Source organism: Phacochoerus africanus, chromosome 4 (genome assembly GCF_016906955.1).
Source record: "Phacochoerus africanus isolate WHEZ1 chromosome 4, ROS_Pafr_v1, whole genome shotgun sequence".
Lineage (NCBI taxonomy): Eukaryota > Metazoa > Chordata > Mammalia > Artiodactyla > Suidae > Phacochoerus > Phacochoerus africanus.
In genome coordinates this window covers 3,528,879-3,599,141 of record NC_062547.1, presented here as the reverse complement: position 1 = coordinate 3,599,141, position 70,263 = coordinate 3,528,879, and the positions used below count along the sequence as shown (strand labels likewise).

Sequence of the window (70,263 nt, the reverse complement as noted above, 5' to 3'; positions counted from 1 at the left end):
GAGTTCCTGTGTCGTGGCACAGTGGTTAACGAATCCGACCAGGAACCATGAGGTTGCAGGTTCGATCCCTGGCCTCGCTCAGCGGGTTAAGGATCCGGATTGCTGTGAGATGTGGTGTAGGTCGCAGACGCGGCTCAGATCCTGCATTGCTGTGGCTGTGGTGTAGGCCGGCGGCTGCAGCTCCGATTAGACCCTAGAAAAAGACAAAAAAAAGAATCCAACTGCAGTGGGCTGGGTCCCCACAGCCGTATGGGCTCGCACCTGCTTTTGTTTCCCGGTTGTGTCCCTAAAGTATTGTGTTCAACACAGATTGTCTTAACATTGAAGCATAGGCATCTATCTAATTATGTTATCTTGGATTTTCAATATTGTAGTCACAAATCAGGTTATTTTCCAATAAGGACCCGACTTTAAAACTAGGGCCTTGAAGGTACAAAAAGGCAGAATTTTAAAGTTCAAATACAGGGTGTTCCCTGGTGGCTCAGCAGGTTAAGGATCCAGCATTGTCACTGCTGTGGCTTGGGTTTGATCCCCTGGCCTTGGAACTGCTACATGTCACATGGCCAAGAAGTGGAATGGCAAAAAAAAAAAAAAAAAAATTCAAATATAATTTATTTCAAAATTCCTAAATGTTTCAAATTTTAATGTGTATTTGAGCAACTGGATCCACAAAAAGTAGGCAGGAGGAGTTCCCATCGTGGCTCGGCTGTTAGTGAATCTGACTAGCATCCATGAGGACCCGGGTTCGATCCCAGGCCTTGCTCAGTGGGTTAAGGATCCGGTGTTGCCGTGAGCTGTGGTGTCGGTTGCAGACGCGGCTCAGATCCTTCGTGGCTGTGGCTGTGGCTGTGGCATTAGTTTTTGAGACAATGTTGTGATGTTTGCTTGTGTTAATCTTAGGAATTGAAATTTTTCCATTTTGTTGGACAGAATAAGAAGTGGATTGTACAGGTACAATGCGAACTATCTACAAAGGCTCTCGTAGGTGTAGGGCTTCCTAAATTTTAGTTTTCAGTTTCTCTGAAAGCTCCCTGGATTGTACTTATTGCAGTGATTTCAAAACAGTCATATTAAATAGTTCATTTATAAAAAATATATATAAAGGAGACATTATAACCAACTCCCAAGGATCTACCATATTAATAAAGAAAACACATTTTAAAAAATGGAAATGTTTTGCATATCGCTGTCCGAGTTCAAAGAGACCCAGCTGGAGGTGATATACTGAAAAATAAGTGAAAAACAAATGTCCTCCAAATTTATGGAAACATGCTGACTTACACGAATTGATTTAAAAGAATTCTTTTTTAAATATTTGCAGCAAAATACTAGGCAACCTCCAAACCTAACCAAAGTCAACCCAATATATAGCTCTATGGTGGTTAATCTGGAAACACATCTATTTTTTAGGACAAAAACAGAATGTGTCATTTGCTCCTGTGGTGGTTAAAGAAGAAACAAGCAAGCATATCGACCTGGTTTTTTTTTTTTTTTTTGGCCAAGCCAGCAGCATACACAAGTTCCTGGGCCAGGGGTCAAACCAGCACCACAGCAATGATAACACCAAGTCCTTAACCTGCTGAGCCATCAGGGAACTCCCTCCACCAGTTTTGATATATATTCAAAAATCACTCGCAGGGTCCCTTTCATGCCATAGATTAAATCTATATCCATGTCCTCCAGTTAGCAGGTGCCTACGTGGGGACAGGATTGATGAGACTGTAAGTAATTTTATTTTCTCCTTTGTATGTTTATATGAGTTTGATTTTTTTGCTGTTTTTTATTTTTTTTTGCGGGGGGGTGTGGGCCTGCACCTGCAGTATATGAAGGTTCCCAGGCATATGGAGGTCCAATCAGAGTTGTAGCTGCTGGACTACAGCAGAGCCACAGCAACGCGGGATCCGAGGCACATCTGCGACCTACACACAGCTCACGGCAACGTCAGAATTTTAACCCACTGAGCAAGGCCAGGGATTGAACCTGAATCCTCATGGATCCTGGTCAGATTTGTTACCACTGAGCCACAATGGGAAACTCCTGAGTTTTGATTTTGTTTTTTTTTTCACGCAGTAACAATGCCCTTCATAACTACAAAAAAAAAAAGAAATCCGTTTCTTAAAAGAAAGACATGAAATGACAGTTCGCTCCCAGGAAACAAATCTCCCTTTTGTTTTATATTCTTCATATACATAAGTGAAAACACAACTGGGAAAAGAGGCATTGTTTTAGGATTTGATACAAGTTTGACCCCCTGGGGCAGCCTCTTTCCCCCCCCCCCCACCCCGACACCCCAGTCCAAGGGTTGACTCCCTTGCAGACGTTCCAGCGAATTCTTTGCTGCTCCTTTCCTGCAGGAGGCGCTCTGGGACCCCACCTGGAAGGGCCATTTTCTAGCAGCTTCCCAGGACTGCGCCCTGCCCGACCGCATCCACAAAGCATGGGGATCAGGCGGGGGTGGCAGCTTGAACTGTCACCAGCGACTAAGAGCAGGGCCCCCATGGACACTCGCCTGCTACAGAAGGGCCCTGGCCAGCAGGGCCCCCCGGGGGGGGGGGGTTGGCAGGCATAGGCCAGCACCGTGTGGGTCAGGCTCTGAGATGCAGGCCGTGCTGTGTGACCCCAGCCCCTCAGCTCCCAAGCTCTCATCGTTCGGACTCTGCTCTGGGATCCACAGGGATGGAACCACGAAGGAAAGCTGCAAGGAGAAGCGCTGCTGACCGCCACTGCCTTTCTAGAAAGGGGAGCCTGGGCGAGCAGGGCCCTACCTGAATTCCTTGAACCTGGGTGGGTCTTGGGGAATCGCATGCCGATAGAGAAGCAGGGAGGATTAGGGGAAAGGAGCACAGAAACGAGGCAGCAGGACCTCCACCAAAGGGCATAGCCATCTGAAAAGAGACTTCCTTTCCACTGCTTATCCTTGTATTAGTCAGGCTGGGCTAAGCTGGGCTGCAGTGACAAAGAAACCCTGCCACCTCAGGGGCTTAACCCAGGAAGGACTATTTCTAACTTACACAGAACTGGAGTTCCTAGTGTGGCTCAGTGGGTTAAGAACCCAGCAAAGTCTCCATGAGGATGTGGGTTCCATCCCTGGTCTCGCTCAGTGGGTTAAGCATTCAGCGTTGCCACAGCTGTGGCATAGGTTACAGATGTGGCTCAGGTCCAGTGTTGCTGTAGCCGTGCCGTAGGCCAGCAGCTGCAGCTCCTATTTGACCCCTGGCCCAGAAACTTCCACATCCCACAGGTGTGGCCATAAAATGGGGGGGAAAAAACCCTATGATTTTCTTTTATTCCTTTTTTTTTTTTTTTGGAAGTCCCCAGGTTAGGGGTGGAACCTGAACCACAGCAGTGACTTTGCTGGTTCTTTAACTACTAGGCTGCCAGGGAACTCCCCAAGCTGTGATTGTCAAAGTAAACAAAGGTTGAAAAGACAATACGAATGTTTGAGTGCCAACACATATCAAAACTGCAGTGCTTGGGAGTGTCTGTTGTGGCTCATCAGGTTAAGAGCCCAATTAGTATCCCTGAGGACACAAGTTCGATCCCTGGCCTCGCTCAGTGGGTTAAGGGTCTGGCATTGCCATGAGCTGTGGCGTAGGTCACAGATGCGGCTTAGATCTGGCGTTGCTGTGGCTGTGGTGTAGGCTTGCAGCTACAGTTCCAATTCCACCCTAGTCTGGGAACTTCCATATGCTGCAGGTGTGGCCCTAAAAAGCAAAAAAAAAAAAAAAAAAAACACCAAACCCCCCAAACTGCAGCATTTACTTTGCACAGGCCCAGCACAGGGTTGTTGATAGAATGAGGGAGGGGGCCCGTGTGGCTGAGAAGCGCCCCCCCCCACTCCTCCCCAGCCTGGTGAAATCCCTCCTCCCCTGCCCCTATGGGGCAGCAAGTCCTGCTTGGGCTCCTTCTCTGGAGCCAGGAGAGCCAGGGGCCACCTTTGTCCAATCTTCCTCCCACCCTGAGGACCCCCCTCCCCAACCTGAAGAGTCTCCTGCCAAACCTCGAAGCCCCCAGTCAGGCCCAGAGTGGGGTCCCACAACAGAAAGGTGAGCAGTCCCCCTCAGCGGGTCTCCCTCCTCTGCTTGGTGGCTGGTGCTGGTGCAGGAACGCAGCTTTTGTGGCATCTGCACTGGGGTCTCACCCAGTGGGCATTAGTGGAATTCCCCGCCCCCCAGCCTCAGTTTGCCCATCTGTAAAATCGGACGGATGCTGGTACCCACCTGTCAGGGCTGACAGAGGATGCATGTACCGCAGGCGGGAACTGTATTAAATGTAATAACTTCGTTACTACGATGAATATAATATACTCTAAATGACAGGCTGCAGACGCGATGGCGCTCTCCTCTTCCTTCGCACTCTCTCCCTGTACCCACTGTCCGAGGTTCTCTTGCCCCCCCAAGGCCTGTCTTCGAAAGAGGGCGGGCGGGCGGCGTCTGATCAACCAGCAGAAGAGGCGGGAGAGGCCCACCCGCTCCTCCGGGGCCGGGGCCCGAGCCCGCCCGGGGCAATTCCCGCACCCACCACCGGGGGGCGCCATTGAGCTTCAGACCAGCTCCGGCCCCACTCGGGCCGCCTTGCAGCCAGGGCTCGGCACCCCCTCTTCGCAGCTCGCCGACGGCTGCTGGAACATTCTTCTCCCGGGCCTTCGTGTCCCCAGACCGCCGTAAGGACGATAAGGACCCACTGTGTGTCAGACCCTCGTCTTTGGTTATCACTGTCATTCCTCAAAGCAGCCTTGGAGATGGATTTTATCAGCATTACTCACGGAGGTTCTGGAGGACTATGAGGCTTTTAAGAAGCAACTGTCGAAGCCTGGTCCCCGGCTGTGGCCACCCCAGGCTGCCCGGCCTCTGCCTCCCCACCCCCCACCACGGGCTGAGCAGGGGGCCCAGGCGTCCGGCCACTGTGGCTCCCAGCCCTCAGATCACGGGCAGGGAGAAGAAAACGGGGGCCAGATTACCCCATCCTGATGGCAGAAGCTTGGTCATGGAACCCTGCCCCCAGGACACCCCGCCTCCTCCGGGCAGTACTGTCACTCTGGTGCTGTCCCACCTGCCCCCAGGACTCAGACTCCTCACCCCAGGCTGGTGTTGGGGCCCAGGCTTCAGCATCCGTCACTCCACCTGGGGCCCCGGGGTGGTGGGGGAGGGCAGTGGGTAGCACAGCTGACAAGGGCCGAGGGGACCCCCACAGACCCCAATCTGTCTCAGACCTCACCATGCCCTCATGTAAGGGGAAGGCCAGGGTCTCGGGCTGGGGTCTGCGGTGAGTGGAAGTCTGGGCGTAGCGCCTTCACCACCCCCTCTGTCTCCCCTCAAGTAAATCACGGTCTGGGGTTCTGAAGAGTCTGACTCTGTGCCCAGGTATGTGTTCAAATTGCCCTGAACAGTTCCCACCATGGCTCAGCAGAAATGAATCTGACTGGCATCCATGAGGACGCGGGTTCAATCCCTGGTTTTCCTCAGTGGGTTAAGGGTCTGGTGTTGCCGTGAGCTGTGGTGTAGGTTGCAGATGCTGATCGGGTCTGGTGTGGCCGTGGCTGTGGTGTCGGCCGGCAGCTACAGCTCCGATTAGACCTCTAGCCTGGGAACCTCCATATGCTGAGGATGTGACCCTAAAAAGACCAAAAAAAAAAAAAAATTGCCTCAATATTGGAGTTCCTGTTGTGGCTCGGTAATAACGAACCAGACCATGAGGATACAGGTTTGATCCCTGGCCTTGCTCAGTAGGTTAAGGATCTGGAGTTGCTGTAAGCTGTCGTGCAGGCTGGCAGCTACAGCTACAATTTGACCCCCAGCCTGGGAACTTCCATATGCTGTGGGTGCTGCCCTAGAAAGACAAAAAAAAAAAAAAAAATCGCCCTGAGTAGATAAATCCAGGATGCAGTCTGGCAGCCCCTGGAGATGTTTTAAATGCACACACCCTTTCCAAGAGAGTAATTCCACGAGGGTCTAATGATGGCCCCGAGTAGATCTAAGTCCTAAACCCAAAACTTGGAAGGGTGACCTGAGGTGGAAAAAGTATCTTTGCAGATATAAGAATCTTGGGTGAGAACACCCTGGATTTTCCACATGGCCCTCAACCCAATGACAAATGTTAAGTCATTCACAGAAGAGGAAGCACACAGAGAAGGGAGGCCGTATGAAGACAGAGGCAGAGGGTGGAGGGACATGGCCACGAGCTTAGGGACGCCTGAAGCCCAGGAAGCTGGAAGAGGCAGAAGGGACCCTGCCCCGGAGCCCCGGAGGGAGCGGGCCCTGCCTGCACCTTGATCCCGGGCCTCCTGGTCCTGGTCCCTCCTCGTGGCAGCTCAAGGGAATGACGTTTCTGGCTCCCTGGGGAAATGCGTGCTGATGAGGACAGAGCCCTGGGCAAGGGTATTCCCAGAGCAAAGCATCTCTGAGATCCCGCTGCAGCGCCGCAGGAACAGCGATGTCTCTGGAACACCGGGACGCAGGTTGGACGTCCGGCCCAGCACAGTGGGTTAAGGATCTGGCATTGCTGCAGCTGCGGCTGAGGTAGGAGCGGCATCCTTGGATCTTGATCTCTGGCTTGGGAGCTCCATATGCCGGTGGGAGGCCAAAAAAGGAAGAAGAAAAAAAAGAAAGCACCTTAGCGCCCTTGTGCCTCCACAGACCGCGGTGCCACGCATGTGGGCTGGAATCCTGTGGGTGTGGCAGGAAGGACGCTGTTAAATCAGGGGTGGGGGTGGGCTGGGGGGGTGGGAGGGTCCCTCCAGGCAGAGCCTAAGCTTGAGGGGTCTTAAGGGGAGGTCTTAGGTTGGAGGGGCCATCAGGAGGCCAGAGAGGCTGTTGGAGCGATGGAGGGTGGCTGGGGAGAGGGGGAGGTGAGGACCGGGGGTGGGGGTGGGGATGCAGAATGACTAGGCTTGGGACCCCAGTGGTACCAACATCGCCTGCTGCCATGCACACACACTGTGTGGGCGGGAGAGTGCATGTGGCGGGGGACACAGACTTCCCCTTTGCCCGTGGAATTTGCTTTTTCTTTTTCTTTTTTTCTTTTTTTTTTTTTGTCTCTTGTCTTTTGTCTTTTTAGGGCCACATCCGCAGCATATGGAAATTCCCAGGCCAGGGGGTCAAATCAGAGCTGCAGTTGCCTGCCTACACCACAGCCACAGCAACACAGAAGCCACGTCTGCCACGTCTGCGACCTGCACCACAGCTCACGGCAATGCCGGATCCTCAACCTACTGAGCGAGGCCAGGGATCAAACCTGTGTCCTCATGAATACTAGTCGGGTTCGTTGACCACTGAGCCACGACAGGAACTCCAGAATTTGCTTTTCCTTGAGGATAATATTAGTGTAGTTAAATACACACTTTATTCGTTTATTTATTTATTTTGGCCACGTCAGCGGCATTCGGAAATTTCCAGGCCAGGATAGAACCTGAGCTGCTGCAGTGATAACTGCGCTGAGACATCAGGGAACTCCAAATACACACCGTTTTAAAAGAACTCTCACGTGGAATCCAAGGCCCCAGGTCCAACCCACCCCCATTTTACAGGCGGGAAGGCGGAGGCCTTCACCAGAGTCTGCACATCCCCCCAGTTGTCTATCAGCCCCCCACTGGCAGAGAGGCTGCCCCCCCACCGGTGGCCTGGAGGAGGTGTGGGTTTGGTGGGCAGCATTCCTGCAGTGACAGCTCCCACGTTCTCTTCTGCACCCTGTGGCAGGTGGAGTGCCCCAGGCACCTGCAGGACCCCAGGGCTCCGAGTTCCCACGGGGCTCGCCCTCCACGCCCTCAGGGTGAAGTTCTACTTCTTCCCCCTGGCCTAGGTTTGCCCTGCAGGAGGCAGGATGCTGAATGAGGTCTGGAGCCCTGGTTCTGAGTGATGCAGACTGAAAGGTATGGATCCCCCCCTCACCCCTTCACCATGCAGGGAGCCTGCAGGTGTTCCGGGGCTGGGGGTACGACAGCGAGTGAGCGTAAAACCTGCTTATGTGCCAGGAAAGCTGGACTAAGTCCAGGTTAAGCTCTCTCGCCCAGCCTTCCTTCTCAGCAGAATACATGGAGCTGTGCGTTCATTTGCTAAGGGTACCATAATAAAATGCCTCAGATGGGGGGGCCTGAAGAACAGAATGTATTGTCTCTGTCCTCATGTGGCCTTCTCTGTGTGCACGTCCCAGCTGTCTCTTCATTTTTTTATAAGGAGCCCAGTCAAGTTGGATGACGGGCCCACCCTAATGACCTCATCTTAACTTGATTAACCCCTTGAAAGACCCTATCGCCAATACAGTCACCTTCTGAGATGTACTGGGAGCTATAGGGTGTCACCCGTGAGTTTGGGGAACACAGTTCAGTCCATAGCACACACAGGTGTATGTGCAGGGTATACACATCTGGCTCCTTGTACTTCCTTCCAGAGCGGTCCCCAGCACACAGAAGCCTCTGGGAAGGGTGACGGTGGTGACATTTTTCTTAAACCCTGGATGAGAGGAAGAGAAAGTAAGCAGGCAGCTTAGAGTTACCAAGGAAGTCAAGAGGGAGGATGGAAGGAAGAGAGAAGGAAGTTTGGATGGATGGATGGAGGATGGATGAATAGATGGACAGATGGCTAGGTGGCTGGATGGTGAATGGATGGATGGGTGGATGGGTGGGTGGATGATGGGTGGGTGGCTGGATGGATGGGTGGGTGGCTGGATGGATGGATGGGTGGATGATGGGTGGGTGGGTGGATGATGGGTGGATGGATGGATGGGTGGATGGCTAGGTGGGCAATGGGAGGAAGGAAGGGAGGAAGGGAAAGTTGTTTCATTCTGTCTTAGTGCCCTGGGGCTGCCCCATAACAGAATGCCAAGGACCAGGTGGCTCCAGAATGAAGGAGAAATGGACATTCTCACCACCCGACCTATGAAAAACAGCCAAAGGAAGTTCTCAGAAGAGAAAGACATCAGAAGAAGGCTTAGAAGTTCGGAAAGGAAAGAGGAGCTCACGCTGGGGTAGACACATGAGACCATCCTTCTTGTGGTTTTTTAAATCCTCTTTGGTCGTTGAATCAAAAATGGTGACAACATCTGCTGTGGGTCGATGTATGCGGCGGAAACATTTAAGACGAATGTGCTTAGAAAGTGGGGCGGGTAAAACATCAAAGTAAAAGGAAGGTCCCCGTTCCCCCACCCCCTGCCCGCACCCCGCCAGCTCAGAATGTAAAAAGCCTGCCGTCTGCAGACAGTGAGGAGTTAGGTGCGTGCACTGTGACACCCACAGCACAGCCACCAAGAAAACTGTCCCTCGGTCTCCCTCCCTCCTCTCCCCCACCCCTCCCTCCCCATCTCTGTCTCCCTCTGTCTTTCCCTGTCTCAGTCTCTCCACCTCCTCCCCGACCCTGGTTGCAAAAGATACACCTCCTCTCCCCATTCCGTGAGCTGAGCCTTCCTTTTGGAGCCCTTGATGTTGGGGAGGGGAGTCTGATGGTGGGGGCAGGTGGTCCTCTGTAGCTGGATGAGCCGTTTCTGCACCCAGGGTGGCCCTCTACTCACCCACCCCTTAGACTTCCGGGCTGTGGGATCACGTCTAGGCAGCATGTCCTGATCCGGAAGAGGGAAGCTCGCCTGCTCTGACGCTAAACGGTGGCGGTCACTCTTCAGAGGGATTTCTCCTCCCCCCGGGTTTCCCTCCAGGGAACCAGCCCCCCTCAGTCCCAGAGCTTTGCAGGATGAAGGACGTGACACAGGGCTGACCAGTCAGAGCATCCCGGCCCCCCCGCTGCGGGGATCTGGTGCAGAATGAAGATGGGACATGATAAGAGTTTGCCAGACCTGGTTCTGGGACTCCGGCTGGAGCTGTTGATAGGAGTGGGCTGTGCGGTCCCCCTGCTGAGGCTGTGGAAGGACGGGGAGAAGCCGGAGCTGCTGGGGACCTACTTGTTGTCCCGAAGGAAAAGATGCCTGGAAACAGAGACGGAGACCCAGCCCCAGCATGCCAGGGGCTGAGGAGGGGACAGCGGTGGAAGCCTGGAAGGCTTCCCACTTCGCAACCCAAAGAAAGAATGCGATGCTCCCAATGCTGCCCCCAGGGTCTTTCAAATGCTCCCTCTGGGCTCCAACCCCCGGATGGGTTCGTGTAAATGAGCTGCTTTCGCCCCTGGTCCTCCCTCCTGATTTACTCCATGTCAGTAAAGCGCTGCCAGGTAAATACAGGATACCAGTTACATTTGAATCTCAGGTGAATGATGAATAATTTTCTTCGTACGTCTCAGCTATTGCACGGGACATACTCATACAAAACAAGAAGAGCATTGCTTCTCTGAGATGCAAATGTAACTGGGCATGATGAATTTTATTGGTCAAGTCTGGCAACACTCTCTAAGGCAGGGAAGCGAAACACAGCAAGAAGACAAAGCCACCTTCTTATGAGGAGGCAGGGCACGGCGGTGACCCTGAGAGGCAGCCTCAAAAGATAGTCTTTCTGCCGGGGCACCCACATCATCCACAGAGACTCTTGGGCTGTTGGGCAAATGAAAATGTGACCTGGAGAGAAAATGTAGTAGCCATTTACACTCTAGTGTGAATTAGTTCACAAAGTTGTGCATCTGCTCATTCTTGTCAGCCGGGCTGTAAGCAGGAGATCCCAGGGAGGGAGGCTCTTGGTTTTCCCCTGAAGTGTTTGTCTCCAGGATACAAACCAGAGTACAAAGGATGGGATGGAAACAGTTCCCTGTGATTATTGACCTGCACTGCAGAGGAAAACCACGGGGGAGCTTTGAAAAATCCCTATGTCAAAAAATAAATAAATAAATAACACCCCAAAACAAAAATAAATTAAAAAATAATAAATAAGCAAAAAAAAAAAATCCCTCAACGAAACAAAAATAAATAAATAAGCATAAACTAACAAACCAAAAAACCTATGTCCAGGCCACACTCATTCCGATTAAACCAGGAGCTCCAGGGATGGGATCTGGTGGGATCCCACACAACCTAAAAGCTGAGAAGTATGTTTTATTCGATAGACTTTCTGAGGACTTGAGCTTCTCAGATAACTCTGAAGGACTGCTCAAAAAAAAAAAAAAAAGGGAGTCACATTAAAACCTTAAACATCAGAAGCTGACTGTTAATTAAAGGAAAACCAGACATCGCAGGTCAGTGAATGTAGCGCTTTTCTGTGTTTGGGAAGATGCCGAGGTCTAGGCTGGTGGAAGTCATTCCTTCCATCTGCACCTGAACTCTCCAGGGCCATTGTCCTGCTTTTCCCTATCCTGAGTCCCCTCAGGCTGCACAGGCGGCTGCAATGGCTGCTGGTTTGATGGCTGCAACATCCTTTGTTTATTGAGATGGCAGGCCACATTTTTCATGCATAGCCAAGTTTGAGAACCAGTGGAAGTAACTGGTGTCGCCAGCAGCCTGCTCTGTGCACACATCCTGGGGACATAATTTCACTTGGTTTCCCCAACAGTCCTTCAAAGCAGACATTGTTAACCTCACCGACCGCACAAGAGGTGACAGGACTGCCTTGAGGTCACACAGCAGGTGTTATCAGCCTGAGGAGTCATTTACGTGACCCCCCCAGCCCTTCCGCCATGCGGCCTCTGGGCTGTGCAGCTGTGGATGAGTGCCTGCCCCTCTCTGGTCCTGCACGCCCTCATCCCTAAAGCAGGGCTAGAGGATGCTATGTCTGCAAGGGTCATGCCGTCATGCCTGCCCAGGGGGCATTAAAGAGGGAGAGGCATCTTAGAGCTCCCGCTGTGGCTCCGCAGGTTAAGACCACAACTAGTATCCATGAGGATGCGGGTCTGATCCCTGGCTTCACTCAGTGGGTTAAGGATCTGGAGCTGCCGAAAGCTGTGGTGTAGGTCAAAGGCTCGGCTCAGATCTAGCATTGCTATGGCTGTGGCATAGACTGGCAGCTGCACCTCTGATTTGACCCCTAGCCTGAGAACCTCCATATGCTGCTTGTGTGGCCCTAAAAAAATGGGGGGGGGGAGTTCCCATCGTGATGCAGTGGAAACAAATCCGACTAGGAACCATGAGGTTGCGGGTTTGATCACTGGCCTTGCTCAGTGGGTTAAGGATCCGGCAATGCCATGAGCTGTGGTGCAGGTCACAGACACAGCTCGGATTTGGCCTTGCTGTGGCTGTGGCGTAAGCCAGTGGCTACAGCTCCAATTAGACTCCTAGCCTGGAAACCTCCATATGCCACAGGGGTGGCCCTAAAAAAGACAAAAAGACCAACAAAAAAAAAATGAGGCGGATTTTGATGAGCCAATGGCATGGGTCAACCCTGCATGCCTTGGGCATGTCATCAGTGTCTAGGTGGTTTAGAGGGTGGCCCCCCTTGCTGGTGGAGTGGAAGGCTCCTGGCGAAATGACCTTCGAGGACTTTAACAAAAATCTTAATTGTCTTAAGGGCCAGACCTGAGCCCTGGGTGGCCCCGTGCTGAGTGAGGGAGGCAGACCCCAGTCCAAGCCAGGCCCTGTGCTGAGGCTCCATTCTCAACCCATCCTCAGCCCATTTTACAGACGAGGAAATCGGGGCTCAGCTAAGAACGAACAGCTGGTAGCTGGAAGATTTGCTGAGCACTCCCCCACCCCAGACAGTCTGTTCCCCAGCCTTCACACTTAGCCAGCCATGGTGCATTTCCTGCCTGGGCAGCTGCAGGAGCAAACATTTGTGGTTTTAGGTTGTCAGAGAATAGGTTGTGTCTGCTTGGGGGCTTTGACGGGGTGTTATTTTTTATCTAGAAATAATTATAGGAGTTCCCTCTGTGGCGCAAGGGGATCATCTTGGGAGTGCTGGGATGCAGGTTCGATCCCCAGCCTGGCACAGTGGGTTAAGGGTCCAACCTTGCTGCGATTTCGGCTTAGGTCGAAACGGAGGCTCAGGTCTGATACCTGGTCCAGGAGTTCCATGTGCCGTGGGGTGGCCATAAGAGAAAAAAAAAGCTAGAAAAAATAAGTATAGATTCACCATAAGTTGCAAAGTCAGCACAAAAAGTCCTGTGTCCCCTTTGCCCAGTTTCCCCCAGTAAGTAACCCTCGTGCTGGATCAAAACCAGGGAGCCGAGGTCGGTCAGTGTTCCTGTGCTCCTGTCATTTTATCACGTGTGGATCCCAGGCAACCACCACCAGCGGAATACAAAGCTGTCCCAGCGCCCCCTCTACGGTCACCACCCCACTAAGCCCTGCCTGCTTCTTAGTCATGACTTTTTTTTTGGTCTTTTTTGGGCTACACCTGCAGCATATGGAAGTTCCCAGGTTAGGGGGTCAAATCGGAGGTGTAGCTGCAGGCCTTCACCACAGCCACAATAACACCAGATCCGAACCGCGCCTGCAACCTACACCACAGCTCACAGTAACTGTGGATCCTTAACCCACTGCACGAGGCCAGGGATTGAACCTGCGTCCTCATGGATGCTCGTCAGATTTGTTTCCACTGAGCCTCCGCAGGAACTCCAGGCCAGTGGTTCTTAATCAGGGTGTGATTTTGCCCCCCAAGGACACATAGCAACTTCTGAACTTTTGAGGTTGTAACTGTCAGCAGGGGGTGTGCGTGCATGCGTGGGTGTGTGTGCTGGGGTGTCGTGAGCAGATGGCTGGGATGCTGCTCATCATTCTAGAACATTCAGGAACACCTGCCCCCAACAGAGAATTGCAGGGCTCCAAATGTCAAAGTCCCAGACACAGCAAACACACAGAAAGGGGCTCCTTCCCGCCGCCCCCAACCCCAACCCCCGCCACCAAGTCATCCAGTTGGATCACGGAATGCAAACTTTGATACAAACTTGGCTTTAATGTAGAAAAAAACCCTCGTGTACATACATAAATACGATTTGGGGTATAAATAAAGTAAGAAAATAAAGAGATGTACATATCAAACACAATAAATTACTCATAAATATCACAGTGGAAACCCAGCACTGGGGTAGCACTCGGTCTCCACGCGGCTTTTACAAGTTATCGGCTGAGACAGGGGCTTTCGAATCTTTCTTTTCCAGGTTTTTGAATAAACCATTTGGGTTTTAACCTAAGGCGGGAGGCCGCCAAGTCGCAATTCAACGGAATGACTCGGCGCCCAGGGCAACGGGCTGGTAAAAAGGAAGCAGCTTCCGGAAGACGGCCTTCTGCTCTTTTCGGGTCAAGATCCCCGCCTGTAAGGAGGGAGGCAGCCCGACCCCCAGTGTGAGCTGGGAGGCTGCGGGGGAGGGTTGGCTGGCCTGTGGGGTTCCGGAGAGCTGGTTCTCTGGAAACCCCAGTCACCATGGCCAGGAAGCCCTGCTGGAACTGGCTGTCCTTCTGAACAGGTGACAGCGCGCTTGTTCGTGGGGGAGCCCGCCTGAGCCCGGGGAAGGGCACTGGTTGCGGGGGGGTAGGGGGGACCTGCCTTATCTGCCCTGAGCCGGTTGCCAAGGAGTCTGATGGTCCATCCCAGAACCAGCCACAGCAGGGAGTTCAAGAGGTACCCAGGCTAGAGGGGGCCTCCTGGAGTCAATTCTATCCCGGAGGGGCTGAGTGGGGGGTGGGGGAGGCGATGGTCCTCCTTGGAGACGTGGAACAATTCTCAGAAATGCAGTGGAGTCAAATTTACCTGAGGCTTCACCAAGTCGATTATCTACGTGTACATGAGTGTGCCATGCCTGCTTCCCTTCTGGCTGCCCTGCTGGAAAGGAGGGGAGGGAACGGCATGGACTGTCAGCTTGGCACAAGAACTTTGCCAAAGGTAGTGAGTTCCCCATCCGTGGAGGTATTCAAGCCGAACCGGGGCAGCACAGTGACCTGTCCAGCAAAGGCAAACGGGGGAGGCAGGTCGCAGCTGGGTAGGTGGAGTGGGAAGGCTGACAATTTTATGATTGTACACATCTATCCGCTAGAAACTGGCACAGCCAATGTAAAATATTGCCTATGTACAAGTTCTAAGTGGTTCTCCCTAAGACTAAATAGAACATGGACTCGGGATCGTTACTCGGAGCAAACCCACTCTGCAAGCACCACAGGCCTGGGGTCCTGGTCTCCAGGAGCGGGCTGGGAGGACAGAGCCTCAGTTATTTATAGAAGCTGGGACTCTTCACGGCTCCCAGTTTGGCGGCGATCCGGAAAGGGTCCATGCTGTCCGTTTCCAGGGGCAAAGAAAACAGGTCGGACTTCAAGGGGTCCTGGAGGTCCTCCGGCTCGGCTGGGAGAGTGGACAGCATGGGCAGAAAGTGGGACAGCGGCAGGAAGCCCCTGCCTTTGTACAGCTGCCTCTGCCTGGCGCTGCTCAGAGAGACGGGCAGATGGTGTTTCTTGGACCAGTACACGTTGTAGCCATCAGGGCGGATCTCCTCCTCGAAAGCACAGTCCTCATCCGAGTACTGAGTCTGCAGAGCAAAGAGGCAGCCTGTGAGCATCCGCGGGTACCAGCCGGGTGTGACCAGGCACAGGTGGGCATATGTGCTAATACCGCCACTTGGGTCCACACGCGGGTGCTCACACGCATTCGTGTGTGTGTGTGTGTGTGTGTGTGTGTAGTTAAAAGGTTTATAAAGTATGAAGGTGTATAAAGTACATATCTGTATAGATAAACTTGCATCTATTTAGTATAATGTTATATATACGTATACAAAGTACAAAGCAGGTATTATATTAATATACACGTTAAACATTACATTGTACTAATATAGAACTATAAATTCTATAACATTAAATACACATTAAACAGAACGTTAGACATATATGCCAAGCGGGTATATAAATATACCTGTACTTTAGATAGCTGTACATTTTATAACCTTCAACTGTACGCAGGAACTTCAGGTGTGTATTTCATGTGTTTTACACATGTACTCAATATTCATTGTGCTTTACAAAGATGCTTTACGTTTTCCACTAAATCCAGTCCCTTTTGAAACCTGGTCTCTTTCAGAGCCGTGTTCAGAAAATCACAGGCGTGACGGACACACATACTTCCCTGGCTCTTACGCTAAGTACATAATTATTGCCATGAAAAATCCCTTGTATCCCACGGTGCTTTGGGAAACACAACTCAACTATGTTATCCTTTTAGGATCAGTCTTTTAATTAAGACTCACATGTAATCCAATCTGGGGCCCAGATGAAAGAATCTGTTCCCCATTTGACCAAATGACTGGGGTTCTGAGCCTTTCTGTCTGGGGCCCTTGTAAGAAACCTCAGCCCTTCTGGCTCCTTCGTTCAGGACCTGGGGCCCTGTAGGCAGCCTGCCAGAATCATCAGCCCCCTCCCCCCAGGCCAGGAGGAAGCCTGCACCCCGTGGGTGGCCGGAAATGTGGCCAGAAGGACAGAAAATCAGCCCCTGGTCCCAGAATACTAGGAGCTGGGAGGTGAACGAGTCATGTCCCAAACTGGAGAGGGTCATTAGGTCTTGGGGACACAGAGAACAGCCAAAGGCCGGGAGCCAGGAGGGCTAGACCATAAACTATGCTGGGAGGCACCCAGTCTCATTTCTGCCCAAGCCTACAAAGGTCGCTGAACTGCAGGTGGGTGAGCACTGTGCTGATAAGGCTCTGATAAGGCCTGCATCTTATGAAGCAACACGCCGGGCTCCCTCGCTGGAAGAAGGCCACCAGGCAGTGCGGGGGCAGAAGGGGGGATGTAAATTGATAAACAAGGGAATTAAAATCAAATAGAGCGACCGTTTCACTCGGCTGGCTCTTTGGGAGAAATGTGCATCTCATTCTCCTAAGAGAAAATGAAATGAGTTCGAGTTTCTAGGAGAATGTGAAATTTGCTGCTGTTGTCTCTAAATCCTCGAGTTTTGCTAAATCACGGCCACAGGATCTAGAGGCCAAACTGGAGTTAAGATAAAGAGCCCCTGCCCCCCGCCCCAGTTCAGATTAGGATGGGTCAGACCCATTTGCTCCTGGGGCTCCCACCCCCATCCCCGCGAAAGGAAATGTCACAATAACAAAAGTTGCAACTGCGGGTTTGGAGTGGCTTCAGGGGTATCAGCTTTCAGCAAGCTGATCACCTCCTTTCTTTCTTTCTTGTTTCTGCCATAAAACCTGAACCAGGCAGGGGTTTTTTTTGGTTGGTTTTTTTTTTTTTAAATCTCTGGATAATTAAAATAAATGGGCACCAGAGCCACAAAACAGGACTGGGACGCTAAAAAGGCTGCTGTTACATTCAGAGAGGCGGGCGTCTCCGTTTTTTCTGGATGGTGGGGCACCCCTTGAGAAGCGGTGCCCTCCCTCCCCCCTGGCCCCCGCTCCTCCATCCGGAGCCCCCCAGCCCAGTGGGGCTGCAATGAGGCCCCGCGCCAGGCAGGACCTCACACAGCCTCCTCCGTGCGCCCGGGGGCAGGGCTCCCTTTGAACCCTCAGCCTTTGTTCCGGCAACCAGAGACCCAGCCTCTGCACACTTTCTGCCCTGAGACCTCTGTGGCCACCTGGGCCTTCCCAGCCCGCCGCCAGCCTCCCCCCAAAAGCCTCTGCAGTGCAGGTGAGCCCCAGCCCAGGATGAGCATTGACCCAGCAATATCACCCTCATTCGGATGCTGCAAAACCCACAGCTTCTGATGCACAAAAGCTAATTTTTAAAAATCTCTTCCACCCCAAATGTGATTTTTCTACTGACCAATTTGAACACCGGCTTTTTAAAAAAGATCCGAGTTGTGGATATATCCTTTCCCTTTCTTTAAAACAAACAAATAAAAACTGCAGAGAGGGAGGCGGAGGCAAGCCCCACACAGGCACAGGCCGAAGGCGAAAAGGCCAAGGTGGATTTCCCCCATTTCATATCAAAGAGCCCAGGGATGGTTTTTCCTCCAGCCAACTGGACCCCCCTTTGGTTCAAGTGGAAATGCTAAGGCGGGTCTCACATTCTCCAACCCTAAACTTCCATATTAGAAAGTCGGACGTTAGCTTCATGTGGTCCTTGCTGTGTGTGTGCGCCTCACAGCTCCACGCATTCCAGGAGGAGGAAGCCAGGAAACCCCGGATTCGAGCCAGGGCGCCCGCCTCCCCCAAAGGCGCCGGTCCCAGCTAGCTTCCTGCGGGCCGGAGACACTCACCTGCCCTTGCATCTTGCCGTCGGCGCCCATGCAGAGGTAACGGCCGCTGCGCTCGCCCTTGATCGCCACGGTACTCAGCGCGACTGCCCTGATCTCCATCAAACCTGGGCGCGAAGACAGCAGAACACTGCAGCCGCGACCCTCGAGGCCCACCACACGTGGATGTGGTTGGTCGGAGTTCGGGCCCGTGCCCCACCCCCCCAACCCCCCAGTCCCTCTCGAAGTCTGGGGGCCCGGCGAGGGAGGAGGACGCCCAGGTGCCAAGATCTGGCGTTCCGAGGAATGGGGGGTCGGTCCGCAGGAGCCGAAGAGGGGCGAGGGGAAGGTAACGCATTGGTGCAGTAGGTCCAAGCACACATCGCCCCCTTCCCCAGCTCCTCCTGCAGTCGGGGGATCCCGGGAGGGGGGGGAAGGGCCAAGACCTGGGGTTCCCGGGGGTGGGGGGCTGAGGGAGGTAAAGGCAGGAAAGGGGCACTGTGGCGGGTGGGGGCCCGGCGGGCACTCACTGTGCGCGCTTTGGCCCGGCGCGCAGTCCACGGGGCCGTCTGAGTGGATGCGCAGGAAGCAGCTGGAGACGCCGTGGGGACTCGCAGTGTACAGGTGCCGCAGGCGGACCGACTCGCCCCAGCCGTAGTGCACGTGCGGCCCGGCATCCGAGAAGGCTAGGGGGCGCCCGGCTGCGGCCAGCCAGAGGCCGGCCAGGACCAGGGCGCGGACCACCGCGCACCGGCTCGGAGCGCTCGGCATTGCGCCTCCCTCGGGCTCGGGGCTCAGGGCGCAGTTCGGGAGGGTGCGAGAGGCTGGGCGGCCGCCGAGAGGCCCTGCGGGGCTGAGCAAGCGGAGGCGAGAGCAGCCGTGCGCTCCCGGGCACCGGGGTGCTTAGCGCTCCTGCTCCGACGGCGCGGCGGCCCGAGGCCGGCGACCTTATATAGCGCGTCTGTTACCCGCCCTGGAAGCCCGAGACGCTAAGCATTTCTTATCGAGATTGCATCAGCCCTCCGCCCCCCAACACACACACCCACTCACACTCCGCCTCCGCCCAGCCCCTCCCAGGGCCCTGCCCGGGTGACCCCGCCCAGGCCGCCCCGATCTGAGGGAGGAGGAGGCCCCGCTTTGCTGGAGGCTTGGGGGGGGGGGGGGTGGAGGCTCCTTCCCGCGCGCGGGGACGAGGCTGGAGCCAGGTCGCTCTCGGCTGGGCGAGTTTTCATTTTATAAAGAAATCTAGACGACAACGGAGCCCAGGCCACGGGGTCCCCGGGGAATGCGCTTGTCGCGGGGCGCTAGCAGGGGCGCGCAGCAGGCTTCCTGGGACCAGAGACTGGGGGGGAGGGGGACACTGAACTTCCCAACCCTTCGCTCCCTGTGGGAAAAATCTTGCTTCGGCTTTGGGGCCTTTTCCCCTAAAAAGCCACAACCACTCCCTCCTACCACGGTCCCAACCCCTCGAAACTCCAGAGGTAAAGCCAGCCACTAGAATGTCCCCTGCAGCTCCGACCCTCTGTGTTCTCTGGCTTTATGTTCTCGCGATCCCTGCCCGCAGCCGCTTTTTACCCCGGTAAATTGTCCCCCAACTGGGGGCCGGGCGCGACCTCGGCTCGCGGAGGAACAATGGAGTCGCGCGGGCGAGCGCTAGATGGCGCTTCAGCCCCGGTTTCGGCCCCGGCTGGCTCTGCGCCCAGTCGCCGTCCTGCCTCTGCAAAGACGGACGGACCCCGGAGATCGAACCTGGCAGGGCGGTCGTGGCAGGGTGGGCTTGCGAGCTGCAGACTGGGAAACTGACTTTTCAGGGCGCAGGGAAGGTCCTCCGCTTTCGAGGTGCCTTTTGTAGTAGGTCTGGTCCCGGGATCCCCGGGCGCGCTGTTTGCAGGGTGGGGAGACCGGGAGCTCCTTACCTGGTGGGGAGGGCAGAGCAGCAATGATGGGCCCTGCGAGGGTGGGGCCCCTCGATGAAGTGCCTCCCTCCTCTAATGAGGCTCTGAAAAAGGAGCCAGCATCCAGAAGATGCCCTGGCGGGAAAGGGGGTGTTTGTCTAGAGGGCTTTGGCTCAACACTGATTCTTCCTCATTATTCCTCCAACCCCTGCGCCCTCCCCGCTCCTGGGTGTGGGGCCCCAGGAGGCTGGTTTTGGGGAAAAGCCATGCCGCTCAGGGCAGAGGCGATGGGAGGGCAAACCGTGGAGACACAGGAGAGAAAGCGGTGCCAGGCCAAGTGAATTTCAATGAGCAAAGGCCATGTTCATAGCCCAGTCAGTGACTGGCGTTAATGACGAGCGTGCAGAAAATGTCACCGGGAAAGTCTTTACAAAAAGACATCATCTCGAACGCTGTATAGGCCGGGGACCCCCACGCTGCGTGTCTTGGTTCAGAAAGCCGCGGCTTCTGTTAAATCTAATTACTTCCCCCCTGTGGCTTTAAATCGACAGCGGCTCCTATTAGACTTAATTACCCTCCCCTGCAGCTTTCGCTTTAAAGATCCTGGATAAATGCGGGGCATTGAGGAGGGAGGGAGGGTCGAGGCTGTGCTGGGGGCCCTGCCCCACATGGGGCTGAGGGAGGGGGGCCAGCAGCCTCCGGTTCCACCCCCCACCCCTCTGCTGCCCCCTCCTAAGGCCTTGGTGGGAAAGGAGTAGCCACAGTGACCAGGGAGCTCAGGAAGCTGGCAAAGGTGGCAGCTTCCTATGCCCAGGCCTTGTTCTGAGCACGCAATGGGTACTCTCAGCTTAACCCCCACTGGCACCCTGCCCTCCCCCGCTGAACAGACAGGGGGCCCGGGAAAATGTCCGAGTGACTCTGGAATTTGAACTCAGGGCTGCCAGGCTTGCAAATCCAGGCCAAGCTGCTGCTTTTCAGGGAGGCCGTATGGCCTCCTAGCAGGGGCTCTGGGCCCAGGGTCAGACCCTCTGGAGTGCAGATCCATGCTCGGCCACTCCCTGGGCAGGTCATGGACCTCCTGGGCCTGTTGCCTCCTTGTGTCTGCTTTGAGCCTTGAAGTATGGGGGGGGGGGTCACACAGGAGAGTGGACAGAAAGTCCCTGGGCCATACTTCATGAAGAATGACAGCCACTCCAAGTTCCCTTCATGGCTCCGAGTCTTCATGGTTCATGGTTAACGAACCTGACTAGGATCCATGAGGATGCAGGTTCAATCCCTGGCCTCCCTCAGTGGTTAAGGATCTGGCATTGCCGTGAGCTGTGGTGTAGGTTCCAGACAGGCTCGGATCCCGAGGTCTGGTGGCTGCAGCTCCAATTCGATCCCTAGCGTGAGACCCCATATGCCACAGGTGTGGCCCTAAAAAAAAAAAAAAAATGACAGCCACGCGCTGAGGCTGCTGCTGTGTACCTGGCATTGCATGGTCACGGCACTGCTCTGAGAGTTTAGGTGACGAATAATTCTGAGAGTTTAGGTGATGAATCTGAGCTCCATGTGAAGAAAGCCGGGCTTACAGATGTGGCCAGACGGCCAGCAAGGGTTTGCACCCAAGTGCTCCCAGTGCTGGGCCTGGGCAGGCTTGCTGGTACCCCTGGTCTGCGTGCTGGGAGGGATATGAGAAAGACCGCTAAGGATGGCACTGGCCAGCAGGGGGCGCCGCCGCCAAGTGTCCGGCTCCCCAGGTGAGAAGTGCGATGGCCCAGTTGTGAGGTCAGGACCAGCTCCCAAGCCGCTCGCTGGATGCAGACCCCCGACCCCTGCGGCGCCCCCGTGTGCTGGCTTGGGCTGATGCTGAGTTTTCAGGCTGCGCTTGTTTTGGTCCAGGTGGTGGAGCCATCTGACTCTCCCTGGTGAGTGGGGTGGGCTGTGCGGCGGGTCCGGTCGCCCCCACGGCCCCTCCGCGCGGGGCGGGGGAGGGGGGGGGGAAGGTTTCAGGCACAGGGGGCCAGAAGGGCTTGGCTTGGCGGCTTTGTTCTGCATCTGATGTTGGCGGGGGACCTTTGTAACTGCCCCGAGCCCTCCCCCCGGGGTGTCCCTCCTTCGTCAGAGTTCGAGGGGGTTTCTCCTCCTGATCCTGGTACCTTTCTGTCTTTTCTAAAGCCACATCCCAACAGCTAAGAAAATCTTGTTTCGCTTCACTTCCAGGCTTTGCATTGTGAAAGTAATCGCGTTTCTTTTCACTTGGGGACTAGAAATTTGCGTTACAATGTCAAAGGTGCCTTCCTGAGTACAGGAACAAGTCCCCGTGCCCTCCCTAGATCCGCCCCCACCCCCCGCCCTGCGGTTCAGAAGTACTTTGTCCTGACCGAAACTTCTGGGTCTCGGTAAAAGAAAAACCTTCATCAGGAAAAAAATAAGAACGCTGGGGACAGAAAGGACGGTGAAGACTCGGGCGGCGGTGGGGGAACAAGCCGCACGGCGAGTCCTTGGCCTCGCGGACGCCGGAACTGGGGGACCTCTGGGTCTCCGCGGAATATGCGTTATTCCCCCCAAACTTCTGCTTCCCTATTTACTTTCCCCCCTCCCCCTCCTATCAGGATCATTATTCTCAAAAGAGAGCAGCCCACTAGCCTGGAAAAGGGAAGCCGCCTCTGAGCCTCTGTGTCTTTATTTGTGGAACAGAAAAAAGAACGTTTTTAAACCCAGAAGAGGTCATGTGGGAATTAACTCGCATTAGAGATAAAAGATATCTCAGTCACTCAGGGCTTTGATTATAAATATGAATTTACACACAGATCGCCTGGCGAATGCGGGCGTGTGATAGACAGGGTCCCTTTTTTTTTGCTTTTTTTTTTTTTGCTTTTTAGGGCTGCACTCGTGGCCTATGGAGGTTCCCAGTCTAGGAGTCCAGTCGGAGCCGCAGCTGCCCGCCTATGTCTCAGCCACAGCAACACAGGATCCGAGCCTCGTCTGTGACCTATACCACAGCTTGTGGCAACGCCGGATCCGTAACAGAGCGAGCGCAAGGGATCGAACCGGCATCCTCATGGATCCTGGTCGGGTTCGTTCATTGCTGAGCCACGAACGGGACGCCTTGGGAATGCTCTTCTTTGTGTTTGCTTTGGATAACAGGCAAAGACATTTGTCCAAACTCACTGACCAGTGCCCTTGAAATCAGGCGACACTTTTTTTTTTTCATTTTTTAACATTTTATTGGAGTATAGTCAATATACAATGCTGTGATAATTTCTGCAGCACTTTATCTAAATCATGTCTCTGTAAGGTTGATTTTGAACGTTTCTTTCTTTCTTTCTTCCTTTCTCTTTTTTATTTTAGGGCCACGCCTGTGGCATACGGAAGCTAGGGGTTGATGCGAAGCTGCAGCCGCCAGCCAACGCCACAGCCACAGCAGCGAGGGATCCGAGCCTTGTCTGCAACCTACACTGCAGCTCATGGCAACACCAGATCCTTAACCCACTGAGCGAGGCCAGGGATCGAACCTGCATCCCCACGGATACTAGTTGGGTTCAAAACCCACCAAGCCACATCAGGAACTCCCAATTTTGAACATTTCCATTGCAAAAGTAGGACTTTTTCCTGGTTGAAAATCTGGAGACTACAGGCACACAGAAATGACCGCTGTGAAACCTGGACAGTCCTGACGGCGTCACAAGCTACAGTTTCGATGGGGCGACTTTCTTCCGCAGACTTTTAAGAGGCAGTACTTGTCTCTTCTTAAAGCATTTGAATCATACCCTCCTGTCGCCCCACTTACTATAAACATCAAATATCTCTGGGCAGGCAGATCAGGGTCCCACACGGGGAGTGCAGTCTGTCCCCTTTTGCTGGACATTTAGCTTAGTTCCAGTTTCCCGTCCCACGTCACCCAGGGGAGAACGGCCATCCACTCTCGTGTTGGGCCTGTGGTCTCTCCTCCCACGCAGGTCCCATGGGTGTCAGTGTGGGGACCCTCGATAAGGGCAGGCTCCCGGAATTCGGGGCCTTCCCTATTCTGTCCACGCTGAGGGAGGTACCGCTTCCTCCAGACTTCACTGGGCGAGGGCCACATTGTGTTTAAGTCGCAGCCACCAGCCGTCACCCAGGTGGCACAAGAGCTGGCACTGACAGCCTCGCAGGCTGTTGAGGCAGACTGCCCCCTCCACTCCCTGAGTCTGAGGCCCACCCAGCTGACCAGCCACCCTGCCCCCTGCCACCCTGCCCCATCGGGCTGGCCCTGGGTATGGATGTGCCTTGCTCTTGCCATATGCGATGATAGGAGCCTAGGTCCCATCAAGTTTTTCCTGGGACAGATGAATTCCTGCCCCCCCGTGTGGCCGCAAAGGTGATGTCTGCCCGTAATTCTATTTTCCCACCATCTCCATCCTCCAAACAGAAATGTGTTCCAACAGGAAAGACGGTGACCCTCCGTGTAGCCACGTAAGGATGCAGCAGTGCGGTTGTAAGTGTCCCCTGAGTAAAGCAAACAAGAAGCAGCTTGAGGAGCAAACATTCGCTGTGCTGACAGTCACGTCCTCAAACACCATACAATTAAAACATTGAAATCTTAGAGTGCTGGAACCCCAGGCTGGCGATTGCCAACCCAGCCTCCACCAATGGGCTGTTTTTGTACTTGACCCTCACCGTGAGCCTCTTCTGTCTCCACGACCGCTCCGCACAGTGCGTTTGTTCCTTCTGCCTTCAGGGCTTTGGGGAAATCCTGAACCAGATTCCTTTCTCAGATTCTTTTCCATTATAGGTTATTATGAGATACTGACTATAGTTCCCTGTGCGATACAGTAGTCCTTGTTGTTTATCTATTTTATATATGGTAGTTTGTGTCTGTTAGTCCAAAGCTCCTCTAATTTATCCACCCCCCTTTCCCCTTTGGTAACCGTAAGTTTGCTTTCTAGGTCTGTGAGTCTCTGTTTTGTAAATAAGTTCATTTGTACTATTTTTTAGATTCTGCATATGTGATATCATAAGATATTTGTCTTTCACTGTCTGACTTACTTCACTTAGCATGATAATCGCTAGGTCCATCTATGTTGCTGCAAACACCTTTCATTCCTTTTTTATGGCTGAGTAATATTCCATTGGTATATGTACCACACCTTCTTTATCCAGTCCTCTGTCCACAGACACTTAGGTTGCTTCCATGTCTTGGGTATTGTAAATACACAGTACTCATTTCAAAGAGCTGGAAAGTGAGGCTTAGAAACTACTTTACCCAGAGACACAAAATTGATAAACAGCAGTATTTGGGTTTGAATCCAGGTCTATCTGAATTCAAGTCATAGAACTCTTAATCATGACCCTATACTTTTTAAAAAAGAAGGGAAAACCAAAACAGACTCTCAGAAAGTTGAGAGGCTCCAAGTTCAGCGCCTTAGCCGGAGCTAGGACCCTGCCTTCTGATTTTTCAGCCCCGTCACCTGCCCGGGTATTGCCCTGGAGCAGAGAGATTCCAGGCGAGACAGCAAGAGTGCCCCCCCTTCCCTGCTCCGGAGCGGCCTAGTTCAGCCACACCTGGCCTCTGCTTCTTCCTGCCATTATTGCCCAGCCACCTGCCCCTCCCAGACACATCTCCGAGGAAGCGGGGTCGCATCTTCCCAGTTGGCAGCCGTGCCCTCAGAGCCTTTTGTGGATCTTGGGGTCAAGACTTATGGATGCCAAAGGGCGGGGGAGTGGGATGGATGGGGAGTCTGGGGTTGGTAGATGCAAACTACTACATTTAGATAAGCAGTGAGGTCCTGCTGCACAGCAGGGAGCTATGTCCGGTCTCTTGAGCTTGACCATGATGGGGTGATGGAAGAAAAACAATGTATGTGTATGTACTGTCCCGCAGAAATGGGCGCAACATTGTAAATCAACTCTAATATATGTATATATTTTTTTGTCCCTTGTCTTTTTAGGGCCACCCTGGTGGCATATGGAAGTTCCCAGGCTAGGGGTCCAATCAGAGCTACAGCTGCTGGCCTACGCCACAGCCACAGCAACGTGGGATCCGAGCCACGTCTGCAACCGACACCACAGCTCACGGCAACACCAGATCCTTAACCCACTGAGCGAGGCCAGGGATTGAACCTGCATCCTCATGGATACTAGTCAGGTTCATTAACCACTGAGCCACAGTGGGAACTCCGAAAAATATGTATTTAAAAAAAAAGAGAGAACTATTGCTTGAATAGTTTAGAGGAACTCGGAGGTGTGTGGCCGTAAATCGGAGGGTTCGTCTGCTGGTCTGTCCCTTCCTCGTTCGTCCTGTCCATCCTCCCCCCACCCCTCCCTGGCTTTCGTCACGATTCATTTGTCATTGATCTGCTCATCCAAGCCCCTCTGATGGGTCAGGCCTCAGGTGTGGGCCCCTCTTCCTGTGCTGGGGTTCCCCACAGGCAGGGCTCCCCCCCGAGCTGGGGGGGTGTGCTTGGGGCATCTGGAAATGCAGGCACGGAGGCCCTGCGCAGGCACAGTTAGCCTTTCTGTTTCAGGATGGTTTGGCCAGTGGGGTAGCTTAAGCGAGAACTTTCTCCCGAAGGCCGAAGCGGACCAGCCCCCTGTACCCTAATTACATTTCGGGGAGTGCTGCTGGGCTCTGAGACAACCACTGTCATTTTCGCTGTGACGCTGGGAATGCTGAGATTTCTCTTGGAGAGAGGTCGATACGGAGGGAAACTTGCCAGTGCTGGGGGCGCAGTAATTTTGCCCACAGTCGGATCCGCTTCCTTTGCCTCGGCGCCCGTGTAAGACCATCTCCGGAGAATGGTCTGCGGTTAAGGCCACATCCCCGCACAGAATTCCCGCCCCTGCACCGAGAGCCAGGTGTCGACCCGTTTCACAGACACGAGACGGAGGCTCAAAGCCAGGCTGGCAGGAAAGACAGGTTGATGGGTTAGCGAACTGTGAGCAGACCCTGGGAAAGGAGCCGAATGAGGTCACCCACGGAGCAGGGCTCGGGGCGGTTCCCAACCCCCACCCCCGCGCCCAGGGCTGGGAGGGGGCCATTGGGCAGGACAGGTGTTCCTGGAGGCCTTGAATGCATGATTCCAGCGCACTTTTTTATTTTTTTTTTTGTCGTTTTTTGTTATTTCTTTGGGCCGCTCCTGCAGCATATTGAGGTTCCCAGGCTAGGGGTCGAATCGGAGCTGTAGCTGCCGGCCTCCACCCCAGCCACAGCAACGTGGGATCCAAGCCACGTCTGCAACCTACACCACAGCTCACGGAAACGCTGGATCCTTAACCCACTGAGCAAGGCCAGGGATTGAACCCACAACCTCATGGTTCCTAGTCGGATTCGTTAACCACTGCGCCACGACGGGAACTCCCCTCCAGCGCACTTTAAATGGATGGGCTCAGGATTCTAGGGTCGGACAGGACCTGCAAGATGATGTCCTAGAAGCCCCATGTCCCTAAATGAACAAAAGAAGAACCAGAGAGGGGAAAAATCAGCCCAAAGACGCACAGCCTGTGGGCAGCAGAGAAGGGATAGGAACACACCCCATTATAGTGACATTCCTTCACACTCAGCACACACACACACACACACATGCGCACACACAGACACACAGTCCAGTGCAACATGGGATTTGTAATAAAACCTTTTTAAAGAGAACCTCCCTATACTCTGAAAGTCCCTTATTAAAAACATCTACCCAAGGAGTTCCCTGGTGGCTCAGCAGGTTAAGGATCCGGTATTGTCATTGCTGTGGCATAGGTCACTGCTGGGGCGAGGGTTCAATCCCTGGCCCGGGAACTTCTGCATGCCAGGGGCACGGCCAAAAGAAACACAGCACCTGCCCAAGCAGATTGGCCTTTGCCAGGGGCTGGGGTGGGGGGGATGGAGGCTGGTGGAAATGTTTTGAAAATTGATAAAAGTGGCGGTTGTGAGTGTGCCAAAGGCCACACTGAATTTGACCCCTTATGATGGGTAGTCGTGTGTGAATTTCACCTCAAAAAACAAAAAACTAACATGTCAAAAGAAAGTAAATTGCTCTGAGGGACAAGACGGGGACTGGTGACGAAATTTGAATGTGTGGTGGTTACATTTCCTGGGTTTGATCCTTGTACCATAGAAACATCTACCCGGGAGTTCCCGTCGAGGCGCAGTGGTTAACGAACGAATCCGACTAGGAACCATGAGGTTGCGGGTTCAATCCCTGGCCTTGCTCAGTGGGTTAAGGATCCAGCGTTGCTGTGAGCTGTGGTGTAGGTTGCAGATGTGGCTCGGATCCCGCGTTGCTGTGGCTGTGGTGTAGGCCGGTGGCTACAGCTCCGATTCAACCCCTAGCCTGGGGACCTCCATATGCCGCGGGAGTGGCCCCAGAAAAGGCAAAAAAAACAAAACCAACAAACAAAAAACAAACAAAAAAAACAAAACAAAAAAGAAGAAGAAAGGTCTACAGAAAACATTCTCGCTCCCAAAGGACTTGGAAATAAAAGTGTCATCTCCACAAGTGACTTTCAAGTGGCTCAGAAAAATGTGGGGGGGGGGACAGAGCGAGGACCCAAACGTGACAAACGTTGGTAATACAGGGGCAGCGGGGACAGGGGTTCCTGAAATCGTTCTTTCTTTTAAAAAAAAATCTTTTTTAATTATAGCCGACTTACAATGTTCTGTCAATTTCTGCTGTACAGCAAATGACCCAGTGATACATTCATACACGTTCTTTTTTCACATTATCCTCTGTCATGTCTGAAGTGGTTCTTGAACCTTCTCTGGAGGTTTGGAATTTTTCAAAATAAAAAATAGAGGAGGAAGCCCCCCCCCCCACCTACTTGGTACCCGCTCGAGGCTCTGCTTGTGCCACAGCCAAGTGGCTGGCACATCGGGCGGGGGTTCAAGCCCCAAATCGGGTTCCCAGACTCGCTCGCGTGGAGGCCCAGCAAGAGCGCCCTGGGGGCATCATGCTTGCTGTCATCAACCCCATTTTCCAGAGCAGGAAACTGAGGCCCGGGGGCCAGTGGCCGACCTGGCGCAGCGCCACGGCGCAGCCCCAGCTGGGGCGTGGAGACCTCGGGCTATTTCGGGTCTTCCAGGGGTGTGTCTCCTGGATGAACGGGAGTCAGGTTGCGTCCCTGATGTCACAGAACATACTTTCCGAGGCAGCCGTTCCCTGGGGAATGACCCCGAAGTCCTGCCCATCCCTGGGGACTCTCCCCTGCCCCCTCCAGGGGCAGACAGTGGCCCAGTCCGCCTTCCACGGGTAGCTTCCTTTCGGTCCTAAGCAATGTCAGTTTTTGTTTTCTTGCATTTCTTTTCAAACTGGAGCGGGGTTGATTTACAAGGGTGTGTTAATTTCTACTGTACAGGAAAGTGCTTCCATTATACGCGTGTATATATACGCTCTTTTTAAAAGATTCCTTTCCGTTAGGCTGATCGTAGGGCATCGAATGGCCTTCCCTCTGCTCTGCAGGAGGGCCTTGTCTATGGTCTTCTCGCAGAATCGCTTACATCTGCTCGCCTCCACCTCCTGCTCCATCCCTCCCCCAGCCCCCTCCCTCTTGGCAACCACAAGTCCGTTTTTCTTTGTTTTCTTTTTTTGTCTTTTCTAGGGCTGCACCTGCAGCATATATGGAGGTTCCCAGGCCAGGGGTCGAGTCAGAGCCGTAGCCCCCAGCCTACACCACAGCCACAGCAACCCGGGATCCGAGCCACGTCTGCAACCTACACCACAGCTCATGACAACGCTGGATCCTCAGCCCACTGAGCAAGGCCAGGGATCGAACCCACCACTTCATGGTTCCTAGTCGGATTCGTTAACCACTGCGCCACGACGGGAACTCCTGTTTTTATTTCTTAGATTCATCTGTGCCATTTTCTAGATGCCCGTATAAGCGCGATCATGTGGTATTTGTCTTTCCCTGTAGGACTGACTTAGGATGAGAGCAGCCAGTTCTGCCCTCATTGCTGCGAGGGGCATTCTTTGTTCTTTTTTATGGCTGAGTAATATTCAAGCAAAATGCCGTTTTGGAAAGTGGGGAATAATTTTCACAGGCTTGGTGGTTGGGTCTCATTGAGTGTGGGGAGTCTGCCTCCCATTCAGAGACGTGACCTCCACTCTCAGGCGTGACCTGAGAAGGAAACCCGAGCCCAGGCCCCCAGGGAACAGCCGTTTCAGGAATGAAGATCTGGAGAAATCCGACTTCAGCCCAACCTTCCGGAGCATTCTGCGGCTTGTTCCTGACAGTGGTCTCCACTGAGCTGACCGCTGGTTCTGGGCTGGACGCTGCGTGCGTGCGTGCATGTGCGCGCCCCTGAACACGCACGTGTGTCTGAGTGCGTGCGTGAATGTGTGTGTGTGCATGTGTGTGCTCATGCATGTGTGCACCTGTGACCTGTGGCCTTGCTGTGGCAGCCCTGGGGTGTTCTGTCCCCATCTCACAACTGAGTCAATGATGCTCAGAAAGACCCCTGATTCCTTCACGAAACGCACCATAATTGTCACAAATAAGGATTCCTGCCATTGGTTCAGTGTTTCCCCTGCCTGGTGTCTGGAGGCCGCATGGTGGGTCCCTACCAAACCCCCCCCAGGGTTCGCAGACCCCAGGCTTGTATCTGGCCCCCTGACTGCTAGGGAGCGTGAGGAGGAGGGCATGTGAGCGTGGCGTCCTCAGCCTCCTAGGCGTCCAGCCCTCCCTTTCTGGCAGGTCAGCGGAGACCAGAGGTATTTCTGTTTTGAGGCATTTAGACAGATGCTCCGAGCTCAGTTCCAGCTAGGGTTTCTGGCTGCACATACCACAGATCGAGGGGGTGGAAGATTCCTTCCAAAGGCTCTGGCCGCGTGCCTGGGGACCAGCCCTGGACCCGGCTTTCCCATCCAGGAAATGGGACGAGACGTAGCTGCAGAGAACAGAGGGGCTTGGGCGGCTGCTGAAGGCTCCTGGGGCCTCAGGGTGGAGTTTCGGGGGCGGGTCCCTTAGCCCCAACCCAGAACTCTTGCTGCAACTAGGAGGCAACAAGAAGAGGCCCTCCCCAAAGGCCCATCCAGGGTTGCTCGGGAGCTGGACACTGCCAAGCAGCTCCTGGGCCGGCCATCCTCCGCCTGACACTGCAGTCCCCCTGGGGTTGGGGCAGCCCTACCCTCCATCCCAGGACAGCCCATTAGCCCTCAGGTGACACTCTGCCCTCCATCCCCGGCCACCTCGTGTCTGGTCTGATTCCTATTTCCCCATCGATAGGACAGCATGTGTGCAGAGTCTGACCCAGGCTGTGTGCTCCATCCCCCCACAGCCCCATTCTACAGACAGAGAGACCGAGGCAGGGAACTGCCAGCTGGCTGCCCCTCACCAGTAGAGGAGGGGGGCTCCCAACCCGTGCCCCTCCTGTGTCCTCATCCATCCATTTGCATCTGTCCCCATTCTCTTCCCCTCAAATATCCGTCCACAGGCGCTTGGTGAAGTTTGATGTCCGCCCCATGTTCCCATAGAATGGCATTGGTCAATTTCTGGTCCTATGAACCCTCGAAGTCTCATGTCCTGTCTTCTGGGGAGGGGTGACAGCTTTCAACACCTTCCCCAAGCTGCTCAGGACCCCAGGAGGCGATGGATCAATCCTGAGGACGGGCTGGTCCTCCTTGCCTAAGGCTGGCCTTGGAGGTGGCCTGGCATGTGACCAGACCCTCAGGCTACTTCTCACCACAGCTCAGTGCCGGCTGGGCCCCGCATTGGGTGGTCCTTTGACAGAAGTCAGGTGCTTGAGCCGGGCCGTGGCCATGTGGTCAACTGTGTGAGTGCCCCCGAGGATGTGTGGCTGTGGGGTGTCCCCTGCAGAGATGCTGGCCACCAGGCAGTGGAGGGGACCCCTCCCCAGAGCAGAACTCCCAGCCTCTGGTGAGCAGAGCTTCCTCTTCTATCTTCTCATGGTTTTTTCATGTCTTACCGGTTCCGTCTGGACACTTACTCACAAGACAGAGGGACGGCCTCTGCTCCCCTTGAACTCAGGTCAGGTGACCCAGATGTGAGGCTGGGCTGAGCCCCGGCTGCTCTGTCCCCTTCCAACATGAGGTCTGGTGCTGGCGGGGGCACCCACCCCCACCAGCCGTCACAGTCACCTGCCTCCCACCAGGTCACATGAGACACTTCCGAGGGGCGGTGCCTGGCCGTCTGTCCTCTGCACATCACCGCAGCCCCTGACGGCCCTTCCAGGCGCTTCCAGTGTGCCAGGCTCTTCGGCGCCCTGGGTTCTCCCACCTACGCCATGGTCCTCCCAGGGCCATGTCACCGCTAAGCAGCAGCCTGGGATTCTGCATTAGTGTCCCCAGGCTGGTTCCTTCCTGAGAGTCTGAGGGAAGGTCCTTCTTGCCTCTTCCAGTTTTGGGGCTCCAGGCATCCCTGGGCCTGGGGCCACCGCTCTCCAGCTCCTGCTTCCTTGTCACGTGACTTGTCTCTCCTCTCTTTCCTGTCCCGAATCTGTCTCTGCCTCTCCCCTATAAAGACACTTGTCAGTGGATTTGGGGCCTGTCTGGATAATCCAGGGTGATCTCGTTTCAGGATCCTTAACTGAATTACACCTGCAAAGACCCTTTCTCTAAATAAGGTCCCAGCCATGGCTTCCACGTGGACGCCACTTTGGGGAATGCCGCTCGGTCCCCCAGCAGGAGGCTCCATCTGGCAATATCGTCCCAAGCTGTCCCACCACAGCCAACACCCTGCAACTGAGATGGCTCCTTCTTTGCCCTGAGAGAGGGCGGTGGGCAGCTGGTCCCAGAGTGTCCTCCAGCAGAGACAGGGGACACACCTGCGTGCATTGCGGGGGGTGCTCGTGGGGGTTCTCTGGGCAGATGTAGCACAGAGAAAGCCAGCTTGTCCAGACGCCCCAGTGGCTGGCCATGGTCCTAGCAGAGGGCCAGCCATGCTTCTCTTTTTTTTTTTTCTTTTTTGCTTTTTAGGGCCACACCCTCAGCCTATGGAAGTTCCCAGGCTAGGAGTCAAATCAGAGTTGCAGCTGCCGGCCTACACCACAGCCACAGCAATGTGGGATCTGAGCCGCGTCTGCAACCTACACCACAGCTCACGGCAATGCCAGATCCTTAACCCACTGAGTGAGGCCAGGGGTGGAACCCGTATCCTCATGGATACTAGTCAGGTTCATTTCTGCTGAGCCACAACGGGAACTCCCCAGGCAGAGTTCTCAACACTAGTTCATAAAGGGGCTCCCTCTAGGCACGTTACAAAAATAGTTCAGCCATTTCTCTTGTCTGTTTCTCCCTCCTCTGTCTATAATGGAAATGGATCGGCTTTTTTTTTTTTTTTTGTCTTTTTGCCTTTTCTGGGGCCACTCCCGAGGCATATGGAAGTTCCCAGGCTAGGGGTCTAATTGGAGCTACCGCTGCCAGCCTACACCACAGCCACAGCAACACCAGATCTGAGCTGCATCTGCAACCTACACCACAGCTCACGGTAACACCAGATCCTTAACCCAGTGAGCAAGGCCAGGGATTGAACCCGCAACCTCATGGTTCCTAGTCGGATTCGTTAACCACTGAGCTACGACGGGAACTCCTGGATTGGCTTTAAAACACTACACAAAAGCTACTGGGTTGGCCCGGGGCCGGCAGACAAAGGATTCCTGGGCTGTGGTGGAGTGACCCCGATCCGTCAACACTGAGTGACCACGTGCGAGACACCCGTGCAGCTTCAGTGGTCAAAGGTGTGCCGACAGCACTGTCTTATGGGTCCCCAAGCACCACCTTCCTCCAAAATAATCCCGGGACTCCTCCTGCACAATGGCCTGCAGCCCCAGGCTCCACCAGCCAGAACCTTCCCCATGTTTCCTTAGATGGTCAGAGATGCTGCGCTCTCAGGCTGGAATACGCGCCCGTGGAGGCTGTGACCTCCTCAGAGAGTCAGCTCTCCAGGCCGCTTTGTGCTGCAAAGGAGGCTTTAAACTTTGTCAAAGGCTTTTCGCAATGCTGCCTCTCCAAAGGGCTCCCTGAAGTTCTCGGAGACCTGTCACACCCGACAAGTTGGAGCCCTTTGATTTCCGGGACGGACACTTGCCAGCTGACACTTGGAGAGACCAGGGCGGTGGGAAGAATTAAATGAGAATAAGGGTGTCAGCTCCCAAAAGGTGACATATCTCTGCTCTGATACCTTGACGCCCAGTGTGGTTCAGAGGTCGGGGCTGTTAATGGGCAGGGAACAAATTGGGGGCTGCCACCTGTGGCTCTTCCATGGGGGGAGGGGGCACCCTCTTGACAGTCCTTGGAGGCCGCCCAGGCCCAGGTGCTCTGGGGCTGACACTGACCTTCTTGGTGGTACGCCCCGGCCTCTCCGAGCCTCAGCATCCTCCTCTGTAAAACAGGGCTGCTCTGAACCAGAAATGCAGTGATGCCTGGAAAGGCCCTACACAGAGCTTGGTGCACAGTAGGTGCCACTACTTTCTGCTTCTGTCTCCCAGCAATCAAGCTGGCCATCAGAGAGGAAGCACTGCCATCCCTAGGGGCTTCTTCCATGATGCAGATACGTCTGTCTAGGAAGGGTGGATTGGAAAGACACCCAGGCCTGGAAGGCTTTGTGTATCAGCTTCCCCCTGTTCCGTGAGTTGGGAATAAGGCCACTGTGTACAGTGGCACAGGTTGTGCACTGCACAACTCCACAGATCCTGGGCTGATGCAATATGACAGCCCTGCCAAGATAGCTGGGTGCAGCCACCAGGGTGGGAGTGAGGGAGAGAACGGACACCAGAAGACCTTCTATCCCAACACAACACAACCCACCCTGACGTCTTTATTTGTGCGTTTAGTTACTTAGTATGCCTCCCCGGCACAAGACTCATGAGGGCAGGGACCTGATCTTTCCAAATATCGCTGTTTCTCCAGCACGAAGTACCCGCTCAGCGCGGTGTAGCTTCTCAGGAAATATCAGTGGCACGAACAAAGTCTGGGTTGGCAGGGTGGAGGTGGGCAAAGGGAAATTTGCTGACCTATGGGCGAGCCCAGGGGTCCGAGAAGTACTCTGCCCCCAACCACCAGTTGAGGTGGCCGGGGTTCAGGGCACGGATGGGGGCCGCTGGCTGGGAGGAGCCGCCACGGGGAGACCATGTGAGCCCAAACCCAGACCGTGCAGAAGTGTATGTATGGGGACTCCCAGCTCAGGGCACTGCAAGCCCAGCAGGCAGGGAATAGAGATCAGAGCAAATAGCCTGGAAGGACCAACGCTGGCGGGTGTGGGGGAGGCTGCGGCGGGCTCTGCCTGCCCTTTTCTCTTTCTTTTTTCCCAATTGCCAATTGTCCTCTAAAGACCAGGCACTGCTCTGATAGTGGTTTTTTAGGAACCCAGTGGCGGGGAGGAGAAGATCACAGAAATATATGAACATGTATGTGTGGGGACATGTGTGAGTCCTGTTCACCGTAGGAAGAAATGACGTCAACCTCGGTGTCCTCACATCACGGGCGGCGGTGCCCATGGGGAGCAAGGTGTGTTGGCAGAGGCTCAGCACTTCGTAAAACCAGGCTTCAGATGAGAGTTCCCCGGCAGCTCTGGGGGTTAAGGACCTGGTGTTGTCACTGGAGCAGCTTAGGTTGCTGCTGTGGCATGGGTTCTCTCCCTGGCCCAGGAACTTCCATATGCTGCGGGCAGGACCAAAACAACCACCACAACAAACAAACAAACAAAACCCCACAAAACAAAACAAAGAAGACAAAAACCACAAGCAGGCTTCAGAACAACACCCACATCCGAGGCTGTTCTGATTGTGAGACATGCCCCTGGTGACAGACCATCGAGAGGGCATAGAATGAGACGTAAACGTAGCTCTGCCCTCCCCTCCCAGCAGGCCGACTGCTAACGGGTTTTGGCGGAGGTGTGGCCGCCTTTTGGAAATGGTCTCTCCACGCCCTTACGGGGGAGCCTCTGGTTTTGCATCTCTGCGCGCACATTCTGAGCCCACTGGCGCTTTTCAAAGCTCCCTACATACATGCAGAGCAAAGAGCTGGCTTTAAAGCAGCCGTTGGCAGGAAGTCCCTGGGGACACAGCAGGTTAAGGATCCAGTGTTGTCACTGCTGTGGCGCAGGGTCGATCCCTGGCCTGGGAACTTTTGGTGCTGCGGGCACAGCCAAAACCACGGTTGGCTTCATTCTCCAGAGCAGAAGCTTGGCGGGCGCTCCTATCCACACCCCCCTGCCCGCCACCGGGCACCCTCTGGTCCCTTCTGAGCGGCTGCATTCCTGTGGCTGCATTTGGAAAGTCCTGGACGCCTCTACAGGGGCCCGATGGCTAGACCGCAGCATAGTCCCGCCACAGAGCTGGGTACCGCAGAGGAGGAATGAACCACAGGTTCTTGGGGCCACACGAATGAGTGTCACCAGCACAACAAAGAGGGAGCAGACACAGCTCGGGGAACCAAAGTGATGTCAGGAGCTGTGTCTGGGGCTTTTTGTTTGTTTTGTTTTGGTGGGGCTGCACCTGCGGCATATGGAGGTTCCCAGGCGAGTGTCCAATTGGAGCTGCAGCTGCCGGCCTACGCCACAGCCACAGCAACGCCAGATCTGAGCCTTGTCTGCCACCTACACCACAGCTCAAGGCAACACTGGATCCTTAACCCACGGGGGAGGGGGGCGGGGATCGAACCCACATCCTCATGGATACTGGTCGGGTTCGTTACCACTGAGCCAGGGTGGGAACTCAAAGCGGTGTGTCCAGGCTAAGGCAGGGAGATGAAGGCAAAACTCAGTGGTAAAGTGGAGGGAAAGTTGGCTGGGCTGGAAGGGGATGGGGGGGTGGTGACGGAGGGAGGGACTGGGTGCCGAGGGTCTGTCTCTTGCCTGGCTGTTGGTTCTGTGGGTCTCTGCCTTAAGAATTATTAGTGAGTCTGTTTCTGCTCTAGAAATCATTTGTGTCGTATGTTAGATTCCACATTAAGTGATGTTATCTGATGCATGTCTTTGGCTTTTTTCACTTAGCATGATAACCTCTCAGTCCATCCTCGTTGCTGCGAAGGAATAGCCCATCACGCGTAGCTGTGAATGTATGCACACATGCATATACACACCACATCACCCTCATCCGTTCACCTGTCAGGGGACAGTCTGGTGGTTATTGTAAATACTGCTGCTGTGAATGTTGGGGTGGGGGGGGAGGAAGGGCTAAATCAGGAGTTTGGGGTTAGTAGATAAAACTACTATGTCTAAAAGAGACAAATGATAAGACCCTATTGTTTAGCACAGGGCACGACATTCCATACCCTGTAATAAGCCGTAACGAAGAAGTTCCCGTGGTGGCGCAGCGGAAACGAATCCGACCAGGAACCACGAGGTTGCGGGTTCGATCCCTGGCCTCACGCAGTGGGTGAAGGATCCGGTGTTGCCGTGAGCTGTGGTGTAGGTTGCAGATGTGGCTCGGATCCTGCATTGCTCTGGCTGTGCTGCAGGCTGGCAGCTGTAGCTCTGATTAGACCCCTAGCCTGGGAACCTCCAAATGCCAGGGGCGTGGCCCTAAAAAGCAAAAGAAAGAAAGAAAGAAAGAGAGAGAGAGAAAGAAAGAAAGGAAAAATTTAAAAATAAGCCGTCACAGAAAAGAATCTGAAAAAGCCTAGCTCTGTGTGCATCTGTAGAACTGAACCTCGGTGATACACACCTGAAACGAACACAACATCATAAATCAACTGCACGTCACTTTAAAGCACTTATGAGAGAAACGTCCTCCGTCTTTCATGCACTTTCCGTGCGTGTGTTATTTTTCACAAGAAGAAGAAGAAGAAAGGAAAAGGCCCCAAAGAGAGACTCCAGGAGTAGCGGCTCTGCTCAGAAGGCGAGATGCTGGGCCATTTCCACTCTCATGTTAATAAAATCATAACCCTTCACTGAGGGCTCGACATCTGTCATCTAATTTAATCCCCACGACAATTTTGAAGCCAGCTTTTATTACCCACTTTCACACCTAGAGAACCTGAGCGAAGAGCAGTCCTCGGTGTCACCCGGGGAGGCGGCATTTCGCTCCCAGCCTTCTGGGGGACCAGCTTTACCCGGCTGGCTTTACTTCAGAAATGATGGTAGGTGACTTCTGTCAACACGACCAGAAGGTCTGGGCAGGAGGACGGGGCGCCGCGGCCCGGCAGGTCTGGGGGTCCAGGTGGCGGGACCTGGGCTGCCCTGGCCTGGGGACCAAATGGCAGGGCCACGGGGGCTTCGGGCTGTCCAGGGCCTGCTCCTTTCTTCGGTGCTACAAGCAGGTTGTAAAGCACTTTGGGGGCCAATTGGCACCAGGGCAGAGAATTGCACCCTTGAGGTGCTTCGTGACCCCATAAATTGCCCAAGGCGGGAGGCCCTGGGGAACAATGCAGCCAGTTCCCTGGGGGCTGTGACTCTTTGGAGGTGCAGAGGTGCAGCATTCCACAGGGCCGTGGCCCTTGGACTCCCAGAGAGATCCTGGAGCAAAGGTGGACACGAATCAACCCCAGCAGAATGGGGTGGGGGGCCTGGGACGCTGCAGGCACTGAGGGTGGGCTTGTGGACCAGGAGCCTCGCGGGGTCTCCTGGGTGACGGAGCTTCAGGTACACAAGTCAGAAGGGCCACACCAAGCACCCATGCCTTCCAGGTGTGGACAAGCTGACCGGACCGTTGGAAATGTTACCAAACAGCTACCTGCCTCAGGTGTCCGCGGACCCCACAGAAACACCTGCAGACTCAGCGCTGGAACACCCACTGTGTGTGCTGCAGCCCAGCCGTCCTGACATTTAAGGAACAGGGGGAACCTTGAAAGCCTCTGTTTCCAAGGGGGAAACTGAGGCCCAGAAAGTAAGCCTGGCTTACTGAGGCTGGGCGGGGCTTGGGACCCAAGGCCCCCCTCCTACGACGTCCAGTATTCCCACTAGCCTATGAGATGTCTTTGCAGCTGAGCAAAATCACCCTGACTCTGCACCGTCGCAGTCCTACCTGGGGCACCCAGCTTGGGGGGTGGGCTAGACTTCAAGAAGGAGGAGCCCTTGTGCAGTGCACAACCTGCACAGCCATGCAAGGCAGACCTACCTTGACTTGTGTGCAAGATTGGGCACTCATGTGTGTGTGTGTGTGTGTGTGTGTGTACACATGCAAGCACTTCTCTGGACAGCCTACCTGTCACTTTCATCAGGTTCTCAAAGGGGTCTATGACCTCATAAAAAGAGAAGGATCTTGGGAATACAGCCCCCAACCCTGGTAGCTCCCCGAGCCAATTAGGCTCAATAAGACTTCTCCAGCCAGTGTGCCAGGCCCACCTGGGGTTGGGGAGACACAGTGGCTGCAGACCCCCCAGACTCTGGGGTTCCCTCTTTTCCATCTGTCAAAAGAACCGTGCATCACCACGTCATATAACTCCCAGAAGCACACTACAAAACAGGGGTGCTGGGGTTCCCTTTGTTTTGGAGACAGGAGACGGAGGCTTGGAGGGTGTGCGAACTTGCCCAGGTCCAAGTGGCCGGTGGGAGGTGGCTCCTGCCTCCTGTGCGTGACAGAAGCCAATGTGGCTCAGGCTGGGGCACGTGCCCGCCTGGGCCTCTGAACCCCTGGAGCCAACACCTGCAGATGTGCGAGAGGAACTGGTGCCCAGCAGAATGCTGGCCACAGCGGGAAGTCCAGAAGGCTCCAGCACGTGAGGGTCCCCCAGCCCTTCCCGCTCGGCTCTTTGTACGCAGGCTCTCGGGTCTCAACTGCCAGGGTCAGGTTTAAGAGCCGAAGGTCAGAGGTTGCCCAGGCACCCATGCCAGGCCAGAGGGCTGACCTTTATGTGACCAAGTCGAAAGCCCCTGGGACTCGAAGAGGAGCTTCAGACCCCTGGCCGCCATCTGAAATGCTACTGGGGGCTTGATCCTAGTCACCCCTAATTTGGGGGCCAAATGGCCAATTAAGGGGCCGTTGGAGAGTTAGAGAAGCAGAAGAGGAAGAGAGGAGACAGATGAAGCGCAGCTGAAGTCTAGCTGTGGGCGCTAGTCACGGGGTCCAGCCCGGAGGGAGAATGGGGCTTCCTCTCCTGCATCCGGGACCCTGAGGGCCTGTTGTCCCCGACTCCAACTGCTGAGGCCCCTGGGGGCTCCCCGCGAAGTAAGCGCCCTGCAGCCTCTGGGCTCCGGTCCCCTCCCTGCCTGCCCTTCTCGGTGCTTCAGCCACACCCAAGCCACCAGGGGCCGGCACCCGTCCCTCTCATCAAGGCAAAGACCTCAGCTTCATGGCACATCGGGGCTCACACGTGTGTGTGTGTGTGTGTGTGTGTGTGTGTGTGTGTGTGTGTGTGAGTGAGCAGGCCTTTGTGCAAATGTGCCTATGAGCGCGATTGTGTACAGATGCACGTGTCTGAGGGGACTCAGGCGTGTGCGTGTGTGCACACGTGTGGTGCCCGTGTGTGTGGGTATACGTGCATGTGCACGAGGGAATGTGCCTGCCCACGTGCGTGTGTGCGGCAGTGGTGAGCCCAAGAGACAAGCCACAGGAACCCAACCAGTGGGAATATCAGCAGGTGCCTCCCCTAAACAGAGGGGCTTCACCCGCGGTCTCTTGGCTGGAAATCAAGGATTCTGCTGTCCCACTCACGTGGCCGCCGGGCTCCCGAGGTGACTTCTGGGCACAGGAGGCTGGGAGGCGCCCCTGGCTCCCCTCGTGACGGGGCCCCGGCCCCCCTGCCCCCACTCAGCCCCCCCTCCAGGGCCTGGGCTTCCCTCTTCTCCAACCCCCGCCAAACAAAAGTGGGAAGGAGCAGAGGAGTGAAGCATGGGGTGGGGGGGACCCCCAAAGAGCATTGGCTGCCCCAGAGGGGGCAGCTCAGAGGAAGGACGTGCAGGTGGGGGCAGTGGTCAGAGGCCACAGGAGGAGGGGGCCTGGGGCTGGGGTGTACGGAACATGGGGCGTCTGAGCACATCTGCTGCTCAAGATGGAGGGGAATCTGGGGGTGCTGGGGGAGCAGGGACAGAGCTGTGTCCCCAAGCCAGTGGGAGGGGAGGACGGGACAGGTGAGGGACAGGGCTGCCACTGCAAGTGGCCGGGTGGTTTGAGAGGCCAAGGGTCTGGCAGCAGGGACAGGAGGTGGGGGGGTGGCTGTACACAGGCTCTCTTCCAAGGGCTCCGTGTCCGCCGTGCATGAGCATCTCATCAGGCGAAATTGGGGAGAGGAGGCATGATGGGAAAGCTCTTCTAGAAGGTTCTACAGACCAGGACGCTTCAGCTCAGTGAGGTTGGGTCACTTGCCCAAGGTCACACAGCAAGGACGGCCTGTGGATTGGGTGTCACTGTCCTGACCGGGAAGCTGTCCCTGGGGAGCTTTGAAGTGGAGTCTCACAGGGATGATGGCTGCCCCCCCCCCCCCACCAACACCTCCCCGCTGTGTCCTTGCTCCTGGAGGACTCCCTGGCCACTTCGCCATTCTCGGGACGGGGACAACCGGTCCTGGCCATGGAATCCCCCAGCATCATCCAAACATGGAGAAAAGAGCAGCCCCCAGCTGGGAAATGGGAGATTCTGGGCACCCCCCCAGGTGCAGTCACCTGTACCACCCCGACCCTACCGATGCCGGTGGGGCAGGCCCCTCCTGCGTGTGCCAGGGGTCCTGGGGCAGAAGCCGCATGGTATTCACCCCACCGGCCTCACCTGGTGCTGAGCTGTGGGCACAGTGGGTACTCATGGGGTGCTTCCTGAGTGAGTGGGTGGATGGATAGGACCGTGGGGGGAGGCAGGGGTCTGGGAGGGGCAGGGTGTGGAGGAGGCGGGGCCCGGGTCCCAGCTCTGCCACTCTGTACTGTGTAACTCTGAGGACCAAGAGTCCAGAGAGACTGAGGGGGCCCTTGGGACACGGGACTTCCCCTGTTGAGACCAGAGTGTGAGGGTCCCCCTATTTGTGCCACAGCAGGTTAGGCTCCGTGTTCTCTGTCCTAAACCACGGATCCCAGCAGCTGCCGCCCAGGGCTGTGCCTGTGAGCCTCCTGTGTCTACAGAGAGGGAGACCCCTCAGTCAATGCCGCCCCCTGCTCCCTGATACACCCATACTCCTGAGCCCCCGATGAAGGCATTGCTGTGACAGGTGTTCCCCAACCCACCTTGCTGACAGGTGCCTCGAGGTAAATGCAGCCCAAGGACAGCTTCCAGCCCTGGCCAGTGGGTGGGAGAAGGAGGCCAGGACCCACCCCTACATCCTAAGGACGCGGGGGAGCCAGTGGGTCTCCACATCCCCCCTTTTCATTGCGACCTTGGGGTCCTATTAATTGCTCTGTAGTTGAAAGTGATTGGTTTTGGCTGAAAGTAATTTGTTTTGGAGGCTAATTTGATTATCTCTTGGAGGGGGGAGGGGCTTCCTACCTGCTGCTCCCCTGCCCCCCCCCCCCAGGCTGTTCACGGTTACCCTCAATTACCATAAAGACGCTCTTCAAAGGGCAGGCCCCTCCCGGCCAGGCCAGCCCATTAGGGCCGGGCTGAACCCCTGAGGGCTGCAATAAACTTTCTCCTGTTAAATGGTGGCTAAAGTGTCAGACACTTGTGAAGGGGTGGGGGGCGGGCAGGTCCCTGGGGATTATCAGGGTGAGCTGCCTGCTAATTGGGCTTTCTGCAGTCCTGCCCAGCCGCCCCCAGCAGACCCTAGAGGCGGACCTGGTCCCCTTTATCGTGCTCCCAAAGTGGGCGGGCCCTTAGGCACAGTCTCCTGAATCTTCTCAACAACCTGTGAGGCAGGGTGATGCGTGCCCATTTCACAGATAAGGAAACGGAGGCCCTGAGAATTGAGAAGACCTGCCCAGGTCACCCAGAGTGGAAGTGGAAGATAGCAGGATGAGAGCTGGTCCCCAGCAGCGCCCCCCGCCCCCCAACTCCATCGTGAAACCACGAAAATGTAAATTTCCAGGTGTGGGCCCAGCACCTTCAGCCTTGGTGTGTTCCGGGGGCATCTTCTGGTGGGGGAGCGGGGGGACTTAGGCCCATGCTCACCGGCCAGATCTGACAGTCCCAGCACCTGGCACAAACATCTGGGCTCCAAAGGGAATCGGGCAGCAGAGCGTGAGAAGAGTCCTCAACAGCTGGGCCTCCGTTAACCAGACGTCACAGGAGAAGCCAGGATCCCCCGAGGATGGTGGCGCCGGGCACTCAGGCCGGCATCCGATCTGTGCTGGGGGACGGCAGTGTCCAGGCCCTGCCAGCCTGTCCTGTGCCTGCCCCAGCTTTGCCGGGGGAGACGCCCCATCTTCTGAGACATTCTGCAGAAGCTGGAGGCCCCAGGCCACCTAACTGTATGAATGGAGAGACGGAGCTTCCTCCGCCAGCCGCCGGGCCGCCCTCCACCGTGACAGCGGCTGTTGGGTTGGTACCGGGGGAGAAGAATAAGGACCTTTCATAGGCCTGCTGGCGGGCAGTGAGCATCATGAAAGAATGCAGAAGACGTGACCTTTCGCAGAAATTCTGCCTGCTCCGCCCGCCCAAGGCTGTGCTGGCTTTTCCTGGGGCTTTTCCAGGGGTTTCCTTGGAACCACTTCCTTCCTCCAGTTGGAACATTTGGGAAGGAGCGGCTTCTGTCTGGGGAGCCCCGGAGGGGGCGTGGGCCACAGACCCTCTCAGCTCTCCCCGCTTGAAGATGAAGAGAGCCACACGTCAGGGTGTAGCCGTCCTCCTGGCCAATCAAGATCAAGACCCGTTTCAGCTGCCCACCTTCCTGCCCCCACCGAAAGCAGCATTCAAGGGCCGGGGGAGGGTGGGGGTGCCCAGATTTAGTTGGTGTTGAGATAAAGGGAAGCCAAATATACCTACAAGTGATGTCCGAGGCAGGACAAAATCAGTTTCTTTGCTTTCTTTTTAATGCTTTTTAGGGCTGCACCTGCAGCAGCATATGGAAGGTCCCAGGTTAGGGGTTGAATCGGAGCCGCAGCTGCCAGCCTACACCACAACCACAGCCACACTGGATCCGAGCCGCATCTGTGACCTACATCGCAGCTCATGGCAATGCCGGATCCTTCACCCGCTGAGTGAGGCCAAGGATCGAACCCACATTCTCATGGATACTAGTTGGGTTCGTTACCACTGAGCCACGACGGGAAGTCCCCTCTTTGATTTCTTGACCAAACTTCCGATGTTTTCATGGGATGGCCGATGCCTCTGTGATCATTATGGCCAACCATCCCAAGCTTAGGGGCTTCAAACGCCCACTGTTTATCTGTTCACCATCCTGGTGTCCGGGCGGGGCTGGGGCGGGTCCACAAGGTGAGCCTCGACTGGAAGCTGTCGGGACTGGAGCTTCCACGATGGCCGGACCCACATGGCAAGTGCGCCCTCCGAGCTGGGGGGGTTCTCCCCCCACCCCCGCTGTCACTGAAGGGTCTGTTCAGCAGGGGGTTGGGCCTTTGGGACGCACTGGAGGCTGGCAGCTCCTTACGGCCCAGGGCAGGAACCGGCCCAGGGCGTCTTCCACCACGAGATGGACAGATCAAAGCAAGGCCCATGGCAGCACAGATTCAAGGGACAGGAAACCCGACTCCACCCGTGATAGGAGGGAGCAAATAATTTATGGTTTGGGACTTTTTTCTAAGACTCTTCTGTTGGCCCAGCTGATGGCTGGCACCTTGGCAGGACTCCCACTTCACCGACAGCACGCCCCCCACTGCCGTCCCAGGTGCTGGGAGGCCCCAGAGGCCGTGGGCCCCCATCGCATCACCCTTATACCGAGGGGTGCAGTTAGCCTGGGGCTTACACAGAGGGCCCCCCCCCCGCCACGGTGAGGGGGCCCAAAAGGCCTGAAGTAAGTGGGGCTTACGAAATGCCCCGCCTCTCACCTTGGCTGAAAGTGCAGAAGAAACCTGCACAGCCCGGGGGGAGGGGTCCCCAGTCCAGAATCATTTATTGTCTTTTTTTTTTTTTGCTTTTTTGGCCACCCTGAGGCATATGGCGTTCCCAGGCCCAGGATCAGATTTGAGCTGCAGTTGTGACCTGCTGTGATGCCGGATCCTTAAGCCACTGTGCGGGGCTGGGGATTGAACCTGCGACTCAGCACTCTAAAGATACCATCCATTCCGTCGTGCCACAGTGCAAACTCCCAGCATCACTGGGGCCCTGCGTTGATGAGACTAATGGTTTGGTTCTGTTTGCTGGTGGTGGTTTTTTCCTCTCCTGGGGCAGGGGTGGGGGCGCTGCACGCACAGCCTGTGAAAGTTCTCAGGCCAGGGACCGAGCTCACATACAGCAGAGACCAGAGCCACAACAGAGACAATGCCAGATCCTTAACCCTGCTGAGCCACCAGGGAACTCCCGGGTTTTGTGGGGGTTTTGTGTGTGTGTGTGTGTTTTGGGTTTTTTTTTTGTTTTGTTTTGTTTTTAGGGCCACACACGCAGCATATGGAGGTTCCCAGGCTTGGGGTCACATCGGAGCTGTAGCCTCTGGCCTACACCACAGCCACAGCAACGCCAGGTCTGAGCCATGTCTGCAACCTCCACCACAGCTCACAGCAACGCCGGATCCTTAACCCACTGAGCGAGGCCAGGGATCAAACCCACATCCTCATGGATTCTAGTCAGATTCGTTTCCACTGCGCCGCAAAGGGAACTTGGCACCAGTTCTGTTTTTCAAAGGCTCCAAAGTAATCGAAACTCGAGTCAGAGGTTCGTTCCCATGTCCCAGCACCATCGGAGGCAGGATGGCAGCTCAGCTCCGTGGGAGCCGCTGGCAGCACAAGCTCCTTCCACCTTCTTGTTCCCCTGGCCCCAGACATGGTGTCCTCACCTGTGCGTTCCAAGACTGCCGAGCCACCCAACTGCACTGAAGCAGCCAGACACACACAAGGGAGAGGGGCCCCGGCAAGAGCATCTTCTCCGTAAGGATACAGAGCGGAAGTCATCCCTGTTCCTGGCGCTCTGGTCAGAACGCAACCCCGCGGCCACGGAACTGCCCTGGAGGCTGGAAGAAGTAAGATTCCCTCTGGGCAGCCTGGTACCCAGCTCAGAGGTGGGAGTCTCACCCTTTCCAGCATAGGCGCATTTTGAATGGCAGACCCTTCAGCACCTGGCCAAGACCATGAATGCTTCTCGGAAGACGATTTTCAAACGTGTGAAGTAAACTGCAGGGGCTGCAAGTGGTAGCCACTTACACTAAAATGCAGTTATCGAAATACATTCCAGATCTCTACCTGTGAGGGAGCAAAGGCCAGGCTTCCTTCTTCCTCCCTTGCAGAGCAAGGTCTCGTGGTGGGTGTCACAAGCCTCGCTGGGCAGTGGCCACGGGATCACGGACGTTTCAAGGTGAGGCACCAGCTACGGCACGACTTGGAAAGAGCTGTGATTTCTCAGGATACGCGTCGGGGGTGTTCGCCGATCGTGGTTCCCCCATTGGTAAATGAAGACGGGGAACTTCATTCAGCTCAGCGAGAGTCAGCAAGGCATCTTTTTCTCTTCCACGTTCACCTGCCCCATGAAGTCCACCTCCAGGTTGCCAGGGGGAGGTGGGGTGGGATGCTGGGGGAGACGGAGGGTTCACCGTGTCTTCCAAGCCTTCCTTCCCAGGGGGAGGTTTTGAATGAGGGTCCATCCGCTCTCTTCAGCTCCAGAGTCTCAGAAGCCTCCTTGGCCCTGCAGGGTCCTGACCCACCCTGGCTGGCTCTTCTCAGTCCCAGAGGTGGGAAGTCCAAAATCATGGTGGTAGCAAGGCCATGCTCCCACTAAGGGCTCTGGGGGAGTTCCCTGGTGGCCTAGGGGTTAAGGATCCAGGCAAGCAGACAAAAAAAAAAAAAAAATGTAGTTCCCGTCATGGCTCAGTGGTTAATGAATCAGACTAGGAACCATGAGGTTGCGGGTTTGATCCCTGGCCTTGCTCAGTGGGTTGAGGATCTGGCATTGCCGTGAGCTGGGGTGTAAGTCGAAGACTAGGCTTGGATCTCACATCGCTGTGGCTGTGATAAAGGCCGCTGGCTACAGGTCCGATTAGACCCCTAGGCTGGGAACCTCCATATACTGTGGGAGCAGCCCTAGAAAAGGCAAAAGACAAAAAAAAAAAAAAAAAAGGACACAGGCATGTGTTCGATCCCCTGCCTGAGAACTTCTGCACCACAGGTGCTGCCAAAATAATAAATTAAATAAATAAAGGCTCCTGGGGTCAGGGGGCATCCTTGCCTCTTCCAGGCGTACCTCGGCTGGAAAGGCATCACCCCAAACTTGGCCTCCATCATCACACAGTGTGCTCCCTATTTGGGTCTCTGTTTTATAAGGACACCAATCCCTGGACCCGAGCCACCCTAGTCCATCTTACTAATCCCATCTGCAAAGACCCCGTTTCCAAAGAAGGTCATGTAAGGTACTGTGCTTAGGACCTGGGCGTCTCCTTGGGGGGGCACGTAATTCCATCCACAACACTTGCCTGGACCATCCCAGAGGATCGGGGGGTCAGGGTCTCTAGAGAAATGTCTCATCTTGTGGTGGTTGGTGGGGGGAGGCTGAGGCCCAGAGAGGGGACAGGACAGGTCCAAGCTTCCCAGACTAATCAGTGCGAGAGTCTTAACCGCCTCATCCGCAGCACAGTCTGCGAGGGCAGGACTCTCAGCCAAGTCGTTGCTCTGTCCCAGCTTCCAGCACAGGCCGGGGACATAATTGGTGCCCAGTAATAGCGCCTGGTGAATGAATGGGTAGGAATCGGGTCCCTGACATCCAGGCCAGCGTCCTCTTCACGGTCCCAAGGCTGTCAGCCTCCTGTTTGAACGGGCGGGTCTTAATCACTATGACGCCAGTATCTGTAGCAAACTGCCACAGCTCGGGGGTTGAACATGAGGAATATTTACCTCTTGCTCAGCTGGCTATTTCCGGGGGAGCTTCCTCTGGGACAGCATGCCACGTGATGACAGAGCCGAGGGTTCCTTCAGCTCCAGCCAGGCTCCACCTTCTCCTAGGACAGGAATTAGCAGAGCTGTTCTGTAAAGGGACGATGGTAAATACATTTGGTTCAAGGAGCCGGGTGGTCTCTGCCCAATTTCTCAAGCCTGCGTTGCATCAGGACGGCGGCCGCCATAGAGGATGCAGAAGCAGATACACGTGGCCAGGTGTGGGCCGTGGCAGACCGGAGCCGGTCCACGGGCCATAGTTGCCGACGCCTGTCCTAGGGCTTCGGACTGCTTTCCTTTCCACTGGAAGACAGAAAAAGAGACGGCGGACAAGAGAAGCCTGTTTCTTCATCACCGTGGGGCTTCTACTCACACATTCCACTGGCAAGTAGTCACTCTGGCGCCCCACCCAGAACTAGGAGAGCTGGGAAATACACTTGTGTGTGGACAGCAGCTCACCGGCTACCACTCTACAGTGTGGAGGATGTAGCAGTCAGCAAAGCCTGGGTTATGCTGCAGTATCAAACATCCCCTGAATCTCAGCAGCTTGAAATAACAAACTTGACCTTTCAGGGCCTATGTCCAGCCAGGGCTGGCAGGAGACAGCTTATTCATTGCTCAGAGACCCAGACTGAGGGAGTCCCCTTCCCCGTGTGCCTCCAGGGTTATAGAGGCAGGAGCGCTACGAATCACTGGTTCGTAAAGCCCCGGCCCAGAGTCGTTGTATTATTGGTCAGAGCAAGTCACATGGCTGCACCTAGATTCAGATGTTACGAGGTTCCCTGAATGAGAGAAGCGGACCCGTGTAACCACAGCATGAGCCCGAACCTCTGCGGGCAGCGAGCTCTGCTAACACCGCACCCACAGCCATGAGGTTACATGCTTTGGGGGGAATAGCCCAGACTTATTTGTCCTCATCATCAGAAGTCTAGCCCTGATTGAGTTTCCAAAACAGGAAGAACCACTACAAGGGGGACCCCTGGGAGCTGAAGACCCCAAAAGCTGTGGATGGTCTTCCACCTGCTGTCCTTATGACTTCATCCTGGAAAGAAGGTGGCCCCCAAAGGATGGAAGCTGGGGAGAAGCATGATTGGGTTTTGTATTTGTTAATTTTCAAAATTATAGTTGATTTGTGGTGTTGGGGCCATTTCTGCTGTACAACAGAGTGACCCAGTCCCACCCCCACACACATTCTTTTTCTCATGCTATCTTCCATCATGTGCAAGAGACGAGATACAGTTCCTGAGCTGTACAGTCAGACCTCATTGCTTAATGATGGGTTTCAAGAAGACACACGGGCCCAGTGGCCAATGTCAAGGGTGAATTTGTTAGAATCTTTTCACTGGTAAGTGGCGGAAGTCTCAACCCAAACTGTTTCAGAAAAACAAAGATGGAGGGAGAAAATTGTTGACTCATGCAACTAAGAAGTCAGTAGGGTGTGCTACCTTCAGGTCTGGGTTGTTCAAGGAGCTCAAAGGGTATCAGATGTAGTTTCTTTCTCTCAGTCTCTTGGTTCTGCCACCTCTAGGCTGGTTCCAGGCCCAGTGGCCTAGCCCCCAGCCCCAGTGAACCCCAACTCCTGAGGTTCCCCCTGTTTGGATGAGCTTGGTTCCTGTGCCATCTCTGAACCCGTGATTGCTGCTGCTAGGGGACTGGCATGTGTTGGTCATGTGATTTATCATGAGACTGAAAGGGGGTGGGGGCGGGAGGAGTTTTCTTATCATAAGAAACCTTAATAAACTTTCACATTTGAAATCACACCTGTGCCTCTGTAATTCACGTGGACCTCCCAGCCTTTCCCTGCCATTCCTTTACTTTCTGGCCTGTGGTACTACGTGATATACTATAGGTTTTTAAAAAACTTGTTCTTTGGTTGTCTTTCCCACCAAAACGCCAGCTCCAAGACAGACAGAGGTTGCTGTCTGTCCACTGCTGTGACTTCACATAGAGGTGCTCAGGAAATGAGGCGTTCCTGAGGCGTTCCCATTGCGGCTCAGTGGTATCAAACCCAGCTAGTATCCACGAGGATGCAGGTTCGATCCCTGGCCTCGATTGGTGGGTTAAGGACCCTGCATTGCTGTGAGCTGTGGTGCAGGTCGCAGACGCAGCTCAGATCTGATGTGGCTGTGGCTGTGGCCTAGGCCAGCAGTTGTAAGCTCCAATTCAACCCCTAGCCTGGGAACTTCCATATGCTGCGAGTGCAGCCCTCAAAAGCCAAAAAAAAAAAAAAAAAAGAGGAAATTACTGTCAGGTGAATGAATGGATGAAGAGGTGAATGAAGGAATGAAGAGGAGCCTGCAGGTGCTGTGAGGATGATAACAGTGGCCTTTCCAAGCACAGCGCAGACCTGGAGCTGCGCTCAACGGCACACGTCATCAACAATCTCAGTTAAGGCCCCGGCAGCCCTTCCCAGGTTCCCATGAGGCTCAGAGAGGCAGCATCACCTGCTGGAGGACACACAGCACTTGGAGCCGGAGCTGTCTAGTCCCAGGACCACATCCTCACGCATCACCCGCTGCCTCCAAGGGAGCTCAACAGCCAGTGGCAGGGGATGGGTGGGAACCACCCGCCTAGGGATTAGCCCCCCAAGGGGACCTTAAAGATGCATGTCCTTCAGGACTCTTAGAGGCAGCTTATGGTACTTTAAACTTCCGCCTCTGATTTGTTGGGGGGTAGTTTGTTTTAATTTTTTTTGCCACATCCGCGGCATATGGAAGTTCCCCAGACAGGGACTGAATCCGAACCATAGCTGGGGCAACGCCAGACTTTTTTTTTTCTTTTTTTTTTTAAGCATAGTTGACATACAGGGTTGTGTCAATTTCTGCTGTACAGTTTCGTGACCCCGCCACACACACATATATATACACACCCTTTTTCTCATACACTCTCTTCCATCCTGTTCTATCCCAAGAGATTGGATAGAGTTCCCTGTGCTGTACAGTAGGACCTCACGGCTTATCCCTTCTAAATGATGCTTTAATCCACTTTGCAAGGCTGGGGATCAAACCTGTGCCACCACGGTGAGCCACTGCAGCCAGGTTCTTAACTCACTGCAGCACAGCAGGAACGCTTGGCACCACTGTCTTGGAAAAGCCGTCTGGCGTATCTGGCCCTGGCGTACGTGTGTCCCTCCTTCAACCCTATGGCTCAGTTCCTGGGTGTCGTTTCTCCAGTTTCTGGAGAAATCCATGCACGGCAGACCTTGCTGTTGGGAAGAGAACAGGATCCAAGCGTCCCCTCTCCCCCGCCCCCGGAGAGTCGTGGTTACGTGCTTTGTGCTGTGTTCCATGTGCAGCAGTAGAAAGACAAACATCTGGCCATCCGCGGGGTGGACCACACACGCGGGTACTGGATGCAAAAGTCCCCAAATTCTGCAGGGAGGTTACTGGGGGCGGCGGGGGTAGAGGGGGCCCGGGATGCCCCAGACAACTGGCGGGATTTTGCTTGTCACCTTGGTGGTGGGCACCGGGGGATTTGCTTTTTTGCTGTACCCTACATCTGCCTGTGTGCCGTGTGCCATGTGCCGTGTCCTGCCTACGGTCACCCTTCAATGCCTGCGTGTATCCAGGACTCACCTGCTGATACTAAAATCCTCAGATGCTCAAGTGCCTTATATACAGTGGTGTAGTGGATATGTCTGGGGTCGCAGTGTATTAAGGATCCGATGTTGTTACTGCTGTGGTGCAGGTTCAATCCCCGGCCTGGGAACTTCCACGCCAAAAAAAAACAAAAACAAAAAAAACCAAAAACCCCCAAAAATGGTGTAGTATTCCTCATCTAAGCTAGACACATTCCCCCGTAGGCTTTAAGCCATCCCTAGGTCACCTGTAATACCCAGTACACTGTAGATGCTGTGTCAATGGTTGCTGGCACACAGCAAATTCAAGTTTTGATTTGCAGAATTTTCTGGAATTTTTTCTGAATATTTTTTATCCTCCGTTGGTCAAATCTGTGGATACAGAACCTGCAAGAGAGATCCAGTTGTAATAGGGAATGCTCAAAATTGAACAGATTCCAGTGGTTTTTGTGCTCAGGCTTGGGCGTGAATCGCCTGTGTGCACCATGGAGACGTTTGCACATGTCTGCTGGTGCTACACGCGTGTGCGCTGGCATGCACATGGACGCGCCGGCAGGAGCTGCTGTCGGGCTGCTGGAGAGGGTCCAGGCACCGTGGCTCCGGGCCTTCAGGGTGCCCATGGCCCCCGGAACGTCTCTGGTCCCCCTGAGCCCAAGGCAACCCCAGTCTGTAGTCTGGGCCCCCAAGAAGGGTTGAGGCCCCTGGGTGGCAGCTGACCAGGCCCTGGGCCAGCAGCCTGTGATCATGAGCTTTGTGGCCCTATGTGTCCTCCTGGGGGAGACACTGCGAGACTCAGAGAGGATCTGGACAAGTAAAGTGACCGTCCAGCTGCCGGGCACGTGGCCAGATCAGCCTCCCAGCTCCCCGGAGGCTGGACCCCAAGGCGAGTGGAGACAGAAGCCACCTGTTAGTGTGGCTCCCGCCCTCCAGTGTCCCCAGGAACATCTGGGTCTTCTTAACGCCACGGTAGCCAGCTTCCACGACGGCCTCCAGTGATCCTGCCTCCGGGGGTCCGTGCTCTGCTCTAGACCCCGCCTCGTGGGAGCCGGGTGGCCCGGCCGTGTGACCAGCAGAATGGGGCAGGAATGGAGTTCCCTTCGTGGCTCAGTCATTAACAAATCCACTAGTAACCATGAGGTTACCTCACTCAGTGGTTAAGGATCCCCTGTTGCCGTGAGCTGCGGTGTCGGTCCCAGATGCGGCTCGGATCCCGTGTTGCTGCGGCTGTGGTGCAGGCCGGCAGCTGTAACTCCTATTCGACCCCTAGCCTGGGAACCTCCATATGCTGCAGGTGTGGCCCTGAAAAAGAAAAAAATAAACAAATGTTTTCTCGCCCAGTGCTGGAAGGCAAATCTGAAATCAAGGTGCCTTGAGGGTCGCACTCCCCCGGGGGCTCTGTGGGAGGGTCCTTCCTGCCTCCTCCACCTTCTGGGGCTCCAGGTGTCCCTGGGCTTGTGACCGTGTCCCCAGGCCTCTGCCTCTGTTTTCACATGCCCCCCCTCCCACATACCCTGTGTCTGTCTCCTCATCTGCCTCTTGGTCATTGGTTTGGGGGCCCCCTCCCCAACCATGCTGATCTCGCCTGGGTCCTTACCTTGGTTACATCTGCCAAAGGCCCCTGTTCCAAATAAGGTCACATTTGGACTCTCAAAAAAACGATACAAATGAACTTATTTACCAAATAGAAACAGAGTCGCAGACATGGAACGCAGAGGTGTGGTTACCGGAGAGGAAGCGGGGAAGGACTAAGCACTGGATGAACCGAGGCCCACTACTGTCCATAAACCGGATGAGCCACAAAGCCCTGCTGGAGAGCCCAGGGGTCTGGAGTCAATATCTTGTCCTAACCTGCAGTGGAGAAGAATCTGCAAAAGAGAACACACACACCCCGCTACCTGAAGCATCGTGCCGTGTACCTGAATCGTTACCAATCAAGTGCCCTTCAATCAAAACCAAAATAAGGTCACGTTCACAAGTAAGCTTCCAGGCAGACGTGACTTTGAGGCGGGGGGATACTGTACACGTGTTTGGTGTTCAGTTATTCATAAAATGCCAGGACGTCTCAGCAAACCTGCAAGGTGGGTCCGAGCATTATTTGACTCTCGGTGGCTGTAAAATGGTGCTGCTCGGGGACCTGCTCCAGGTCACCCAGCCAGCAGTTGGTGGCTTCCAGCTTCTTGAACCAGGTATGGGACTCAGCGGCCCCACAGGTGAGTCTGACGGCCTGTGCCCTCAGAGTCCACACGGCGAGCCCGTATGGGGTCCCGGCCTTCCCTGGACCTGTAAAGAGCTCAAACGGCAGGTGGCTTCGGGGGCGGGGGGCCTCTCCAGGTGGGCTCTGAGGCCATCAGAACCTGGTAATGAGCGGGGAGCTCTCTGCGCAGTTTCCCTAATGGTCCATTAAAGGCAAGTTGGGACCTAATGATTACAGGGAAAGTTCAACGGGCTTCCTCTTTGAAATACACAAAGGCTGCTCAGGTAATGGGCTGAGCTGTGGCGTTTGAAGTGGCAGCGCTGGGGAACATCTGGCAGGCTGTTCCGCCCGCACTACAAACACGCCAGGCACAGCTGGCCCTCAAAGGCTGCCCGGGCCCAACACGGGGGCCAGGTACTGCTTTTTTCTTTGGTTTTGACTCGCCCCAAACTCTCGGCTGCTCACTTGTGCTGGGCTTTGGTGGGTGGGGTGGGGGGGGCAGGGGGGGGTCTTTCTTTTTATTTTTCTCTGAGCCGAACTTCAGAGAATATGAACACCAAAGAACCAGTGTTGCCTCATTAATTCAGGATTAGCACCGAGCCAAACAATTATTGTGGATTCTCACAACGATGAAGAAAAAAATTCACACAGTCAAGACCAGAGAACCACCTGGATCGCAGCCCTGATGTAGGGATCAGCCAACCCTGCTCTTTCTAATCATCCAAGCGTTTAACAAATAATTGTTAAGCACCTACTATGTGTCGAGTGTTGAGGGGGATTAGCAGGTGCAAAGGCCCTGGGGCAGCAAGAGCGTGGAGCACTGGAGAGCCAGCCTGAAAAGGCGGTTTGGCTGGAGGATGGGAACCAAGGGGGAGCAGGTGGAACAGGGAGAACATGGCAGGGGCCCCATTCTCCAGGGCACGGGAGTCTCAGTTGGGTACCACTGGAGAGGAGAAGCAGAAGAGTGACGAAAGTTTAAGCAAATTGCCTGTGAGTGTCTAGTTTCTCAGATCAATTTCCTGGGAAGCATCATTGAACAGGGAGCTCCAAGCAGGGACCAGGCCTGACTCCTGTCCTGAGCCCCAGGGCATAGCCCCGGGCCAGGCACACAGCAGGGCCTCAATGCTTACCAGCTCACCAGATAAGTCAAGTCCACTGCAAGGGAGCAAGGTGCCAACGGACCGGGAGGGTTCTCCAGGGTGGTTAGGGGAAGAGGGTGTGTCTGGTTTGGAGAAGACTCAGCCCATCCGTGGGGGAACGCCCTGGACCCCCTCCACGGCAGGGCTGGGTGCAGAGGGTTAAAATCCCTGCCTCCTCCTCTTCTCCTCCTGCAGCCTCCCAGCCTCACCCCATCCCTGGGCTTCCCAGACCCTCCTGTGGAGCCTGAGCAGACGCCCAGCAAGTGTTACGTCAAAGGGAGGCTTGAGTCAACCGGCAAGCCGAGCGTCTGCGTGAACGCTGGTCCACGGAGGAAAGCCGTCTGTCTCCTCTGGTCCGGGAGTAACTTCCCCCAGCCTTTCTAAACCCCTCCTTGGTTTCCGGGCCTTCTGGGCAGGAAGGGACAGAGGCCAGGAAGGGGCTTTCCTGACCACCGCACCCAGACACCTGCCGACTCTCCCCACACCTCCGAATCCGGGATGGGCTGGCAGGACTTCCCAGAAACCTTGATGCGCTCCTTCTCCCTCTCTGAAATGTTTTCCTGGTTCCAAAAGTTTGCTGTGGACTTTATAGAAATAACCCAGAACGAAGGCGCTCGCACAGACACTCACGCTTTGTTTTTTGGTTTTGGGTTTTTGTTTTGTTTTTTTTTGTCTTTTTGCCTTTTCTAGGGCTGCTCCCGCGGCACATGGAGGTTCCCAGGCTAGGGGGTCGAATCAGAGATGCAGCTGCCAGCCTACACCACAGCCACAGCAACGCAGGATCCAAGCCTCGTCTGCGACCTACACCACAGCTCACAGCAATGCCAGATCCTTGACCCACTGAGCAAGGCCAGGGATCGAACCCGCATCCTCATGGATACTAGTCGTGTTCTCAACAGACTGAGCCACAACAGGAACTCCTATTCTTATTTTAAAAAAAAGAAATAGACTTGATTTGCAATATTGTGTTCAGGTGTACGGTAAAGTGATTCAGTTATAAATATATATATATATATATATATATATATACACACACACACACACACACACATATACATATATATATATATATAATATATATATATATATATATTCTGGAGTTCCAGCTGTGGTGCAGTGGGTTAAGGATCCGGTGTTGCCAAAGCTATGGCTCCAATTCGATCCCTGGCCTGGGAACTTCCATATGCCATGGGTTCAGGAAAAAAAAGCATATATGTTCTTTTTTCACGGGCAGACGTCCCTGTGCTGTACGTAGGTCCTTACTGGTTATCTCTTTTATATGTCGTGGTGCGTGTATTTTCATCCTAATCTCCTCATTTATCCCTTTCTCCTCCCTCCCCTTTAGTAACCCTTTCTGCATCATTTCACATTTGAGTTTTTCATTCAATTAGAGCTAATTTACAGTGGTGTGCCCATTTCTACTGTACAGCAACGTGACCCGGCCACAGGTGCATAGTTCTTTTCTTATGTTGTCTTCCATCGTGGTCTATCCCAAGAGACTGGATCGAGTTCCCTGTGCTGTAAGCAGGACTTCCTCGATTCTCCATCCTACATGGAATCTTTTCTGCATCATTTTAATGTCACGAAGTGTCAACTCAACGTCATGCTCCCTCCCCTTCAGGTGGACCCTGAGGTCACGTCCCTTCTCTGCCACAATTTCTCTTCCCACGGAAAATGCGTGTAACCCACGGTCAACCATTTCAACCAGATTCTAAAGTGCCCAATTCAGCAGTGTTGAGTCCATCCGCATTGTTGTGTGACCACCACCTCTAATTCCAGAACATTCTCATCAGCCCAGGGAATCAATAACCCTGCACCTGTCAGCAGTCGCTCCTCCTCTCCAGCTCCCTCAGCCCCTGGCAGCCACCCGTCTCCTCTTTATCTCTGTGGATAGACCCCCTTCTAGGCGTGTCACAGAGGCGGAGTCCTACATCACATGGCCTCTCGGGTCTGGCTTCTCCACATAGTGGAATGTCTGCCAGGTCCATCCGTGTTGCAGCCCGGGTCCGTGTTTCATGCCTTTTCGTGGCTGAGTAATAGTCCAGGGCATGGCTGGACCAGACTTTGCTTCTCTGCTCATCAGCGGGGCATCTGGGCTGTTTCCGTCTCTCCATCACTCTGACGGGGGCCGGATGAGCATCCGTGTGCAGCTTTTCCTGCGGACATGTCTTTTCTTGGCTTCATTTCCCATCCCTGGGGTGGAATGGCTGGGTCATGGGGTAGTTCTCCCTTTAACTCACTGAGGAGCCACCAGACTCTTCCCCACGGTGGCTGCATCATGGCTCATCTCCTCTGGGGCATCACAAGTGTGTCACTTTCATGCCTCGGGCTCCTGGCCTGGAGGCTGAGTCACAGGTGGAGGTAGGGGGAGGGGCGGCACCTGCTTTCAATCCACATGGATCTCCAGAAAGGTGGATCCAGCTGACCCTCCGTCCCCCGGGGCCGCCTCTGGGTGGCAGGCACTTTGAGGGGACAGGGATGGCCCTGGGCCAGCTGGGCATATCCTGCCTCTCGAGGGGACTTTGTTTTAGCTGTCAGGGGCTCAGCTGGCACTGTGCATCTGAAGGCTGCCTTAAGAGTCAGGGCTTTTAGGGGGAGAACTTGGAGGCTCAGGGCCCCAGCAGCAGCCCAGACCCTAGAGCTGGAGGCAGGGAGGCTGGCCTTGCCAGGATCCGTCAGGTTGCACAGACTTGCCGGGCAGGCCCTGACCACACCCAGAACCCCCCTCTCTGTGAACCGCTGGCGTGAAGGCCTGGAGGGCCCCCAGCCCGGCTGGGCAGCGGTTGAGGGAGGGGGTCGGAGCCTCTGTCGCTGGGGGTGATGGTGAGTCGTTTCAGTAGGCACTTCGCGGTGGGGTCCTGGGAGCCTGGGCTGGGACCGAGGGAAAGAGACAAAGACGGGGAGGTTGGGGTTAAGAGTGAGGTTGCTCCTGGGTAGAAAGATGCTTCCAGGATATCGCGGGACACGTGCCCCCGGGATGGGGGTGTGGGCAGGCAGGAGTGAGGGGAGCCAGCCTGTGTCTGGGGTGGGGATGAGACTTCTGAGGACCCCAGGGGTGGAGATACACATGATGACACGCCCGGGCAGGGTGTCCTGGGCACCCATGTGTCACCATGGAGGGAGGGGGGGAAGGCTCCCGGTGTCCCTGAAGGAGAGGAGACGTTAGGAGGGAGGAAAGGAGAGGGACGTCGGGCGGGAAGGGCAGGGCCGAGGCCTGGAGGGGGCCGTGCCAGGGCAGAAGGTCCAAGGCGGGCTTCTGCCAGCCTCCGAGGAGAGCGGTCCATCCGCCTGTGCTGCCCTGAGAACAGCCTGCCTGTGCCCACCGTGCTGCCGGGAGAGGGGACAGGGGACAGCCGGCCGCAGGGCCCTGCCGCCAAGAGACTGGGCCTCAGCGCGGGCGGGCGGGGGGCGGTGCCCGGGGCCAGCGGACCTTGGCCACCAACATGCTACCTTCTTTCCTCGCTGTCGCTCCCACCTGGGCCCGAGAGGGTTACTGGAGGCTTTGTACATCAATGGTTGCTTTCATCTGCAGCCCTTGGAGGTCTTTGCCAGCCTGGCTTAATTAAGGCTCCCAGCACCCCAGCCTCCTAAGTGCTGTTTTGCAGCTGGACGGCGTACAGAACAGAGGGATTAAGTGATTTGTCCAAGATTGCACAGCAGAGCTGGGCAGGGCACTCCCGGCCTCTGCCCGCTGCCTTCTTTTTCTTCTCGTTGGGTCTCATCCTGCTGGGCCCTGGGCGCTCAGCTGATGGCCTGTGGCCCCTGGACAGCCACGCTGCCCCCTGCTTGCCAGCAGCCAGCCCACAGGCCAGCCGGGCAGGGGACCTTTCCCGGATGGGGTGGCCTCGGGCGAGGGTGGATCTCAGGGCTTGGAATCTGCTCCCACAGGGCCTGTGGGGCCCCGCAGGGCTGCTGCTGGCTCGGGACCTCTGGGCACTGGATCCAGCAGGGGTGAGGGGGCCGAGCAGAGCGGCCTGGCCGTGGGGAGGGGGTGAGGCTGGCCTCTGTCCTGCTGGGAAATTCCTGACGTTCTTTCTTTGGGTCTGTGAGCTCATGAGCAAGTGTGGTGGGTGCATTTTATAGACCGGAAAATAAATCATTCATTGAAAAAGAGAAAAACACATGCATTTCCAATCTGAAGGGTCAGTGGCCATCAAAGTCAAGGGCAGGGAGGCGGCCTGGCTGTCTCCACGGGCTGGGCCAGCATGGTATTTGCAAAGAAGGAGGTCCAGCCCCCAGCCTGCCCGCCAGCCTCTCCCGCCTCCCAGATGCCCTCTGGTCCCAGCCCCTGACCTGCAGCCTGGGTGATTTCGGGGGCCTCCACGCTGGGCTCTGCTTCCTGTCCTGCGACAGCCTGTCCCCAGCCCAACGGCCAGAGTGGCCTGCTTATAGTACCAGTCACATCAGGCTCCTGCTGGGCTCCAACTCCCCCCGTGGCTCCCATTATCGCTCCCAGGAGAAGCTCACACCACCTCTGCCCTCTGCTCCCCCACCCCATCCTGCAGCCACAGGGCTTTGTCCTGGCTCTGCCCTCGCCTGGCACCCCGCCACCCTAGGCCCACCTGCTGGCCCCCCCATAGCAGGGCTCAAAGGCCTTTTTCTTTCTCCATGAGGTCTTTCTTCCCCACCACTCAAATTAAAGTTGCAGCCCCCACCCCAGCCTGTGCACACACACCAGACGTTCTTTTCTCCTTTTTCTTTTTTTGGGAACTTCTCAGGCCAGGGCTCGAACCCTCGCCAGAGCAGTGACGACGCCAGATCCTTAACCTGCTGATCCACCAGGGAACTCTCTTCCTCTTTCCTAATTTTTTTCTCAAGTTTTACTGAAGTAGAGTTGATTTATTGTGACCATTTCTGCTGTGCAAAAAAGTGATTCTGTCACACACGTACACACAGCCATTCTCTTTCAGATTCTTTCCCCACATAGATCATCGCAGGATATTGGGTAGAGTTCTCTGTTTATTGTTTGTCCCCTAAACTAGGATGTAAGCTCGTGGGGCCGAGATGCTTGCCCTTTGACTAGAATAGTGCCTGGCACATCGTGGGCAGAGGAAATGCTTGCTCCCATCCTGAGCACCCCACAGGCACCCAAAGGTGGGGAGATCCTCCATGAGTTACATTCAGAGTCAGCTGCGGGGGGAGTTCCCGTCCTGGCTCAGTGATAATGAACCCGACTAGCATCCATGAGGACTTGGGTTCAATCCCTGGCCTCGCTCAGTGGGTTAAGGATCCAGCGTTGCTGTGAGCTCTGGTGTAGGTCACCGACCCGGCTCAGATCCCACATTGCTCTGGCTGTGGTGTAGGCTGGCAGTTGCAGCTCTGATTCGACCCCTAGTCTGGGAAACTCCATGTGCCGTGGGTGCGGCCCTAAAAAGACAAAAAAAAAAGACAAAAAGAGAGAGTCAGCTGCAGGACAGTTTGCTCAGAATCATGAACCAGGGAGGTTCCCCGGGGACGGAGGAGAGAGTTAGGGACAAGCCAGGCCAGGAACACCGCAGGGCAGACAGCAGGGCCTGGGGCCTCAGCCTTAGGGTCAAGGAGGCTTGACCGCTGCCCTGCCTCCCACCCTACCAGGGTTTGGAGGGCGGTGGTCCAGCCAGAGAGAAGGAGGCTCCAGAAGACAAGAGAGCAGAGGGCGGGAGTTGGCGGAGCTTTTGCACAAAGTTCCCCGTGGCTGTGCCCAGGTGACCCCAGGAAGACGTGGGCAGAGGTGGAGTCAAGTGCTCGGGACAGTCCCACTGGACAGCGCCACACATCCTGGATTGCAAGGGGCCCACGGCACAGCTCCTTGAGAACGGTGAATTTCTCCCATGGCTCAGTGAGCCGCGAAAAGACGGGTACACGGCCCCTCAGTCGGGGAGGTGGGACCGCAACAGGGGGGACCTGGAAGTGGGACCCCAACAGGTCAGGCAAACCCAGAGCTTGGGCCAGGCCTTGCCTTTCCCGTCCTGGTCTTGAGGGTTACGTTCTGTCCATAAGACCTGCCCTGGAGAAAGGGATGCGGCAGAGTCCCGAAGGCCCCAGAAAGAAGAGGTGGGAATTAGGAACCAAGAACAAGACACCCAGTTAACCATGAGTCTCAGCCAGTATCGAGTCATTTGTTAGCATAAGTATTTCCCAAATTCAGGATTAAATACGGCCCATGGATTAACGTGTTTTGCGTTTATCCGAACGAAACTCAGAGTTAACTGGGCCTCCTGGCTTTTATCTAACAACCCTGGAGGGGGCGGCTCATGAGGCTTCTGGGGCGAGAGATTGAGGACCTGGAATCCTAAGGTTTTCAGGGTCAGAAACAGACAATAAATGCAACCAAGACATTTTATAGATGAGGAAGCTGAGTCTAGGGACATGGGCTCCCTGGCTGGGGCTGAAACCAGGCGCCCTGACTCCCTGCTCTCTGCACCCACCCACTGCCTGGAGAGTGTGCAAAGTCTAAGGGGACCAGAGGTGGGGACCACAACAGCCCCAGGCGCCCAGCAGCCTCACCGCCTCCTGTTCCAGCTGGGTGACAGCTCCCTGGGAGAGGGGCCACCACCCAGGACCCACTGGCCGGCCACCCACCTGCCCAGCCCAGTCTGTCTGCCTGGCCTTGGCTCCCAGCCTCTGAGCCAGGCTCACCCCCTCTGCCCCTTGCTCGTCAAAGCCCCCGCCACTGGGGATCCCTGAGGCCCGGCGTTTGCACATGAATAGGTGGGGATTTCCTGAGACCATCTTGGCCCCAGAAATGCACATTTCCCACCAAAAGGCAGGCACAGCAGCCAGCAGCAGGCTGATCCTGCCCCCAGGAGCCTGCCTGGCTCAACCCAGGAGTCCGCGGGGAGCCAGGACCTGGTCCCCAAACGTCGCCAGGGCCTGCCTGGGAGCAGATCTGAGCCGTGGGTGAATCACAGACTAGAAAGTGATGCTTCTCTGGGCTCACGCCTTCACTCAACAAACAGTGGTCCTGTCCCTGCGAAGGGCTGAGCGCTGCTCCAGCAGACACGGCGGGGCGGGGCGGCGGGTACAGAGACCTGCTCTTATGGGCTCAGTGGAGTTGGGGGGGTGCACATAACACTCATGAACTCGATGGTTTGGGCCGCTAATTCGGGCTGGGGCCTGCGGGGGCAGCATCCAGGGGCTGCTCTAATGGGCCCGCGGAGGTGCCTTTTAGAGGCAGAGGAGCATCCGCGAAGGTCTGGGACAAGAACACTCCAGGCTGAGGGAGCACGTGGGCAGGTGGGCTGGATGGGGGCGGGAAGGCAAGGAGGACGGGTGGGAGGCAAGCAGGGGGTGGCAAGCAGGGACCTTGAGGGCTGGGTGATGCCAGCCAGCTGGATCTGCCTTCCCCCGATTATAGCTGTGCTCTAACAGCCACTCTTCCTGTGCCTGGCCTCGCTCCCCTGTCTCCTGGGTCTGGGCCTTGGCATTGGATGGGGTCAGCCAGACCAGGCTGTTCCATCTCCATCCAGAGCCCAGGAGAGGAGGCTGGCTCCTGGCCCAGCCGGGCTGGCCAAGTTGGAGATGGGCTTCCCCCCCTCCCCGTCCATGTTGGATTGAATGGCATCCCCAAAGCTGTATGTCTTATATGCCTTTAGCCCTATAACTTCAGGACGCATGAATTGTGACTTATTTGGAAAGCAGGTCTCTGCATATGTAACGGAGAATCTCCAGATGGTCTCACCTTGGATTTAAAGTGGGCCCCCCGCCCAGTGACAGGTGGCAAGAGGAAAAGGGGGAACTAGGAACAGAGATGGAGGAGAGAAGGCTGGGTGACAAGGGAGAGAGAGGACAGAGGGCCGCAGCCACAGCCCAGGAATGCCTGGAGCCCCCAGGAGATGGGAGAGGCAGGAAGAAGGATCTGATTCTGGATTCTGGCATCCAGAACTTGGGGTATTCTCATACTATCTTTTTTTTTTTTTTTTGTCTTTTTTCATGGCCATACCCACAATATATGGAGGTTCCCAGGCTGGGGGTCAAATCGGAGCTGCAGCTGCAGGTCTACACCACAGCCACAGCAATGCAGGATCCTTAACCCACTGGGCAAGGCCAGGGATCGAACCCGAATCCTCATTAACCACTGAACCACGACGGGAACTCCAAGACCTGTACTGCCTTAAGCCTCCCTGGGCTGTCGTCTTTGTTGCGGCAGCCCCGGCTCCTCATGTGCCAGCCTTTGACTTGGACCTGATCACTGGAGGCGAGGCTCAGACACCGGTGACCCCCCTCGCCGTTCGGGCCTGGATCGTCTCCCTGGGGAGAAGAGGTTACTGGGAGTCTGGGGTTAAAGAGGGTGGCCCCACCCTCCAGCCAGCTGGTAGCTATGGGCTGACTTTCCTCACCTGTGAAGCTAAGGCACCACGGTGCCCACCTCCGGAAGACCCCCAAGCAAGGATTTCAGAAGCTGGGAGCCCTGGGGGTGCTGGGGCTGGGCTTCGGCCATCCCAGGCAGCCCCCCAGGAAGGTGATTGGGGCTGTTTGAGTCCATTAACATATTCTGACGACAAACGCCTCTCTAATCACATTAGCTCTGAAGTACAAATCAGGCCGGGCTTGAGCTGGTTTCAAAGAGTCCGGGGCTTGGCAGGTTCTGGGTTTTCCTTCAGGCACTGTTTGCTCCTCTCTTGACATCCACAGCCTCCTGGGCTGGTGTCAAGGAGCTGGGAAGTGGCCAGGGGAGTCCCCAGGAAGTGCGGAGTGTGGGGGCTAGGCAAGGGCCAGGCAGACAGGGAGAGAGACGATCTAAGCTGTCAGGCCGCGTCTGGGAGCCCATGGCCTTGCCCCGGAGCCTGGGGTCCCCACCTGGACCTGGACGTCAGCCCTCGGTTTAAATTCGTGTGCCCTTCCTTCCCAACCTGGGACTTGCTGATGTATTTGTGATACGATGGAAGGGGGCCTCACCTGTGTGGCTGGTGGTTGGCCAGATGTTGGACGGGAGTAGGCATAACTGGACCACATGTCCTCCCTCCAGCAGGTTAGCCTGGGCCTCTTCAAGGTGAGACCCAAGGTTCCCAGGAGCAGTAAGAACAGGCAAGACCTCCGATGCCCAAACACTTTTCAAGGCTCCATTTACACTGCGTTGGCTGACTGTCCCATTGACCAGAGCAAGTCCTACAGTCAAACCCAGATTCGAATTTCACCGGAAGACTGCGAAGTCATATCCCAAAGGGAGACGCTACAGGATGCGGAAGAATATGTGACTCTTTCAGCCTCTACCAGAGTTGGCTGTTTTTGTTTTTGTTTCATCTTTTTAGGGCCGCACCTATGGCATATGGAGGTTCCTAGGCTAGGAGTCAAATCGGAGCTGTAGCTGCCAGCCTACACCACAGCCACAACAATGCAGGATACAAGCCCCATCTGCGACCTACACCACAGCTCGTGGCAGCACTGGATCCTTAACCCACTGAATGAGGCCAGGGTTCGAACCTGTGTCCTCATGGTTGCTAGTCAGATGTGTTTCCACTGAGCCACGATGGGAACACCTGGTCGTTTTTGTTTTTAATTTCCAAGGGATAGAAAGTCTAAAATTCATCTTACACTTGTTTATTTGTTGTCTTGTTATAATTTTCTCGGGGTAGGGGAATTTATTAAGATTTCCTTGTGGCCCCATACACAATCCATCTATGAGAATATTCCGTGGAATACATTTCATATGCGTTACCTCTTTCTCTAGAGCAAGGGGGTTTCTCTTATTGATAAACTACTCAAATTCATTTCGTTTATGTCGTGGCTGATTTTTTGGGGTCCTACTTCAGCATTTCCCAAGGTGTGGGCCACGTACACCTGCTGGCTTGGAAATGGTTGTGGATGAAACTTAGATGCAGCATTAGGTCACCTTGAATTACCTGACGGCACAAGGATGTTCTCTGCATCCTTCTTCATCCCTCCCATGGGATGTCTCAATGCTGATATACCCCTCAGTCTTCCTAGAATTGGCCAACCCTCACTTTTTAGCATGGAAAGAGTCAATACACAGGCTGATGCTCCGGGGAGGACCAGTTCCCCCTGGAATTTAATCAGGATTTTACACAGCATGATCTATATATGTGTTACGCCTCATTCACATCAAGGGAGAGTAGTTTTCCAACTACAGGATGGATACAGAGTCTCCTTTAAATAAAAACTGAGTTCATTTAAAGAAAAAGATTAAGTAAATGATAGAACAGATCATGTGAAGCTGCAACAATCTGTCCAGATGATTAGTTATGTTAGTAAATAATCAGAGTTCTTCTGTTTCAAAGGTCTGTTCTTTCTTTTTTTTTTTGTCTTTTTCTGCTATTTCTTGGGCCGCTCCCGCGGCATATGGAGGTTCCCAGGCTAGGGGTCGAATCGGAGCCATAGCCACCAGCCTATGCCAGAGCCACAGCAACACGGGATCCAAGCCGCGTCTGCAACCTACACCATAGCTCACGGCAACGCCGGATCCTTAACCCACTGAGCAAGGGCAGGGACCGAACCCGCAACCTCATGGTTCCTAGTCGGATTCATTAACCACTGCCCCACGACGGGAACTCCTCAAAGGTCTGTTCTTAATCCCAGGTAACCACCTCCAGTCCAATTTTCATCAGATGTTCAGATTCCACATATATTCATTCAGTTATTCATTCAACAAGCACACACTGAGGGTCCCCACTGGGGTACAGCACTGACCCAGGAAGGCAAGGCCTGGCCCAGGAGCTCACCACTAAGCAGCGGCAGAAGCAAACAAACGTGGGCAAAACCAAATAAATACTGTCATTTCAGACGATTGCCCCTGAGAGGACAGTGACTGCAAGGTCGGCTTGTCTGGTGTGATGGGAGGGCATCCCTGAGCTGAAGCTGAGAACTAGATGCTGAAAAGAGGTATCAGCCACTGGAGGCCCAGTAGGGGCAGCATGCAGAGGCCCAGGCCCAGGACAGAACAGGGGCCATGGGGGCTGGGGCAGGGGCAGGGTTGGGGGAGGCAGACCAGAGCAGGGAGGGGGGCTGCCAGCTGTCTCTTCTGGATGAGACTTTGGATCTCAGACTCAGCCATCACTCATTTCCCACCCCAAATCCATCTATTGAACCTTTAAAACTCATTTTAAAAATTAGATGTCCCAGGGAGCTCCCGTCATGGTTCAGTGATAACAAGCCCAACTAGGATCCATGAGGATACAGCTTCCATCCCTGGCCTCGCTCAGTGGGTTAAGTATCCGGGGCGGCGCTGAGCTGTGGTGTGGGTCGCAGACGTGGCTCGGATATTGAGTTGAGGTTGCTGTGGTGTAGGCTGACAGCTGTAGCTCCAATTCAGCCCCTAGCCTGGGAACTTCCATACACTGCAGGTACGACCCTAGGGGAGAAACCACAAAAAAAAATTAGTCATCCCATGTGCTTCAATTGTGCCTCTTCAAGATATATCCTTTTTATTTTTGGTCGGTTTCTAGTCTCCATTGCACAATGTCCAGGCCTTCCCCCGTAGGCAGCAGAGGCCCCCGGGTGCTGTGTCTGTTTTCCTTGCCTGCTCATGACTTTGTCTTTCCTCGGCGCTTGTCTGCTCAAGCTGAGCAGTGGAGGGTATTGGGGGCCGTGGAGGCCTCAGAGCATCGGCCCGGGCAGGAGATGCAGGAGGCAGAAGGAAACCCTGGCCCCAGAATTTTCACATGCTGCAGGCGTGGGCAAAAAAAATACAAAGGCCCCTTATCTTACACCATATACACAAATGAACTCCAAATGGATCAAAGACTTAAATATAGGACCTAAAACTATAAAACTCTTGGAAGAAAACATAGGGAAAATCTTTACGACACTGGTTTTGGCAATGGTTTCTTGGATGTGACACCAAAGGCCCAGACAACAAAAGAAAACAAAGAAAAAAAGGGTTATTATGGGATTAGAGGAAATCATGTGTGTGAAATTTTGAAAATTGTAAAGCGCTATAGAATTGAAAGAATCTTTATTTGATTAAAAAAATAGACAAATGGGACGTCATGATAAATTTTAAGCATCACAGAGTAAAAAGGCAACCCACAGAATGAGAGGAAACATTTTCAAATCCCGTATCTAATAATGGCTTAATAGCCAGAACACAGAGAAAACTCGTCAACTCTATAGCAAACAACGTGATTTAAAAAAACAAAAATCAAAGGAGTTCACATCGTGGCTCAGTGGTAACAAACATCCATGAGGATGCAGGTTCGATCCCTGACCTCGACCAGTGGGTTAAGGGTCTGGCGTTGCCGTGAGCTGTGGTGTAGGTGGCAGACATAGCTCGGATCTGGCCTGGCTGTGGCTGTGGTCGGCAACTGCAGCTCTGATTGGACCCTTAGCCTGGGAATGTCCGTATGCCACTGGCACGGCCCTAAAAAGACAAAAAAAAAACCCACGAAACACAAGGACAAGGGACTTGGTAGACATTTCTTTTAAAAGGCCGTGTAATGGGAGTTACTGTCGTGGCGCAGTTGTTGACGGATCCGACTGGGAAACATGAGGTTACGGGTTCAATCCCTGGTCTTGCTCAGTAGGTTAGGGATCCGTCGTTGCCGTGAGCTGTGGTGTAGGTTGCAGACGCGGCTCGGATCCCACGTTGCTGTGGCTGTGGTGTAGGCCGGTGGCTACAGCTCTGATTGGACCCCTAACCTGGGAACCTCCATGTGCCGCGGGAGCGGCCCTAGAAAAGGCAAAAAGACAAAAAAAAAGAGGAAGGGAATTGTGGAGTTCCCTGATGGTCTAGAGGGTTAAGGATCTGGTGTTGTCACTGCTGTGGCTCAGGTCACTGCTATGGTGAGGGCCAAGTCCCTAGCCTGGGAACTAATACAGTCCCTAGCTGTGAGTGTGACCAAAAAAAAAAAAAAGGAATTCTGGCCCAGGCTAGCTGGAGGACTGCATGAACCTTGGAGGCTTCATGCTCAGGGAAATAAGCCGTACGCAAAAGGAAAAATACTATATGATTTCACACATAAGAGTCCCCTTTGTGGCTTAGCAGGTTAAGAACCGGACATAGTGTTCATAAGGATGCAGGTTTGACTCCTGGCCTCAGTGGGTTAAGGATCCGGCGTCACCGCAAGCTGCGCTGTAAGTCATAGATCGGGCTCGGATCAGGTGTTGCCTTGGCTGTGGTGTAGACCACAGCTGCAGTTCCGACTCAATCCTGAGCCCAGGAAATTCCTAGGTTGTGAGTGTGGCCCTAAAAAGAAAAAAAAAGGGGGGGCTCCCTAGAGGAGTTAAATCCATAGAGGCAGATGTGGTGGTGGGTGCCCGGGCTGTGGAGGGGAATGGGGAGTGAGCGGTTAGTGGGGACAGAGCTTCCGCTGGGGAGGATGAAGGCGTTGTGGGGAAGGGTGGGGCGACGGTTGCATAACATTATGAAAGCGTTTAGTGCCCCCAAGCTGGTTACACTTAAAAATGGTTAAGATGATAGATTTATCTTTTATTTTCCACAAGGAAAAAGCAGGGGGAGCCATGGGGCACATGGCAGCGGGCAACTGAGGCTCAGCTTGATGAGCGGATGCCGACATGGGCAGTCCTTAGACCATGGGGGTTCCTTCACCAGCTGAAACTGGCTCCTGGCTCCTGTCCAGAAGGACAGCGTGTGGACTTGACCCGGGGGAGGCCACGCACCCTGAACCTACAACGTACGACCCCAGAAAGGCTCCCACTCCCCAGCCCCACCCTTACGCGAAGCACCTTGGAGGTACCCGGGGCCGTCAAGGGTCCTGGGGATGTTTAGACAGCGACTCCCAGCCTGTCCCTCCCCGCAGACATTCCAGAATCGGGGAGAAAGAGAAGGCAGGCCCACACAACGAATGACATGATTCATAATCAATGAATAACCGTGGAAGGGTTACAAAAACCTGCCAGCGTGGTGACGCTGCTGGTACCCACTCAGATCCCTTCCCAGGATGGCAGCTTCATCCCAAAGCTGCTGCCGACGCCTCTTAACCTCGCTCCTTCCGTTTCCTGGAGAGGAGCCGCTGGGCCTGACTCTACCTGGGAGGGTCTGCTCTCCCCTGGGGCAGCCTGCAGCCCCCGCCAGAGCAGAGGTCCCCCAGGAAGGATCCCCACGCTTTAAGGCGGACCAGACTCCCCGCAGGCACAGCTGTCTCTCCCGGCCCTGTTCTGCTTCCCTGACTTTCCTCTTTCTTTCTTTTTTTGGTCTTTTCAGGGCCACACCCGCAGCCATAGGGAAGTTCCCAGGCTGAGCTGCAGCTGCCGGCTCAGGTCTTGATTTGGGGGGTAGGTTGTAATGCAGCAGGAAGTGATGGGAAAAGCCTCTTAGGCCCTGCGGAGGGCTGTGACCTTGACCCTAAGTACCCAGGGAGGCTGTGGACAGACCTCCAGCAAGGGAGGGAGGGGCAGGATAGGATCGCAGGTGCTGGCTGAGAAGATGCTGAGGAATGGCCGTGGGGGCCGGTGGGGACGCCAGTTGAGAGGCTGCTGCAGCCACCTGGGCCCACGTAGTGACCGGCACGAAGGTGGCTGCGTGGCAGCTGGAGAGACAGACAGATTTCTGAGTCAAGGAGGAGACACGGCCACCTCGGCTGAGTGGGGGACTCAGGCAGGTGGGGAGGGGAGAGAGGCAGGGAGAGGATAAGGCTTGGGGGGATGCTGGGAATGGAAGCTGGGCAGGGCAGGGTTAAATGGTCCAGCCAGGTGCCCACGTCCCCGAGTATCCTCTGGCAGCCTGGTTACTTGTGTGCCTAGCTGCCCAGTGCAGGCCTAGGTCCCCTGCCCCACCAAGGGCATGGCCCAGCGTGGGAACCCCTCCCACACCCCCCACGTTTTTTGGCCATGCCCACAGCATGCGGAAATTTCCAGACCTGGGATCAGACACGAGCTATAGCAGTGACCATGCCAGATCTTTAACCACTAGGCCACCAGGAAACTCCCCCACTTTTTTTTAAGGAACATTTAGGGAGTACCCGCTGTGGCTCAGCGGGTTAAAGATCTGGCTATGCTGCAGCTGTGGCTGTGTAGCTTGTAGCTCTGGCTCTGATTTGATCCCTACCCCCCACCCCGGGAACTTCTATATGCTGCAGGGGGTGGGTGGAGAAAGAAAAAATAAAAAGAAATATCTAGGATTTGAACTATAAATCATGAATGATTACACTTTATTCGTGTTGAAGAAAGACGGAACTCAGGACCCCTTGGGCTCATCATATTCCAGACCAGACAGGAGGGGACCAGAGCGGTCCTGGGTGGGAGGTGGGTTCCCTACAGAAACAGGGTGAGAAGCCCCCGCCCCGAGAAGACCCCGCCACGCCCAGCTGAGGGCCTTCTTTCTGCAAGACAGGGACTCCCAACACCCGCCCGGCCCCAGGATCATCTCATCACCAGCAAAGATAAAAGGAACTGAGACATTAAGACTATAATTAAGTCTCTTAGGAGAATAACAATGACGAGAGGGAAGGGCTCCTGGTTGTTGCACTGAGCACTTCGCACCCATCAGGTCCTCAATCCTCACGCCAGGCCCTGGAGGCACAGAGAAGTCAGCTGCCTTGTCCAAGGTCACACAGCGAGGAGGAGACAGGGAGGCTGGCCCCCAAGCCAGGCCTATTTGGTCACTAAAGAGGGCAGATGTGAGAACAGAATGGAAGAGAGAATACCGAGCTCTTCGGACTGTGCCTGGCACTCAGTAGGCACGTAACACATATGTGCCAAGTTCAGTTGGCAGATTCTGCCAGAAGCTGGGTGAGGCCTTCTGTGTTTGGCCAGGACAGATCTGGACAGAGGTCTTCTAGGGACTACAGGGGGCAGCAGAAGAGGCCAAGGCCGGGCAATAGTCAAGGTCTCACTCCCCCACCCCAAACCCAGTCCAAGAAGTACCACCCTCT

General features: G+C 55.0%; 1 protein-coding gene across 1 annotated transcript; it reads right to left on the bottom strand.

Annotated features, from left to right (window-relative positions):
- Positions 1-13,750: 13,750 nt before the first annotated feature.
- Positions 13,751-18,986, bottom strand: FGF19 (fibroblast growth factor 19). Its single transcript, XM_047775039.1, has 3 exons — positions 18,490-18,986; positions 17,984-18,087; positions 13,751-15,314 (listed from the first exon to the last, which is right to left on the bottom strand). The coding sequence occupies exons 1-3, from the start codon at positions 18,728-18,730 to the stop codon at positions 15,000-15,002; spliced, it is 660 nt and encodes a 219-aa protein (XP_047630995.1). The 5' UTR covers positions 18,731-18,986; the 3' UTR covers positions 13,751-14,999.
- Positions 18,987-70,263: the final 51,277 nt, after the last annotated feature.

Excerpts from the sequence above, each read along its gene's own strand:
- FGF19 (XM_047775039.1), bottom strand. The coding sequence starts at position 18,730 with ATGCCGAGCGCTCCGAGCCGGTGCGCGGTGGTCCGCGCCCTGGTCCTG. Across the intron at positions 18,088-18,489 it reads GCCGGGCCAAAGCGCGCACA|GTTTGATGGAGATCAGGGCA; the intron begins GTGAGTGCCCGC and ends CTTCGCGCCCAG. Across the intron at positions 15,315-17,983 it reads ACGGCAAGATGCAAGGGCAG|ACTCAGTACTCGGATGAGGA; the intron begins GTGAGTGTCTCC and ends TTTGCTCTGCAG.